This window comes from Gadus morhua, chromosome 14 (assembly GCF_902167405.1).
Source record: "Gadus morhua chromosome 14, gadMor3.0, whole genome shotgun sequence".
Lineage (NCBI taxonomy): Eukaryota > Metazoa > Chordata > Actinopteri > Gadiformes > Gadidae > Gadus > Gadus morhua.
In genome coordinates, this window is record NC_044061.1 from 18,620,654 (window position 1) to 18,690,653 (window position 70,000).

The 70,000-nt window shown below is 42.9% G+C and overlaps 2 protein-coding genes across 3 annotated transcripts in view; both read right to left on the minus strand.

Annotated features, from left to right (window-relative positions):
* map2k5 (mitogen-activated protein kinase kinase 5) overlaps positions 1-6,955 on the minus strand; it is a 50,025-nt gene extending 43,070 nt beyond the window's left edge. The window contains exons 1-3 of one of the 2 annotated variants that reach the window (XM_030376839.1): positions 6,524-6,953; positions 6,260-6,308; positions 5,346-5,413 (exon numbers count right to left, since the gene is read on the minus strand). In XM_030376839.1, the coding sequence (XP_030232699.1) occupies positions 5,346-5,413; positions 6,260-6,308; positions 6,524-6,655 (249 nt within the window). In that variant the 5' untranslated portion in view covers positions 6,656-6,953. Of the gene's footprint in view, positions 1-5,345; positions 5,414-6,259; positions 6,309-6,523 lie in introns of both variants that reach the window. The other variant, XM_030376841.1, reaches the window with a different exon arrangement.
* A 20,838-nt stretch (positions 6,956-27,793) lies between these two features.
* smad3a (SMAD family member 3a) lies at positions 27,794-49,258 on the minus strand. The gene is made up of 8 exons (XM_030377175.1): positions 48,820-49,258; positions 34,170-34,363; positions 33,661-33,795; positions 32,667-32,792; positions 30,826-31,038; positions 30,293-30,430; positions 29,915-30,059; positions 27,794-28,023 (listed from the first exon to the last, which is right to left on the minus strand). Exons 1-8 carry the CDS (start codon positions 49,020-49,022, stop codon positions 27,900-27,902), a joined length of 1,278 nt encoding a protein of 425 aa, XP_030233035.1. The 5' UTR covers positions 49,023-49,258; the 3' UTR covers positions 27,794-27,899.
* Between the last annotated feature and the right edge of the window lie 20,742 nt (positions 49,259-70,000).

The window sequence follows — 70,000 nt, forward strand, 5'->3', positions numbered from 1 at the left end:
TGGATGGGACCGGTGTTCCTTGTCCCAATGTCCTTGCAGAGCCCATGCATTGCTCTGTTCAAGACTGCTAGAATACTCAATAGAGTGGCAAAGTCACGCCCATTCCGGTAGTGCCCATGGGACCTATGAGATCGAAAAATATGAAGGGGTTTCAATGGAGAGAAAGTAATAATTTTCTTTATATGCCCTGGATTACACATATGTTGTTTGTGGATTCAAATGATAATTTTTCATGCAAAGAAAACTAAAAAATTCACGAAGAAGTTTGATATTGTTAGGTTTTGTGTGAGGCCGCTTTGTGAACTACAGCTCTTCGCTGCTCTCGTCGACGCGAACGACATACGTCACCACCCGCACTTGGAACTCCGGTACAGACATGGCGATCTCTCTGCTCCACTTCACCGCTTTTTTCTAAGGGGAGGATAAAAGCATCGAAAGAGGTGAAAACCATTATAAGTTCGGGCATGAGGAGAGTTTCAGTTATGTCGATGGGGAGATTGTCGGTCTTGTCCACGCCAGTCGCAGGGAGCGTTACATCACATACGAGACGTGTAGTCTTTCTCATTGTGTTTTCTCTACAGCCGTTAACTGAAGATTTGCACAATAAACGGTCAAACTCTTGACATGAAAAATTATCATTTAAATCCACAAACAACATATGTGTAATCCGGGGCATATAAAGAGTCTGACCAGAAGATAATTACTTTCTCTCCTTTGAAACCCATTCATATTTTTTGATCTCATAGGTCCCATGGGCTCTACCGGAAGGGGCGTTACCTCGCCACTCTTTAGGCAAGTATTGGCCAAAGTAGAGAGTGGGAGGAGTTACATTGAAACTTACTAAATGACCAACATAAACCACCTTTTTGCAGCAAATACAAAATTACACAATCATCACTCACAAGTATTATATTACAATAGACAAGCTATAAAGTTCACAAATGTATCATCAATGCATGCATACAAGGCAGTCATTGAAATAGGGCATTTCAATCCGTATTGCATCTGAAACGGATTATCGTACACATTAGCTATTCATAGGATAATTGTAACAATGTAATTCTTTAAATACAATGTCAGCACCTCTTTGATCCCACTGAAACCAGCAGCTTGAAAACTTATTTTACAATTAAAAAATATTCTACAGAAATTGATTTAATCTAACCTCTAACCTAACCTCTATTAATTAGCATCCTTAATTAGTCGATTATTTCTTCGTAACATTTGAAATGGTTTTCTCAAATGCAGCATGTGTGAATTTTGTGAAAATGTCAGCAAACATGGAAAGGTGAATGAAGTAGCCCTTCGTCCGCGGCAATGCCTCAACAGTCTGCGCTTCTATGAGGGCAAACACTGCAAGAGTAGTGTAATGTAATTATAAGCAGAGCGTGTCTGTAATCCAAGTCCTGTCAAAAACTGCCAAGTCAGTATCATTCATGGGACCAAATGTGCCTTTACCATTAAAAAGAAAATTATATACTTTCCCTTCCAAATAATATGTGAGCTGGAGCACACCAGTCGAAATGAACGACTGCAAAGTAAGCATGTATCCGGAATAGCCCACTGGGGCCGATGTGAATTTTCCTAGTGATTCTCATTTCAATGTCAATAAACATCAAGAAAAGCCAAGTGCCATTTACGCACCTCTCTGAAAACTTTACCAGTGTGAGAAAAAATAAAAAAACCTTAGAGGACCTTCAAAACAACGTTCCCTGGATACGAACAATGCACTAGTTGGCTCAAAGTCTCTCTTGCTTCTTTGCACTAGATTGTTTTTCTCTCTTTCCACACACACACACACACACACACACACACACACACACACACACACACACACACACACACACACACACACACACACACACACACACACACACACACACACACACACACACACACACACACACACACACACACCAAAACAAGGGCAGCAAATTTAGCCTGATGGGGGGTAAAAGACAGAAGACGATCTCAAAACGCAGCCCGGGGGGAGTCTCATCTCTAATGAGGCAAAACTTTAAGTACTGAATAATAAATAATAAAAATTGACAGTTCATTTAGCCATCATGGTTCTTCGCTGTAAAAGCCATTACCGTAACTATACGAATATTTTCTGCCAGTACATAAAAAAACTAAGTCTTGAAGTCTCTATATATGCCTCACCAGTGTAAAGGCTGCAGTAACAAATGCCCAATTTAATGTACATAAAATCATATCCGAAGGCCATCACGTGTTGCTGAAAGTTGCAAAGAGTCACAACTCCTTTGATTATAACTTTATTATATATCTAAGTTATATGCGCTTCACATTTAAAAGCTGCATCATAAAAATTCTTTCTGTGAAAACCCTTGGGAATTCTATGATGTTTATGTATAAGGACTTCTGTGAGATTGGCAGGATAGTGTCAAAGGATTACATGCCGGACTCAAGACTGGGATCAAAATGGTTACATTTGCAAGTTTTATTCAAATAAAAATTCAAAAGGACTGCATTATCAAGCAGATGCTGTGTGAAGGAAGTTGTGTCTTTCGGATCCATTCTTGATCAGAGTCCGAAAGGAAAACATGTCGGGAGGATTCGATGGTCTTGTTCTGTGTATTATTGATGGCAATTGTGGGCCAAGGTTTTGAACAGTGTTTGAAGTCAAAATGCGGCTTTTTGAATGCTCTTTTTGGAAAGACAACCGGCCTAAGTTCCAATGAAGACAAACTGCTTTGATCATAACATTAGAAAAATGTTTTTCAATGAAATTGCATCGTAGCAGAAGCACTGTTTAGGAGCATGCAAATTAATAAATGCACTATTCTGGATGCCGTATCACCAGAAAATAAAGAAAAATATCGCAACTGGAGTATATTACCCAAATAGGAGCCTGTTATTATTAGTAGGTTACTTGTTCAACCTGTTTGTGGCAGTGGGGGATTACCATTCATTGTGGCAGACTGATATGGTCATACAACTTTTAATATAAGGTGCATTGGGATGTAGGCCGCACAACCGTAATTTGTCTGAAAATGTGTATGCAGGCCGTTGTCTATTTTCGTGTAATTATGGCACTCTTTGTGCATTGAGTGTGAACATTAAGTATAGGGGAATATGCCACTGCATCTCATTGCAGCAACAATCCCTGCTAGAGAAGGTGCAGAAGGGAATCTGATAAGTAATGGCCAAGCACTAAGAGTTCACCACTGGACTCTGCTTGCTGCTAGATACACGGACAATATAGTACCAAAACAGCATATGGGTTGCAAAGGCGCCTGTGATAATCCGCTCTATCTCTTATGAAACAATAGCAATGAAGGGACTTCATTGATTATTTTGATGCCTAACAACTTAGGCATCTATGAACTATGCATTAGACAGAGGGACAATGAAGGTGCAATTTATATCAGAAAGGATGAAGGATCAATTCTAACATTGACATTTGCTCTTGTTTTAGAAAAGTTGGGTCCAATATTTTCATTATTTTTCGATTCACAGGTTAACAAGTAACATAATAACAAAGTGAGTGCCAAAGTGGATTAGCCTAACAGTCAGACAATAAACATTACAGTGGAAAAGTAAGCAGTGAGGACCTTTTTTTTTTTTACATAAGCTTTTGAGACACATTATTTGCATCCCAAAATTCAAAGATATAGATATGTCTGTGTGGGTTCAACAATGGCCAAGTTGCAAATAGACAATGCTTAATACAAGATATTAAAAAAAATATTATAACTTTTGTACCTCAACAAAAGACCATCTTGACTCCTGATACATAAACCGAGCTGACTGAAGAATGTAATAATATATTATGATATTAAGAATTAATAACGATAGTATTAATGATTACCTGATGAATAAAGTTATTTTTATGTTGTCTAGTAGGGACTGATTGTGGAGCCCAACTAACAAGCACTGTCTGCAACAGGGTTCGAGTTAGGATTCCATCTCTGTGGGGGTCCCTAAAAATAAATAAAAACTATAGATGTATAAATATAAGTAAATATGTAAGTTATAATGTATAACGCCGGTGATCAAGGCTGTGTGTGCATACAATGACCACTTTCAAGGAAAGTGGACTTTTTGCCTCTGATTCACGTCTTTCCTATCCAGTGACGGACTGGGAACCAAAAAAGGCCCTGGCATTTGCACCCACCAGCGGCTCACGGGGCGCGCGCGGGCCTGCGCGTGCAACTCACAGATACAACTTTTCAAGCACGGAAAAAACACGCACCTTTGATAACCCCAGTGATGGTGAACTTCACTTTAAGTACGTACAACAAGTGCACCCAAACATAAGACACATTAATGCACAACCCCAATGCAGAAAAAATCAATAGATCATCAGAGCCAGCCGCTGCATAATAAAATCATGTCTTTCCATCATGCAGTTAACTAAGTACAAAGGAGCTTGCTCTTCTCCGCAACCCTGTCATCCGAATCCAAGTTCATAAGGACCTCTGTGATGGCGACAGAGTAGGCCTATAGCTTCCAACATCCCCAAACACGCAGACGCGGTCTAGCCTACTCGATTCGGTCTTGAAATTGTAAACAAATAATCAAATAAAGTTGTTTTATTTTGAACCGGCATGTCGATTTTTTAACATCTGACTAAGAAAATTGGCTCCAAAACAATGTAGACCGATAGTAAAAGTTGAGGGTAACCATGACTGTGATACAGAGACCCATATCTCTGGTATAAATACTGATATTTTCTCTCTGATCCGCCGGCCGGCCTAAACGGCCCAAGAGGGCCCACGGCCCCCTGGCACCCGCCAGAATGCGAGACGGCCCAGTCTGCCACGTAACAATCGGCATTCGGCAAGTAGTCCGGTTACCCATCAACGCCAGCGTATTCGGTTGCTAAGCGACGTCAACGGCTAACTATTTCTCCTCTGATCAAAACTACCAATGGTTACAAATAAATTGTAAAAAGACACACCTTGTGAAGTTATTTTTTTGTTTCGCAAGTAGCCATGTAATAAGCGGGATAATGCTTCAGGTCGAAGAAGCAAGACACCTCTGCTTCGCGTCGGTGTCCGGTTAGCCCTGTCGGGGCTTATTTACCCGATAATAACCGGCGTTCTACACATTACTCCTAACTTAACGTCAATATTACTCTGTATGTGGAAGGGAAAATAGCTTTATTAGTAATTAAAATATTATGCTGCTGTATTTTCAGAGACCCCACAGATATTTGAGTTTGATGCTTTCATGGGAGCCAGACCTCTCTCTATGGGAGCTCAGCTCCCACTGGCTCCCACCTAAGTCGAACCCTGGTCTGCAACCCATAGCATAATACTTGCTTTTTAAACGCATTGCTGGCAATGATATACATTGAGGTACTGATTGGTTATACTCACATAAGATAACATGGCTTTAAGTTCTTCGTCACTTCTTACAGTAATTCTATCCCCAACCTCATCTTCATCTGAAAAACAGAGTGTACACATCTTTAATGACACATAAAAAAGAAACATGTTTGGGATCACGGAACAAATATAAAAGGGCAAAGAAAAATAGCATGCATATAAATGATATTTGAATGCACAACATTTGACTGAGAACTTGTTCTATTACAGTCAGCCTACTACAACACCAACAGGATATGAAAAGCATTAAATGTAGCACAGGCGCAGAGGATTTAATCAATGCTGTATTTGTTCAATCTGCTTTCAAGGTGATCATTGAGAATGGTAGGATTTCACATTAGGTAAGGTAGGATTTTCTAATACCCATCTCATAACTCTATAGTTGAGCTAGTTTGCTAGGCTTTGTGCCTACAATAGCCAATCACTGATATAAGGGGTGATAACAACAACTTCTGACTAAAAGCACAATCTAATAAAAAATACTAATCTAAAAGGCTGCAGTACATTTAAAAAGTAGCTATACTCAATGATTAAAAAAAACAGAAAAGCAATGTTACAGCCACCAACCATTTGCTAGATTAACCGTGTATTTATAAATTATAATGTCATCATAATGTTATGATTAAGAAGGGCTAAGAAACAGAATTTGTGGGTGGGGCCTTGTGGTAAATAAGTACCTATGTTTCGGGTTTATATCCCAAAGTAACAAACCGCTGTCAGCAGGTGAAATCTACAGACACGGGATGCTAAAAGTAGAGGGTTTCCATTCACAGCGGTATCTGAACTATCGTCCATCTATCTTTAATAATAATGTATCTGGACTTAATTTAAGTCGGAATTTTAGTCGTAAACATTATACTTTTTTTATTGATTCGAATTAAAAAAAACGAGGATCTGTAACTTACATTCAAATGCAGTGACTGTGGCTTCTGGCATCACATCTCTGATGGCGACCTGGAAATGGTTCAGTGTTGAAACTGTCAAATGAGCACTTTAACAAGAGACTGTACCTACAATAGTCCAATCTTCCCAATTCTATGCTTCGATGCTAGGTATTAAAGGTAAAAAAAAATCTTGCGCTGTTGTAGGTAGAACCAGCCTACTAGGGGAAAAAGTATGGCATAATACCTTCAGAATAAAAGTGTTTGTAATTTATTTTAAAGTCTCACCAGCAAGTCATTGAAGTTTAGAAGGGATGGACAGTCGACGGAGGAGTCCATGTCTCCACTGGGTGTTTTTATGCGGATTACTATTCCTTCGGTTTCCATTGTGTAAATGTTATTCAAAACAAGTAAAAGCATAACAGAGAAATAGGACACATCATAGTCCACCTCGAAAGCTGTCAGCTAAGAGGCTACTTTCCAGGAGCAGCTTGCTAGCGGTAGTCGCTGCATCCTGTTTTATTGCAGCACATGATGTAAGCGTGTAGAGTGAGTACTTCAGAAGTAAACATTAACAACTTTCTTTAAGAATTTGTCCTACGTTTCGATGAATTTATGACACATTGAGTTAAGGCAGATATTTAGACTGCGTGCAGCTGAAATTAAGACAACACGTTCGACCAGCATTTCCGAATCAACATCCGTTCAGTGCTTTTCAAAGTAAAGGTAATTTTCAGTATAAAAGCGTTTTTGCAGGTTTGAACCCCGTAGTAAGGACAAGTGAATAGATAGTTGCGTTTTTAACTATTTGTTGACTAAAGAGTATAAATATTAAGAATGTATTGTATTTTTGGTTCAAAATATGAATCATATTGAAAATGTTTTGCGGCTAAATGAAACGAGGGTGGGCGTGTCCATTTGGTTGTTTCGCCGTGTATATTAATGTAATTAATTGAGGTAGCCTCAATCGCTAGTCGTAATGCTAACACTTAAAATTATTAAATAAAATATTGAATCTAAAGTTTCACAGACCTTCACTGACAAATAGCGTCAGTCACGGATTAAAACGGGTAGGCCTATGTGTGACGCAGCCATTTCCGAAAATCTGTTGTTTTAGTGACGGGGCTTGCCACACATTTTTGCATCGAGGTTTTCTTCTTCCTCTTTTACCCCTGTCTCTCTTGTAACAACTTAATTATATTAGATGCAGCTGAAACCACAATCGTCATATTTCAAATGTTTTCTGATGTCACTTTGATTCTATGTGGATTTGTGTGGCAAGAACCTTTACAGATCTTTAATAAACTAAAAGTCTAAAGAAGAAAAGAAGATCCATCTGACACCAAGGCAACAAGATAATTATTTTACAACTTCCTATTATACTAAATTACCTGTATGTACTCTTTCTCAATAGAAATAATTTATTTGCCTGGGAATTTTTTTTTGTTATACATGAATGGACCATGTAATATTGATGTTATGAAAGGTTATTGAATCCATCCAAGGTGATTTTTCAAAGGTCTTGAGATACTTACTTTAAAATGTATCGTACATTGCCGGAGCTCAATCAATACTTGTAAGAGGTGTTTCAGCAACAGAGACGGCATGGTAAAAAGACTTCCTTACAGCCTTGATGATCCATTTATAAAAGCAGAATGGGAGCTTGCTTATAGTGTTCCACAAGACCAAGAATTATGAAGACGTCAAGGACTGTTCTCTCCCTTTCCATTTTTTGTTGAGTTGCTGTGCCATAGATTAACATTGGTGTTCAAAGATTTCCACAAGACATGAGACATTACTCATAAGTATGTAATTAAATGTACAACGGAGAAAATGTAGCCTAAAACTTGTTGGTCATTACGGCCTTGTCCCCTCTCTCTCTCTCTCTCTCTCTCTCTCTCTCTCTCTCTCTCTCTCTCTCTCTCTCTCTCTCTCTCTCTCTCTCTCTCTCTCTCTCTCTCTCTCTCTCTCTCTCTCTCTCTCTCTCTCTCTCTCTCTCTCGCACCAAAAAGAGCTCTGATTGCAGTTCTTAGAAACAGGACATTGATCCTTTGGTGGAGTGAAGCCTTATTTTCTGTTAATTTACAGTCCTGTGTTCACCGAGACGATACCTAAGTCTGTTGACCGGGGTTATGTTTAATGATAAGCAGCTGTTAAAGCTCCTTCTATCTCCCTGTTGTTGCCCAGACCTGGCAAGACAAGCAGCACTGGAAAACAATAGCATGCTATTGCTTTTGTGTTGGCTGTGCTGTGCTGGCTATTGCTTAAGGTTGGGTTTCACTGGCTCCCATCCCTGGGCCAGCTAAAACAAAAGTCTATACCCATGACTGCCCTGAGGCTGAACTTCTTTATCATTGGCTATAGTTTTTTTTAAAGTTTTTTTAACTAATCGGTTGCGTTCATTCTACCCCTGCCTCAAATGCATTAAAGGTTACTGGGTAAATACAACTTTCAATGTCCCTTCTCTATAAATGTCCTATTCTAACTAAGTCAACATTGGGAGAAAGCTTAAATAGGGACAAGTTAAATTGTATTGTGAGGTTAAGCTAGCCCCAAGGAGTGCCTGTATTTAATTCACATTGTCCCAACAAAGGACAGGATTATGGTCATTGAGCAAAAATAATAATCACTGAAATAATGAGAGGTTTATTAAGGAGACAAAGTAGGAAGCAGATCTTTGTCTCTTTAATCCATGTAACCTAATACTTTTCAAAACGGATATGGTTGGATACACCTGCATCATTTAGACAGTCCTCCAAGCCCATTGCATAGATCCATGTTAAACCTTTTTGTCATTGAGTAAAGCTATACCGGCGACTGGAGGGGAAAGGACCTATTGATTTCCATGTAATGCTTGAAATTATTACCTTGTGTAATTGTTACAGGAGAGTAAAGGTGAAAACAAAGCAAGGCTATCAGGCACTCTGATTAGTGCAATGGCCAGCATTGCCCCCCTGATGAAAAATAGGAGATCTATATGGCATTTTGTCAAACATTCTCTCAGAGGACTTGACGTTAGGGCCTTCTGCTTAAGGGGAGCAACTCGGACGAAGCCAAGTCAGCAATCCACATTATCAGAAATCAAACACCTGACGTGGCGAAAAGGGGGAGAGTGGGCAGAGAAGTCCAGCATCTACTGTCTGGTAATTAAAGGCCATTTCATCAGGCCTCCTCTTTCCACCATGGTTCCGTTCTCGCTATTGACAAGCTGCTTAGTGCCGACTGAGCTCAGTTTGACTCTAAATATATGAGGCACACTTATTTAACTTTCAAGGAAAACAGGGTAAACAAGTAAATAAGGCCTCAACCAGATCCATCAGGACAAGATACAATAAATAATAAGAATGATCCCTTCCTTGCCAGGTGCTGTTGCAGGGTTTCTTATGACACATAGTGAACTGTTTTTATTTGATATATATTATTAATGAGAAATATTGCAACGATAACACAATCATTGTTGATCTTGAATTATTACAACAACTATTGATCTTCTTGTTTTATCAATGTTGCTGCTATTACTGTTGCTGTTACTGACAATAGGAACAATTACAAAATAAAATCTGTTTTAAATTTACATTATTTATTGTCATACACAGATCATTTTCATATACATACTGTAATAGCTACACGGTCCTGATAGTTATCAGGGCCGTACTGACTAAGCAATACTGATATTACAAGGTAAGACATTTATGGCTCCTTATACACAGCAAGAAAACCTCTCTTTCTTTGACAATGTTCATTATTATGCAAAATGTCAGTAGCTGTTTACTGTCCACCAATCATTCACTTTTAATGAAATTTCCTCAAGTGAGACTAAAGGAACCCGCTAGTCTTCGCTATAGACCTGTGCATATACTGTAAATGTGTGTTTTTGGATCCCAGCAGGAATTTAGAGGTAGGTTACAACTCAGGTGGATAAGAAGCCTGAAGCTGAAATAGAGACGTGTCTTCCCGGCCTTGAAGCCTGAAGCCTATTGTTTATTGATGCTGCCAAAAACCGTACTCAGATCAATACGATCGTTGTCACACGGGGCCTTCAACACACAGGCTCCAAATTGAGGTCAGGATAAGTAGAATAACTGCTGGTCGGCATGACGTGAATTGCCTCAGACGCTAAACTATTGTTCGTGGTACCTTTCCTTTATCAAGTTCATCTTGGAGTTAACCTGCGATGAGAAATATGGTTGAGCATAGTGAATTGGCGGTGTACGAATGATGGGAAAAATCTGTTGGATTTGGTGAAAAGATAAATAGGATGAGTGACATTGCTAGCTTAACCTCAAATCTCCCTTATTTTGCTGTCATACTTCCCCCCCGAAGGGGGAGTTGTCCCATGGTATTGTGCCCTTCCTGTTTGTTATACTTAAGAAGGAAATGCTTCTTGTGCTGTAGTCGGTGACTTGGATGGCTGACGCGGCCAATGAAGACAGGAGAGAGTTAACCGTTTTATGCACCGAGCAGAAAGAGCTCTAGAAGCTTCCATGTGAGAATAATTGGTAAAAATGAAGAACATCAACTACATTAATTTTTTTCAAAACATCCTTCTTGCTATTATTAATGTTCATAGCTGTCTTACATCATTGTTTCATAAGTGGAATTAAAAGTGAAAATTATCATCTGATGATCTCCAAAAAGAAAAAAGCTAAACAATCTCAATGACATTATTGCAATTCTGTAATATAAACAAGATAAAAGTACAATGAAAGCAATGTAAAACTAGTTATTAGCAGCAGCAACAACATCAACATCGTAACATTATATACACGTGCTTGCATATGTGCACGAGTCTGACCTCTCTCTAACCACACAGTGCTTTGGTGCACAGTGTCAGGTGGCCTGTTTGTCAGCTAAAATATTCATCAAATAGATCAGCGGAAAGTCTGGCTTTCTATTCAGCTGACAACTGCAGGTCAATAATTGATACTGAATAGGGCCATAGTAAATGAATGTGTGCAACAGTCCTTCTTGATTCGTAGGCAACGTCAATAGGTCCTGTGGTACAGAAGTACATTGAGATGGATGAGGTACACATTTCTAAGATTAATAAATTAAGTTTATGTGATAATCCATATCTATTTTTGTCATATCTCATTATAATGTGGCTATAGTTTGGACTTATTAGCAAGGTGAATAAGATATGTCATTAAATAAGAAATAATAACAGTATTTAATTATAACACACTTTTGATGAATAACTAACTACAGCCGTCATTGTTAAAATACAAAATGTTCCAATTTAAAATGTAGACAGGCAATCACTTTGTTCAGAACCTTACCTTTCAAACATTCTTGGTAGGTAAAGTAAAAAAAATGGAATACGTACATTCCGCTTTTTATTATTTTACTTTGTATAGTTCATAAAAAACATTGCAAATTGTTTGAAAAGAGAATAACTAATATCTCATTAGAATAGAATTGTGTCTCTTCTAGTGGTAGTGATTTTTCAGTACAGTAAACTGATGTGTTAGCAAAGCTTATACGGTCACTTCTCTGTACTGTCTAATCTCTTATACTCAAAATTAGCATAACATCAAAAATAACCATATTCTTAGTGAATACGGAAGAATCAAATTAAACCGCTTGCCTTATCTACTGGTGAAATAAACAAATATCATAATAATAGTCTGCGGACATAAAGAAAATAATAATAATATCAAAACATACTGGGTAATATATAAAATCGAAAAATGAATTTAAAAGTAGGTTCAACTGAATGGGATGGATCTACATTCTGTCTTCGTTGGAGGAGGACACACACAAACACACACCGCATGGACACACACACGCACGCACGCACGCACGCACGCACGCACGCACGCACGCACGCACGCACACACACACACACACACACACACACACACACACACACACACACACACACACACACACACACACACACACACACACACACACACACACACACACACACACACACACACACACACACACTATGCTTCTGTCAAATGCTTCTGTCACTTTGCAGCTTGGGATGACATAGAACAAGTCTTAATCATTATAATGCAATATAAAATATACATTGTACAAATTGTTCTGGCAATTATACTTCCGCTATGCTTGCGCACATGTTCCTTTGCACAGATGGAATTTCAGCTTTGCAAAAGGGTTTTGAGTTGCCAGCTTTCTCACCACCGCTCAACATATTTTTGGGGACTATCAAAGCCACATCCATCACCACATCACACAGGTCTTTATTGCAAATAAATCTGAAATATTCATTTGGTATTTAGTATTCTCTTCCCTCTGTGTCTGTGTGCATGTGTGCACACAAATGTGTGTCTGTATCCGTGTGCATTTGTGTGTGTGTGTATGTGCGAGTGAGTGTGTGTGTGAGTGTGTGTGCGTGTGTGTTTGCGTGTGCGTGCGTGCGTGCATGCGCGCGTGTGTGTGCGTGCGTGCGTGCGTGTGCGTGTGCGTGTGTGTGTGTGTGTGTGTGTGTGTGTGTGTGTGTGTGTGTGTGTGTGTCCACTTCCTTATTGTGGGGACATAACAAAGCCCTCTGAAATACAAGCTCCAGGGTTCTTACCTGGATATTTCGGCCCCCCACATTTTCATTAAAAATGACAATCCAGCAGCTGGGGCTCGGTTACACTACAATGTGCCGGCGATATACAAGGGCAAACATATGCGACCTAGGCCCAGCCCCTCCAAATACGCCCAAAGATAGATCTTTTTATCCTCAGTCTTTTACAACAGGTTTGACTGCAAATAGATCTGGGCCATGTGCAAAGAATGCTGTCCTTCTGTGTCCGATGCTGAGGATGCGGTTGCCTTTCTCTGGCGTTTTTCTATGAACCAGATGTTGCTGGCCTGCAGTTTGTGCCCCTCATATATACATATATATTCTCTGCTATGTTTAACAATGTCTTATTTGGAAAAATTGGTGGAGAAAGTTTGGCTTGTATGCCTCTCTAGCGGGGTATAGTTATTGTTATTCTATTTCTTGTCTGCTCATTTCCCATGCATCATTTAACATATCCATGACGATGAACAGGTGAAATGAAAACAATGAAATCCGTTCATTCTATTAACTTTATATCTAATCTTGTACATTATGAAGTAGCTTTATGTATAACATCTATGTCCTCAATGGACATGGCACTAGGAAATGGCCTTGCACTTGAGGTGAAATATGGCACCTATCCATTCCCATGGTTATGATTTTTATTCTGTCTGGGTCCAAGCAGCTCCGGTGAGAGGCAAGAGTAAAGTAGCAATGTAATTACAGGTCATAAGTTCACCACCTTAGAACCACAGCAGGTGCACCGAGAGCTGTACTTGTCAAGCACTCGGATAGGTATACACCACTGCACATAGAGGTGAGTGTGTGTGTGTGTGTGTGTGTGTGTGTGTGTGTGTGTGTGTGTGTGTGTGTGTGTGTGTGTGTGTGTGTGTGTGTGTGTGTGTGTGTGTGCATACAACACAAAACAAAGGAACATAGTACACTTATGCACATGCACACTTATAATGTTGTACTCAGTAAAACATGGTATATCCATGTCTTACTGCCCCCTAGTGGTAGATTAGAGAGCAGGAACCTGCCAGCAAATTTCAAAATATCTGGTGCATTAATCACCTTGGAAGGCTTCAATTCAGAATTGAATTAGATTATATTAGCACAATTTCCTCTGTATTCTTCATTTGCCCACACACATCTAATTGGGGGTAAACCCTAAACATGCAAATAAACCCAATGTACCGGCACAATGTGTTTAAGGCAAAATTTATTACAAGATTAAACACATAGAAACGTGGTCATCATACTCTACCAAAATAATTTAAGGGTAACAGGGTTTTGAAAAACTGAAAAATATAAAATTGTACAATATTTGAGTCAGTGAGACAGTTACAATTATTAATATACCACATGGGCTCGGTCAAATGGAAATGGTGGCCTAATTAACCCTAATCTTTTATCTAAATCTAAAATTTCCTTCTGTTTTGTATGCAATGACTTTATATCTCTCAATATATAAGTTTTCTCCTCTGAGGTGAGGGGTCATGCCTTTAAAAGGGGGATTACTCCATCCAACCCAATAAGAGAGAACAGTCTATATGTCTTTGCATAACATCACCATCCTTCAGCCAGCCCCGCCCTTCTTCTCTTCCGCCTCCCAACTATTGGTCCCAGGGGACCACTTGAAACCTGGCTGTATTGTGTGTGCTGTGTATGTTGGGGGAGAGCGCGGTGCACGTGGGCTTGTGACTATGCTTTGGGTGTCCTGTACATGTGTGTTGCTGTGAATGAGACACTGTATCAGTTAAAATATTGTGATTTATTATTTATGTACTATTTCATTATTCTGCCATTGCACTTTTGTGTGTGGGTGTGTGTGTGTGTATTTATTATAGCATCACTGTCCAGTGTTCAATACATACATAAAATTAAGATGTTGTTCTATCGGATGAAAAGGCAAGTTATGTGTGTCCGTCTATGTCAACGGTTGTGTGTGTGTGTGTGTGTGTGTGTGTGTGTGTGTGTGTGTGTGTGTGTGTGTTCGTGTGTATGTGTGTTTGTATGTATCTGGTGTATGTTTGTGTGTGTGTGTGTGTGTGCGTATTTCATTCTCTGTGTGTGTCTGTGTGTGCATGTCAGTGTGAGGGTGGTGCAGAGTGAGGCGGGGAGTGATTGACACTACACGAGTGTCTCTAACCCAGAGGGACTGGGGAGGGAACAGCCATTCAATGTGGCTGCTCATTATCAGTGTGTCACGCTGCATTGTGTCATCCTCTACCTCTGAGACAAAACACACACCTGTCATGCACACACACACCCACACAGCAACCTCCCCACACACACACACACACACACGCGCACACACACACGCCCTTTACCTAGTCATTGACAAATGCCTATCTAAGACAATCAATTGAACAATCAATTGCAGGCCAACTGGCAATCCTCCTGCAATCAATACGGCGCTAGTTGCCTGGCTCTGGGAGTGCCACAATGGCTGTGGCACTTAATTAAGTTGTTAATTGCTGTGTTAAGCTTTCTCATGTACCTTCCCTAGACAGTAATTGAGAGTGGCCGGACAATTCGCCGATCGGCAGTACTATGCTAAATTTAATCACAAATCCAAGTAATGACAACAGCCTTAATACAACATGCAAAGAAAATCACTGCAGTGTCTGTTGAGTGGGTGGGAAATAGCAAGCACTTGTTCTAGCATCAGTGCGAGAGCCGGGCATAATTCAATCTCTCCTACTGAGAGAGATTAATGGCTGTAATTTACAGTAATAGCCAGACCTGCAGAAAACTTCAATGGGATTTGTTCATTAAACATTTTTCTGCTGCCCATGGATGATGTCATGCAGACCAAGTCAATTGTACACTAATCAGCATTTTTACTTATGTTGAATATGTGTTTCCCCTCTTCCATTACTTCTAGTTGAATCAATATTTATGAACATTGCATATATTACATATATCAATGGAGTACAAAGTTTTTACTGAGCTAATGTGAGCATCGTCATTTTTATTACATACATACATTTTATTGCACGTTATCTCAGAACCCAAACAGACTTTAAGTTTCAAATGCCACACTTTCTTCTCACAACGATGAACAAGAAAGAGGCAAAGTTAAGTTGCCAAATAATCATCTCAACCGTGGGTGGCAGAACTTGAAAACACAGTGTGTGCCCAATATTGAAGTGGTGGAGGTTTTTGAAGTTCTAGTGTTAGTTATCTGTGCACTTTTGTCACTGGTGGTAAAGTGCTCCACTCTCAGTGATGCGGCATGGCTCCCCTGATTTTCGGAGCCATATGCACTGTGACTGAAAAACAACTGGGATTGACTCCCATAATGTGGGTGACTCCCTGTCCCATCCAACTAAGCTGAATAGGTTTGAGGTTGCGCTACAGTCAGTGTTTAACGATAACATGTGTGTTAGCCGAAACGAATTGTACCTTGAAAATCCCTTAAAGTAGGACGATTCTAAATGGGCATAGCAATAGGTTAAAGAATGTCTTGGGTCCAAGACAGGGATAGTTATGGATCATTTATTATAATGTGGGGAAAAGATGCTGTAGTAAATATACCTAAATGGCATAAATGGACTCAAGGAAGAGGTGAATGCTTTCCCTTAAGGCACCCTTACATAAAAAAGTGCTGATCTAAAGAGATAAAAAGAAAGAGTTCAGTAAATTGGAAAACCTTCTTATCCTAAATGGAACGTGAAAGGATGAAAGACTAGAAGTAGGGTCTCAAATAGTACTTATACAGTGTGGAACCTCTCAATGTAGGGGGCCCTAATATTATTTTCTGTTCTTTGTTTCTATTCATAATTAAAAGGTTCTAAGAATATGGATTTATTTACAATATTCAGACAAAAAGCATGACAAGATTTAAAAAGATAACACCCTCATGAATATAGTGACATCAAGATGAGAGACAGTTTGACCACAGAAGCTGAAAGACAACTGTATATTGAGTTTTTGATAAAGAGCAAAGCTTTCCGAATCCGACAAACTAACATAACTATCTTGATTGTTTTTTTATTGAAGGAACTGGGTTCCTTCAATATGAGATTCATGTAAACATCCGGCTGGTTTTTACACAGTTGTGTGCTTGATATAAAAGCGCTGCATGTGGAGGACATAGATTTGCTCTTCAGTCATGTATAAACAATACTTCAACCATTTGATAAAATACAAAAAACACGTCATGCCAGGAGAAGGTTAACCTTTTCCTGCTTTTATATTATTCCCTATATTATAGTAACTCCGGTGGCCACGAAACAGGGACAACCCTGGAGATTTAAGCGCATGCATTAGCGCCATCCTGTTGTTCTGCTCAGGTGTGAGCAACGCAATCAACAGTTAAACATAATTATACCAGTTGATTCCATGTGTGTTTCAACAATGAAAAGAAAGTCAAATTAACCGAATTATCAATGTTCCTGGAGGAGTTTTTGTGATCAAATCAAACACACAGCTTCCTCCTCCGGCGCCGCCGCGCTCCTTGGCGCGCAGGGCGCGAGGGCGGCGCGCTTATCAAACTGCAGACCGCTTTGCCACCGGAAACCAAATCAGACCGCAGCTGGCTAATGCTGTTATGATGTCATTAAGACGGGCCTTGATGTCTCCACTCCAACCATCTTCTCTGATCCCATTACTGCCAGCGCTCCGCTGGATCTCAGAGTGGTGTAGGGCCTATTGCAGAAGTCCCAGGTTGTTGTTTTTTTTCTCTCCCTCATCCTTTCAAGAAACTATACAAAACACAGTAGGGGGGTTGAACATTTGTATCAACAATCATCGCAGGGAAAATTATAAGTATACAAGCAGGAGTGCTACAATTTGGCGAATGCAAATTGCTACCGAGGAAATCAGCGTTTCGACACTACCACGTGATGGAGCTCACGTAAAGGGGGAAGCAGTGTCTTCCTCCATCCGCTTCCCGCGGCCTCACTGGCGCGACGCGGCTCTTTGGAGAGCTGATAAGAATGGGGTTGGTGTAGTGGAGCAGGGAAAGTGGAGAAGGATCCACAGCGGGACAGTGAGGAACAACTTGCGCTGCTCTAGGCTCTGTGAGCAGGCTTGCCATTGATTAAAACAGCAAGGTGTGCAATAAAGTGCAAGCCAAAGTGCTGCTTTCCATATGGACTCGCACCCTTAGGCTCTGACCACCAATTGGGCCCCTCTGCCTTTTTCAGTGTCGCTGTTCTCCTTTCAGCCCCGTTCTCCTCCCCCCCCTCCCTCTCTCCGGGTCCCCAGATGGTGGAAACCATTTCAAGCCTCTCTCTTTTTGCTCTCTGGTCAGATGGTGAAAACCATTTCCAACATCGCACTCTCTCTCCCCCCTGCTAGTCTACAGCCACAAAGGGCCTTGGCCATGGTACAACCATTTACTCCAGTAATTAACGGCACCCATAGCACAACAATTACTATCATTGGGTAGTAAGCCTCTTCGCTTAGAGGACACACATGCATATAAACACGTGTACCCCAAGCAAAAACACACACACACACACACACACACACACACACACACACACACACACACACACACACACACACACACACACACACACACACACACACACACACACACACACACACACACACACACACACACTGCAGCTTGAATTAGAATAGAAGCTAATGTCCAGGAGCGGTAAAATAAAATGGAAATAACCATCAACAAATTGGTGAAAACAACAAGCTGGCATTACAGCAATGATTACTGATAATTAGAAGACACAAAGCTCTCCTCCTATCTAGTGGCAAAACACTGTAATTACCGCCATGACAGAAAATCAAAGGCTACTTTGTAAGCGGCAGGAAAAATTAACATTTTGGACCCCCAAAGCTGTATGTCCTGTTTAGAAACATATTAAATCAATGCATTGCTAACCGGCGGGCACCTACATCCGCGTCTGAAGGCGCTCTTTATAGCGAGAGAGAAAAAGGTGGGTTTCAATGTCCCTGTAATGTGGCATGTCTAATAGTATCATATTATGCTAAATGTCGGCTACACCCCTTTTGTCAAAGAGTGATGCAATTAAAGGCACTCTTATTTTAGAAAAAAAATTCAAGGGTTTTAGAGCGAAGATCAAAGCATGTTTTACATAGAGCATTGTTGCAGGACAGCCATCGTTTATTATAGTTTCGACCTGGGGCTATTTCAAACTAAATGTTTTGGCTACTGGGAAGGACGTAGGCCTACACTAATTAAGGTAGACATAATGCACGTTGATGTTAATTGATATTGTGTAAGTCTTATGCAGTTGAATAGTCTCATCTACTGTAATTTGGTGATGGCAGCGTAATATTTACAATAGTTAACCTATTAATAATAACTCATTAACATATTAATACAACCGTCTGCAATCTTATGAAGTCGACAACATTGTTTTGTGGTAGTGTAGCCTATTCGAAAAAAATGTTTTATCGACCAAAATGGTCTTGAAAAAATTATACGCTCTAATGTTGTTGTGTATTCCTATTCTTATTTTCAGCTTGACAAAGTTTGTTTTAATGTCCCCTCCCAAGAAGTGAAATGTGAAGTGAAGTTTGTATATGCAGCTTTTCCATAGATGCATTCAAAAGAAGAGATAGGCCTATACTTTTAACTGTATCAAGACGTAAAATATCCATTTAAGAGCCTAATAATGCGGACACTCATTTTACTGTAGGCCTATTTCTTTTTTCACTTGATAAAATGATTTGTTTAAAAAATTGGCTTTGACCCACTTCTACAAAATGTAGCAAAATCTGCGAGAGTCGAACAACCCGCCAATTTCTCTCATCTTTGACAATGGCTTTCTTGGGAATACAACTAATTACTTCACATCTGTATTTATTTGATCCGCGTGGAATCCTTCCTTCTGTCACCACCAGCACCGAGCTATGCCAGCTTGGACTAACAGTGATTTATCTCAGTGACACTTCTGGCGCAATTTCACATTGAAGCGGTTCAAAAATCAATAGGGGAAACATGGGGGGAAACGCAGGGAGTAGTAACGCTTTCCCGCCCTCAGCAGAACTGTCGTGCATAAAGCATAACATAAAGTACGACGAGGCTCGCAGGTTTGCTAAATCAGCATGAGTATCGGGAAATATACAAGCTGTTTGGAATTGTAGATACAATGAATATTTTCTGGAGCCAGGGATCCAATCCAGATTACTGACATGCCAATACTTCTGTCGTAGGCCTATCTGGTAATTTAAAGACAAAACATCAGCTTCTACTGACCTCTGTTGTAAATGAAGGGAACTGTAGAGAGATTGGCGTGTATGTGCGTGTGCGTGTGCGTGTTTGTGCTCGCGAGAGAGAGTATGTGTGCACGTGCCTGCGTGTGTCTGTCTACTCTAAACCATAGGATTTGGAACCAAAACTCCATTCCCATGCTGCACTTCAATGACAGAATTGAAGAATAATTTATTGTTAACTTTACTATGTCTTGTCAAACTGATTTGATTTGACACGTTTATAATGTTTCGTATCACTTTTTTCTTAATGCAAAGATGCACCAGAGGAAGGATATCACGTTGATCATTTGTTGTGCAGATACAAATTAATCGACGGCATGTGTGAAAACCACATTATTAAATATTTACCCTTAAAGATATATTTTAATGCTCTTCCTGGAGCACTTCCTACTGTCACATTAACTTAATGACATAATCTCCACAGTGACACCCAAAGGCAACGTACATGGGGTGGGGTGGGGAGAAGTAAATCAAGGTCTTCATAAATGATATTTCTTAAGTAATCCCTGAGCTAAATTGCCTAAAGGTGATAGCTGTTATTTGTAAAGCATGCATATAATTATATAGTTAAATTAAAACAAATTTACATGATATTCTCGGTTATTTAAACGCAACTTGAGAAAAAAACAAGACCACAACTTCTTAATTATTCTTGTTCACACTGCATTTCCCATGCTCTCTGTCGCCTTAAGTGCAAATACACACTCCCATCTGTTTGTAATTAGAACAAAATAATTTCAGTTGTTGTAGCTAATCATTTCCACTGCACATTTGATTAAAACTAGTGCAGCAGTTGAGCAAGTTTGATTTTCCCTGTGATGCCTATCAGGTTTTTATAAAAAATGATAATAAAAAACAGCAACGCTCGGGCAACTGTTCAAGCCAAGCTGGTGAAGGGAAATTAAAAATATAAAAGCCCATATAGACCAATTGGCCTAAAACCAATTCCCTAATAGGCTATTCCCCATGAAGGGTTGTAATTAAAGCATTTCCCAGCTATCATTTCTATCTATCCATCTTTTATTTTTATGCCTGATCACAACATTTAATTACATTTGGCATGCAGAGATAACCAAACATGGGATTGAATCCTGCCCTGCATTATGTTCAGTCACGAGAGTCCCTGATGGGCCCGTCAAGCCTATTGAGATCCATCCACAATACTGTGCTCAACCCCAAAGCCTAAACTCTATGTAAATTGTTTGGGTCAATTCTTTGACTGATGCACTCTGATCTACCATATAAATACAGTATGTTATCGGTATCCTATTAGTGTCAACACAAAGTAAATGGGAGGAAAACCACACTACACTCGCCGCGGGTTTAGGTTCAACATGGACTTGATCTGTGATCCGTCTAAAATCATGTGTGTTTATTAAGCATAGTATCCACTGAGTGACTCACAACATGCATGTTGAATGACGGCAGGCCAATTAGAGGAGCTGAGACATGTCATGTGACGTGATGCGACTGCCTCTCTATGTAGCAGTGTTCTAGAAGGTACACAGCACGAGGCTCGGGGCAGTGCATTGACTAACAAGGAGAGTATGATGATCTTGCAATAATACAGTGTAACAATAACACCCTGTTTCCAGCGGCATTTTTCTAACAAAAATAATAGCTCTTTAATCGTACCTAAAGCACAAGTTTAATTGTTGTTTGATTAAGTGCGAATCGTAGGCATACAATGTAAAACCCTCCAATAGACAAACAGGGACCCTCCCAGCGTCCTTATTGTTACAGAGCTACCAAGTGCCAAGACTCCAGAGATAACAAATGGCTCCTTATCTATCAGCCAATAAACATAACCGGTTGTAAAAGATTATTACTTCATATAACAGACTCAGTATTTTCCTTCATCTCAAAACAAACATAACCAATTTACCATTTCTTCTCATTTGTTTGATTGTGTGAGCCATTTAGACCAGGAAGAACATGTGACTTGTCAAACTGATTTGCTGTCACACAAAAGACGACAACCAAGTGACGGGGCCTCACTCAATAAACACAAAACGAGCAATTAACCCGAGCACCACCCCGTGGTCGTGGGTTGAATACGGAGACGCTAGCTGGCCGCCGCATCTGCCTATAGCATCGAGCAGCACACATCCTCGTTTGGCAGCAATCTTTTGGAGGCAAAACATGAAACATCTGGTAGAAGCAGACAGGGGCCTGGTGCTGCATGATAGGAGAACAAGTGCCTGAGAGCTTCATTATATCCCAGCTGTTGAGCGAGCTGTTGCCCTCAGCACAGAAAAAAACACCCCAAAACAACAACGAAAACAAGTGAGGCAAGTTGATTTGCCGGGCAACAACGTTTGACAAATGGAGGCAGGGTGTTTGGATCATGGTTGTTCCGCAGGGAAGTCAAAAAGGGAAAAGGGGATTTTAGAAGTGGTAGTCCTTTAAATCAAGTGGAATTGAGTAACATTAATAATAATGTGTATGTATATATGTTGTTCTCTGGTTTTGACATTGAACAGGTAAGCAAAAAACAAAAAAACTTACCGCTACACACACATACGAGTCCACTGAATCAGTCACAAAGATGATATATAATAATAACACACCGAATGGTTTCAGAAGTGCATGCTGGGATCTTTCTAGAACTCTCCTCACATGTACCCTTTCCCTTTGCCCAGACTCCTGCCACATAAACCGGCAGCAGCCGGAACCAAGCTACTGAGTTGGACAGCTTGTTCAAGTCGAATTGCTATTAGTTCTGGGTGGGTGCCTGGGCTTTCTCTACACCCCGACAACACCTTTTCACCGGGCAGGAACACCACCCTCCATTAATCAGAGTGGTGACAGCGCATGGACGTCAGTAAATATGTTTCCTTGGCTGCCTCCTTCCCATAACTGTATTACTTTTTCAATCTCACTCACTTTTCGAATGCGTTTCTTTTTCCTTCAAACCTGGTTTGTGAGCTTTCATTGTTTTTTTTTGACTGTAATCGTTGATAGAATCATATATTTATTTCATATTCAATACAGATTGCCCATATTTGAACAATGCCCAATTTGTATAAGTATGAGTGCAGACACAAAAAAGATCTGCCAAGCATCCCTCACCAACAGCACCATTGTCACTCTCCAGGATTATGAAGCCATCTCTCATCCATGTTCTGCATACAGTTGAAATGCAAAATGGTGGCACTTGAACACTAGTATTTGGCCAGGTGTCGGCTAATGCTGCTCCAAAGCGGTAGATGCTTCCTTTATGGGAGACAGTAGGAAGGACGGTGCAGCGGAGCGTGGCTAGCAGGCCTGTCAGCCGGTGGACAGGCGCTGGCCGGCTTTGTGGCCATGTGGACGGGTTGACACACAGGCACGTGGCCAGCAAGAGCCAGTCTGGGGGAAAGTAGATACTCATCTTGGCTGGCACAGGGCTAGCCCTATAGCGTCCCCACCCCCTGCTTCTCCCTTCCCCGCGGACGGCTGCAGTGTAGCCACCCGTGTCAGTGCGGCAGAGTTGTCAGTCGCCATGCACTGGATGCTGCGACGGCTGCAATCTGTGCCTTCTTTTTTTGCTCCCCACTTTCTTCTGGAAGGCTGGCAGACGGCAGGTGTACCAAACTAGTGACAGGGGTTCCTTACGGAAATAAACTCCCAGTGAAGATACAAAATAAAGAAGAGGAATGCAGAGGGAAGGGGAGGGGGGGGGGGGAGGATGGGGAGGAGAGGCTTGAGGAGGGAGGCGTGGGAGAATGCCACATAAACTAATAGCGACCTTTGCAAAGATGGATTTGTTTTCAGACTAAATCTTTGCTGTCAACACCTGCGCAAGAATGACCTTCATGCGGAGACGGGAGATGACGGATACACTCATCTCTTCCTCGTTGGTATCACTCATCTACACTCAGCTCCCCATGCCTTAGGTCCCCTGGGTAACGCACACCAAAGGTCTGCGCTCACATTCCAGTATGGCCACATCATGTCAAAATTATTGAATCCCAATTAAATGACAATGAATTGATCATTCATGAGCTTGTTGCTGATGTTCGGAGTTTATCTGGCAATAACACTGATAGTCAGCTGAGTTACTATACCCATGCCGACATGCGGGTGAATTTGGATACTGCTTGTCATGTCTGATATTTATGTATGATAATACATCCACTAAGCTCAGAGAAAAACAATCAGGAGCGTATTGGCCTATTTAAGGATAATGCTAAATAATTTCACCAGCATCTATCTAGTTTTCTCCTTTTTCTCCACAAATCTAAGGAATTTAAGACGGTTTTTTTTCTTGTGACATTCACCAAGTATTTGTGCACAAAAGGGTTACTTGCAGAGAAGGTAATTGAAGCATAAACTTTGTGAACTCACCTTGTGAACAGCCGGCGGCACAACACTAGAGAATTGAACACAGTGTTCTTGCACACTTGAGATAACATAACTAATATTCATTTTTCAAGGATAAACAATACTTAATGAGACTAATAGCTCATAGGGCTTAATCATGCTGCCTAATGATTTTGAATTATACATATTATTACTATTATAACAATACATATCGTCTTCTATATTTATATTTGTAATGAATTTGGCGCCTATAATATATTTAAAATATATGCATTATATATTCATTTTAGTTTTCTATCTTGAATTCTTACCTTTTATTCCGTACTATTATCTCACATGAAAGAAAATGTGCCAGCAGAGGGCAGTATTTAGCCAGGACAGAGGCTTCTTAATTCTTTGCAGTGGCTTCGTCTACTCTGCTGCAATTTGAGTTTAGACTAATACCCAAAGTCTTATCGCAGACAAGCTCCAATCTAGGTGAAAGGGGGGCTTAAGCTTATATGTCTCGACAAATCATGTCGCTAGATCTGCACCCGGCGTAATTGGCGCACACAAACCCGACGGACAGTAATAGGCATCGACACTCAACAGACGCTATACGTCGTTATCGTACAAGATATAAAGGATTCAGTCAAGTAGGCCTACTAATAAAAACAATTCGAGAAATTATACATATTATTACTACTATAAGTATAACCATATATAAATATCGTCTTCTATATTTATATTGGTAATGAATATGTCACCTATAATATATTTAAATTGACCTAGGGCATATGCTTTCATTTATTTGAATTATAAAACATTGGGATGTAACTTACACCAACGCACAAACTGTTATCATTGCAACACAACTGTTCTGTGTACATCAAGGATAGCATCCTATTGTGTTATTATGTCCTGACATTTTCAATAGGCCTGATAAGTCTAGGAAACTCAATTCAGTGACGCCCTGAGAATGCTTAAAATAGTCTTGGCTGCTTAGTCACAGTCTACCTGACACACTGCCTACCTTATCTTGTAGGCCATCGAAACAAAGCTTCCATTCATCTCCACACGCCGCCTCATCGCCTCCCTCAGTCTGCAGAATGCATAAGGTTTGCATGAACCCGATGCCTGGCAATAAGTGAAGAACTAGCCTGCCAGGGATTTAGATCATAATTAGGAGAAGGCCTACTGTCAGGAACAGAATATGGTGCCAATTGTTGCGCCATCAACCAAGAAATCCCCCAACTACGGCTACAGGGTGGACGTAAAGACAGTTTGAATTAGTTTAGTCTCATTAGTATTCAGATATTTAAGACATAAAAGTTGCATAAATAGTAGTTGTGAAAAATCCTCTTTGGCATTATTTGTTTAGTGACCTCTTATTACAACCTTTTCACTTAACTTTTCGTATACAGAGAACACAGCTTCATAAGTAATTAATTTATTTATAAACAATAGCAAACCGGGATAAAATGCGTCATATTAACCTTTCATAAAGAGATCCAAGGAAATATATGTGATATAGCCTAGCTTTCATACAAAATAACATTTCAGAGCACAGAAGCACAAATACATACATTATACAGTAAAAAATAAACTGGACTAGTGTATACAATTAATAATTGGCTTGCAATATACTTGCAGGGTGTAGGTATTTGGCAATAGGACTCAAAGAGGCTATCCTCATCATTATAATGATGTTTGTTCACCTCTAGTGAGAACTAGGCTGAATCAGAAGCGTAGATACTACTTTATCTGAAACAATATACATAAGAAGAGAACAATTTGAAAGTATGATCAAATCAATGAAGACATGAAACGTTAGCACCACTGGGCTAGCATTGAGAGCAGAACTCGGGTTAATGCGAGTTCTTAATATTGCCCATAACTGTTATGATTTCCATTTAAATAGGGACTTCAGAGGCCATCTGCACAACGGCATGATAACCATTGTGACAACCAAGCCAACAGTTAATTGCCCCCAAAGTAAAAAGAATATCGAGTGAAGCAAAGTCTCTTTTGTGCTGCTAAAAAAAACCTTACCGTTACAACAGCTCAGCATCTGAACTCAGTCAAAGACACATGGCTATATACACACATGCACAGAAGCTTGGACATGATCAGCATTATATTCTGTGAGGTGATGTACATAATATGCCCACTACTATATTTAAACCTTTCCCTTGATCCAATGCATCTGCCTTGTTCTCCTCTTCACCCACACCTACTGTATACCTGGTTGCAGTACATACATGTTGCATTGTAGTGCAAGAGTAACCCAAACAAATGCAAGTCATACCATAAATAGGACACTACCTGCATAAAGTGATACAAAAACACTTTGTAGCAAAATAGACTTCAAGTTTAAAAGAGTCACAAAAATAAGCATGCGCCTTTCTCTATTCAAGGATTTCTATACATAATTCAGCTTTTCTTGCCAGTCCTGAGTGCTCAAAGAGCCAATATCAACAATGACAGTATAACAAAAACCACAAACACAGCAATACTCCTGGTTGCTGAGGCAGAGCCATACATTTGCTAAGCCTTCTGCCTAGAGGGCTATTGAACGGTGTTTAGAAAATGTATGTATGAAAATATTCAGTTTTTTCATTATTACGTATACGGGCCTTCCTGTAATTAGATAAGGACATTGAAGTGATATGATAACAACAGCTTACTTAGTAGGCGTCTCTAGGGGGATCTTCATCATCCTGGCCGATCCTGATGGTTGAACGAATCATGTTAGAAATAAAGGGTTGAGGAGCCTTGAGCAGGAGTTAGTAATGTAGCCCAGGTATGTATTTTAAATGGGATCGTTCACTCACAGCTCGCTCACAACGGGTGGCAACATCCGCCTTGATGCATGTTTGATCTTTTGACATTCATGCAAATGTTCTGTTTCTATCAATTCCCAGTTATGGAAATATCAAAAATAGTTATTAAGAGATGTCAATACTGTACATCGCTATCCATGACGGTAAAAAAAACACGTATATACATGTTTGAAAAATATATAAATATGTACTTAATTTGAAATTTTAACAAAACATACATTTGTATGACAACATTTCGGAGGGAAATACAACAGAGCAATTTCTTCTCTCAAACTATACATCGACGATATAAAAAAAAATGTATTGCCAGGTAAAAACGGATATGGGCAAAATATGAAACCGTTTTAATGCACTTGTCCCCTTGGCATAAACGACATGTTTCATTGAAAAAGAAAAAGTGCTACCAACAGCTGGAAATAAGAACGAGGGGTTACAGATCGAGATGTGGGCTGAGTTAGGGGCCCTGTTTACTCTCCATCCTCCTGGAGACATTTCGGTCTTGTGGTGTGTGTGTGTGTGTGTGTGTGTGTGTGTGTGTGTGTGTGTGTGTGTGTGTGTGTGTGTGTGTGTGTGTGTGTGTGTGTGTGTGTGTGTGTGTGTGTGTGTGTGTGTGTGTGCGTGCGTGCGTGTGTGCGCGTGAGCGTGCGCATGTGTGTGTGCGTATGTGTGTGTGCATGCGTGTGTGTGTGTGTGTGTATGTGTGTGTGTATGTGTGTGTGCATGCGTGTGTGTGTGCGTGGTCAGTTTTAGTCTGTGCATGGAGGGGGGAGGTGTGCGCCGTGCGGAGGACAGGTGCAGCCTAGGACACACTGGAGCAGCGGATGCTGGGGGAGCCCATCTGCGTGAGCACCTTGTCCAGCCACTGCAGCGGCCCGTTGAGGTGCAGCTCGATCCAGCAGGGGGTGCTGGTCACCGTCTGGCGCCTGGAGGGGGGTCGGAGAAGCAGCAGAGAAAGTGTTAGCATATGAGCGGGGGGGGAGGTGCTGGGGACGGCAGTGGAACAAGAGACGACGAGTAACCTGAAGCTGGTTCCTGACTGTCTCCACAGGCAAGCACTGGGCCTGGGCATGACTGGAGAATGGTCTCTGGATATCATCTCTCTATCTCTCAATCTCTCTCTCTCTCTTTCGCTCTAACTCTCCAATATCTAGCCGTCCCACAACCTTCCAGTCTCCATCATTCAACCATGAACAAGACCATGAACAAGGAGAAACATACAAACAATCAATCGCAATCTGGCACATGCACGCGCTCACACACACACACACAGAAATATGCAAGCATACACATAAGCATACAATACGCACACATGCACAAAAAAGGTTTTCCTAGGGTGAAAACTTCTGGTCTGAGAGCAAACTTTCATCGGACACACACACACACACACACACACACACACACACACACACACACACACACACACACACACACACACACACACACACACACACACACACACACACACACACACACACACACACACACGCACGTCTCCCTATCGTGAAGTCAGACGGTGTGGAAAAGGGGAGGGGTTGGAACAAGGAAAGTCTGACACAGTTGTTCGGGCACACACGTGTATTTGTTTAAGACATCCCTGGGCTTGTCTCTAGCGGTGGGGCTGGTTGTGTCCTGTATTGCAGCAGAGCATATGCAGATGCTCTGGCCACGGGACAGTGTGGGAAATGACTCATCGGCCCTCTTTGCTTTTCCCCCTGTCTGTGTTTATATGTACACACAAAACAAACAGATCTCAAGGCTGATAGCGTTAGGGAGGGTAGAGCAGTGAATGGGCCTTTACTCATCCAAGTTAACGCTGGGAAGAGAACTGGGGGTTGTCATGTGTTTAAGCTCTGTAGCAACTGGCTTTCCATAGCCATTCCGTGAACCAACATGTTTGGCTTTCATGTGTGCATTATATATATTATTATATTATATATATATATATATATATATATATATATTGTTTTTGTGTGCATTTCCTTATGAACAAAGTGAAGCGTGTTAAAAGGATAGTCTGTTGCCTATACCAAGTTTGACTTTCATTGCTTTCCTGTCACTCCCCAGTTGTTATCAGTCAGGACCCAGGTTCCATAGGCTGTCAAATAAATATACGGACGTGGCGTACGGGACGTCATCGATTGATTTTGAGGATGTCTGTTTGCCTCGTCGTTATTGTTAGAGATTTTCGGAAGCAGCAGTAAGAATCCATATTTGGCACACTGAGGGCGGGACTTAGTCCAAGGCCAAACTTGATGCACATAATCTGGAGGCGAACTTTAAACAGAGACCCTTACCAAACAAATAAAAACATGGCTGACCTTTTTGCACGAGAATGATATCCCATTTCTTCCTGATGACTTAGAATGATGGCGGGTCACTCTGATTACAATCACACACAATCACCCTACCTGTGGCTGCTATCACTACCATTTGAACACCCTACACTTCACACTTTATTACACCTAGTTACTTTTTATTATTATTGATGCTGCTACTTACTTATTTATTTTTATACTCATTTTACTTTGTTTCTTTTCATATAGTTTCTTATCTTTATTTATTTTATCTTGTACTGTTGCTGCTATGTGAATGTTGAGGAACCAAGCCTAAGAATTTTACTCTTGTGTACTGTACAATAAGATGATTCTGAAAAAGTGATTCTGATTCTGATTCACAAACCACCTAAAGGCCATTAGATGAACTGCATGCTTTGCCCTGCCTGTGCTTCACACACGGGCCTCCAAGGCTGCTGCTTGACCTGTCCATGTTAGCCATCCTGTTTGAGTGGCTTCACACAGCCTGCCGAGGACCTACCGGTACTCAGCGCCCCAGCCCTTGACGAAGCTCATCCGTATGGTGCACATCCTGGTGAGCTGGTACACGGCCTCGAAGCCCTGGTTCACCGACTGGGCCAGCAGGGCGGCGAACTCCTGGTTGTTGAAGATCTTCAGGTTACAGCCTGGGGGGGGGGGGGGGGGGGGGGGGGGGCATTCTGTTATGCATTCTGTTATTCATGCATAACAGAATAATGAACAACAATGTAATCATACTTTCTTTGTCTTCCTCTTTTACTGTCCTCATGACACCCAATCTCACATCCTCTATCTGAGACCGTTCACACGTTCACACGTACACATGTACACACGTACACACGTACACACACACACACACACACACACTCTTTCTCTTCACCTGGGGGGATCTTGCAGACGGTGGCCGGGTGCCAGCCGTAGCGCTGGTTACAGTTGGGACTCTGGACGAAGATGGCGCTGTCGCTGAGGCACTCGGCAAACACCTCCCCACCGATGTAGTACAGCCGCACGCCGCGGCCTGCAGGCCAACACACACACACACACACACACACTATTGCTTAACTAGATGGTATTGGGTAGGGCTCTGAGTTAACTAGATGGCTGTGGGAAGGGGTCTAAGTTAACTAGATGGCTGTGGGAAGGGGTATAAGTTAACTAGATGGCTATGGGTAGGTGTCTTTGTGAACTATGGCTATGGGTAGGTGTCTTTGTGAACTTTGGCTATGGGTAGGGGTCTGATTTAAGAAGACAGCAAACTAGTTGTGGTTATTATTACATGGATAGAATTATGCAATAATATTGTTTTAGTATTTAATATTCTAATACTAATACTGCACATTTGCTAAAGTGACTAAGCTAAGTGACTGGATACAAGGACTGTTATAATAATAAGTAACCCTGTGAGGCGCGTACCGATGTGGCGTCGCGTGAGCTCCACCGCGGCGTTGCGGTTCACGTTGGAAAGCAGGCCCAGGCAGAAGCGCTCCGAGTTGGACGGGTCCGTGAAGCCGTCCACGGTGAGCGAGGGCTGCGAGGCGTGGAAGGTCTCGCCCACGCGCTGGTTGAGCTCATAGTAGGAGATGGAGCACCAGAAGGCCGGCTCGCAGTACGTCACAGGCTGGAGGTCTGAGAGAGGGAAGGGGAGAGGGAGTCACACACCTGGTCCACCCAAAGACACAAGGCCCATCTTCAGAAGGGGACCCTCACAGGCGCCGTGGTAAGGCCTTCACGGCAAGCTTAATCAATGGATTTGTGTCAAGTGACGTGATTGGTCGTCTGCTTCTGAATCACTTTGGTGGAAAGCATGGTTTACACTGCCCACAACAATATTTACGTTTCACTGTATAATTTACAAAGTTGCTTATTTTGAAAACATTTACCACGACCGCTCTCAATCTGGAGGCTCCGCTATCTGAATGCTTCGATGAGTTTTGGTTTTTACTATTTTTGCTTGTTTGCTGCTATTGTATATTATATTTGGCTGGAATGAAGTCTGGAATTAAAATTTAAACAATGTCAATATCTTTGTTAATGAAGAGAATGGATACCTAATGGACTGTGTTAGGCAAAAAATACATACAAAGAGGAGGCGGAGAGTTGAAGATTAAGGATTAGATTGATGTAAAAGTAGAAGATTATAGTAGAAGAAGAAGGGGGACAACAGTTCCAGGAATACATTGTCAGGAACAGAAATGGCAGGGACCAGAGGGAATTGGCGGCTAAAAAAAGAGAGCTGGAAGAATATAAGGGAAAGGACTAAGGCGCAGGACACTGAAACGCTTCATTTACGCCACTAACAACCCTCTTATACACCATTTCCAGTAAGCTCATACCATACAAAATGTGGAAAGTAAACCCGCACTGGGCCGACACCAGCGCCAAACCAAAAATTACATGTTCATTCATAACCGCTTTCGTTAAAATCAATGCAATCCCCCGTTCTGGTAATTTGCTTCTCTTCAACCCCCACCCTTCGTCCGCTGCAAATCAACAAGGCCACCATTTGGCCTTTGCTTTGAAGTCCAGCACAGTCTGGTCGGTGGAGCCGTGTGGAACACAGCTGTGTTCTTTGTTATTACCCCCACCCCCTGGTGACTTCCCTGTCCTGACAGAATAAGTGGAGGATATTATTTTTAGTATTATTATTTTAAGGAGTATAATGGAAGTATAATAGTGGTGCTGGCGTTAGAAGTAGGCTGACATAGTATCGTGGCTCGCCAGAAGCGGGGGGGGGACTGGGGCTCATGCAGGGCCGGAAAGGCAGATGTCCCTTTCATCACCTGCCATCAGCTTACACACACACACACACACACACACATATTTTGCCATATTTTGTGGGTCTGAAAAATACTGTCCCGAAGGACATTTTTACTGGCCATACCTTAAACGTCATCGTCACATGAAACTAGAGACTTTTGTACTCAGCAGTCTCGTTGGATCCAGCAGTAGAAACGATTATTACGAGTATCTTGATCTTTGCTTCCGCAACTTTCGAGCCATAAACCTGGGCTTAGTGGAAGCAAATAAAACCACCCCACAGGGGTCATCAACTACGTTTTTTTGCCTTCAAATAAAAACAATGGAGGTCTCCGACAGACCACTCAAACCTCAACTCAAATGTTAAACGGCTGAAAAGATGATGCAACATGTTGAAATATTAAATCAATAGATAAGCAGGCTCGCAGTGTGTGCAGCGTCGTAAGTCACCTGACTCCAAAAGCGTCTTGGTGCTGTACAGTGAGGTGGTCCCTTACCCAGGCTGTTCTGTGTGGGGGAGACAGGGTTGGGGGACAGGCTAGGGGAGCAGGTGTCCATGCTGTGGTTCATCTGGTGGTCGCTGGCCTCCCCGTCCTCACTCAGGTAGCCTGGCGGGGGGGTTTCTGGTACACAAACACACACACGACAGATTCAGCTGACACTCACAGATTGATCAAACCTCGGCTCGGTGCCCACGGCACAAGTATTATCCGGGAACTGGCAATGAGCATTTGTTACTGTCATGAACTTTAAATTGTAGAGGTCGGTCGGTCGACTCGCCACATAAAAGAGGATACGGAGAGATGGTTTGAGATTGTATTGCTTAACTTTGAATGAGAAATAAGAAATCTAGCCGTGTCCTTGTGCAGGAAGGTGGGCAGCTGAGCAAATATACTCATTTCAAACTCGCTGATATCATAACCGAGCTTTGCTTTCTGTCATTTGGTTTATTCATTGAGTCTAAAGCCTAGTTCAGATCAAAGATGGTACTGCTTTCAAAAGTAATCACAAGAAAACATTCTCAAACCGGGCCGTTCCCAACGCTAGAAGGAGCAGAGACGTGACGCCGTCTGGCTATTGCTAGTGCAGAGAGGGGGTGATCACGCCCACGTTATGCCAGGTGTTGGAGAACGGAAAACAACATCAACTCCAGGGACTATATTTCACCCAGAGAGAGACTCATGAATAATAATGCTGCACTTTCTGGGAACTGGTTAAAAAACTAAAGTTGAACTTGCAGCAGTGAAAATGTTTGTTTTGGTCCATTATCCACCATGTTTAAATAAAGGGATAGATACGTCAATGCGGCCAACATGTTATCAAACCACACTCCTGTGCAAGGCCTCAGGCGCTCTGGAACAGCGGTCTAAACCGGAGGCCAGTATACAGTAAACTGGCAACATCCACCGCTGGGGTCACCCCCTGCTGGCGTGTACGTGAGGGGCGGATCCAGTGTCGGTCTGGCCAGAGAGGGCTCTCCGCTGCGGGTACCTGGTATGTAGTTGCTCTGGGGCTCGATGCCAGCGGGGAAGTTGGTGTTCTCTGGGATGGAGTGGCTGTAGTCATCCAGCGGAGGGAACTCGCTCGGGATCTCTGTGTGTCGGGGTACCAGCACCGGAGGAAGCACTGCACAGTTCAAGGTATCCCAAACAAGCACAACAGGAGAGGTCAGCATGGCTTTACACTAGTTTGACATTTGAAACATACTCACAGATGGGAAAATATAAGATTGCAAATCCAAACATTATGGGTTAAACATTAATTCATTTGATCCCCATTTTTGATTGGCTACGGTATGTGAAAACAAACTCCAATGCAATTCGAGATCAGAGGTTGTTGCTGGTGGCAAAAGAAAGTAATTTTGATGACTGGCGATTCCCAAGAGGCCGTCAGAGATTGAATTCACTCAGAAATAACTGAAACGCCAAGCAACAACATGAGGATGCAGAACGATTGGAGGTGGTGAAGTGTGTGTGTGGGGGGGGGGGGGGGGGGCGTACCGGGGGTCTCCACCCTCTGGTAGTGGTAGGGGTTGACGCACACCTCGTCCTTCTTGGTGTGGAAGGCGTACTCGCACAGCTCCACGGCCCGCAGCTCGTGGTGCGACTGCAGGTCGGGCCAGCGCCAGAGCCGGCAGTAGATGACGTGGGGCAGGCCCTTCCTGTGGGACACCTGCAGGCGGCCATCCAGTGACCTGCGGAGAGCGGAACAACCACAGGGACCATGAGGACCAAGCACCACGGGGGCCATCCATACATAGATAGAATCACTGTTTGTTGAATAACTCATGAGGTACAGCAGAGGGATTTCTACACCTTAAAAATGCAAAAAAAGGGAAGACCTTCGGATCCGGATAGGGGATTCAAAGGTGCGTCAACGCTTTCCTTGAAATGCATATTTTTAACCCTGAGGTATGGCACAGTAGCAGGTTTGGTTCTTCAAAAGGTTTTTTAAATACTGTTTAATAGGGATGGCCACGGTTATTAGAATATTCGATTATATACATTTTTGCCTAAAGTTAATTAAATATATCCATTAGCTTAATTAATTACATATTGTTCATTAAACGTGTATACTAATGCCATTTAATACTTGGAATACGTGGCTATACCGGGAACCTCCGTTCCAGCGGAAAGTCTTTTCCAAGGCGGGCTTGATCGGCTCCGCATCCTCCTATCCCCCCCGAGTACGTAGATATGCTATTTTTTTTTTTACAACAATGAGTGATGCAGTAGGTGGGCTTATGTGTTTTGTTAACTGGAAATGTTTTAGACACTGTATTTCCGACTTACACATAATATATTTTTGTTGATGTTCTGTCATGCGCAGCATGCGTAATGCGAGGCAGGCCCATGCGCTGCAAGTGGAGTTCTGTTGATATCCAAGCCCACCAGTACTTTTACGTTTTGCTGTTGTGCTTCAATTACTTGAATCTATTCAGTTTGTGCCTTAAATTTACTTTAATCTAATTTCAGTTTGTGCCTTAAGTATACAATACTGTTCTTTCATAATCTTGTCAAAAATGATGGTTTCGTTTCAACTTGTTTCGATTCAGCATACTGATTTTTGAGTGTTTTTTTCCTTCTAATAAGCTCAATAAATTGGAGAAAGAAATTGGATTTGATTTCCTTATTTATTTGACTAATAGATTGAAAATGAATACCTTTGTTTAGTGAAGGCCAGATCACGGGAGAACTTCAACTTGTTATGCCTTCAAATGCCCATCCCTACTGTTTAAAGCCCAAGGCTTTGACACAACCAGTTTTTCCACGGGTTAGTTTTTCCTGTGGGTCGCCAAGCTTATAATAAGTGTGGACCTGGCATTTTCTTCAATGGGGAGTTGAAAAATAAATCAGGGTTTCACAAACTTTTGGTTAGATGCCGCAGGAAACAACTATTTTGGGCTGATGAATCATATATATTAATCTTAGCCAATTTGTCGGGGGAATAAATATAAGAGATTGAGTCGGTCCAAGTGGCAACAAATTGACTGCCAAAACCAATCACTCTCCCATGAGAAAAAAATAATCCTTCATTCTTTTTATCTAACAACACACAGACAAAAATGGATCAAAGATCAAACGATAAGGCGAAAGCCCTTTGAAAGGACAAATGTCAGAGGCTGGACAGATGTAAATACTCAAACACTCACACTTCTGCAGCAAAAATCTGGGGCAGCTATTGTCTTTCCATCAGAGAAATTGTGTCCTTTACTATTTTCATGGCAGGGGATCTTTGATGTCGTGGAGCTAATGAAGGCAAGAGTGGGCTCTTTGAGTGGGTAAGCGAAACAAAAATGGCCAGTTCACAACCAAAAAAAAGTGCAACATTGGGCTCCAATACACTGCTTTGGATGATGACTTCAATATTGGGTGTCTGTTCATATTTGGTTATGGTAAAATAGACTATTGCCTCCAGCTTACGGTTTATTTCAAGATGAGCCGCTTCGAAGCAAGACGTGCTGAGATTGGGAGGGATAAAGCACATTTGTTTGAACGCTCAAGCAGGTCCACAAGGTCATGGAAAAAAATAGGAAACTCCTGCCATCATAAAACAAAGCGCCCGGACATCGCAGTGACTATATTGTTTTCGACAGCCTATTGTGAACACGCCAATATTGATGTGGGAAATCAGTGAAGAAGCAGCAGAGAGAGAAAAACACATGATTCATGAGAAAAGATGAAACATAACAGTATCCCAAACAAATGATACACACCTAAACCTTTTTCGCATGCACAGAAGAAGTATGGCCCTGTGGCAGGTTGCCTGATATTTTCTTAAACCTCTAAACAGACACTAGAACCGCACAAAGGAATGGCTTATAAACATGGAAGATAAAGGTTGACTTTTCTTCTCTTGAAACACAATATACATATGCTAGGGTAACAACATACTGGCCCGGTTGAAACTAGTATGAAAATAGTAGTTGCAGTAGGATTTAAGCCACAGAGGGCCTATGTGTTCTGATTGATTTGATTTGAAGGGTTGGGGCTGACCATAACAAATCAATGAACACAGTAAGGCCTAGTTTTTACCCTCCAGGCTCTGACAGTGAGAGCTGGGACATTCTCTATTTTCCGGAGAGAGGGAAAGGGAGAGAAAGCAAAACAACACTGATGTGTCACAGAGACCTGCCAGACCTACTGCTCGGTAGGTGTTACGTGGCGCTAGATTTGGCATGGTCACACCAAGAACATACCTCAATGTCACCTCATCCTACTGCTTTCCTTTCCTCCCTCCCTTCCTCTCCTTTCATTTCCTTGCTAATGCAAAGTATCACAATCTCCAAGAGTGGAACGTCAATGAAATGCAATATTTGGAGAGCAATGTTGGGATTGCGATTGTTCAGTAGTGACTCAACCGAATGAGGCAATCGATTTCAACTGTGCATAAGCGCACCACCTGGCTTTATATTTTTGGGGTGCTTTAGTCATTTAAAATGGTTAACTTTGCCACATTCATATTGGAACTTTTAGATTTTAAAGCCTAACAGAAATTCCTTGTAAACTTGAAGCAGAACCAAGTACTTCACACAGAACACATATTCCGGTACCCAGGGACATGTCCAGACACTGCCAGTGCTATCAATTCAAACGTCTGCCTTTATAGCAGAGATTTATTGCCCTGGGTAGTGTTGATGGAGGGAACCTTTACTGAAATACTAGTCTGTTCCCATACCGCATGCAACCACACACACACACACACACACACACACACACACACACACACACACACACACACACACACACACACACACACACACACACACACACACACACACACACACACACACACACACACACACACACACACACACACAGCCATTCCTATCATGCCACCAGGCCTGAGCATGCAGTAGCTCACCCAGAGCTTGGACCCAGCGGTCCCGTTGAAGCCTTCCTATTGGTCAGAGCAGCCACCAATGGGACTCTCTCTCACTGGTTATGCAGCAGGCAGGAGTCTCACTGTCTTTGAACATGCTTTATGGACATTGGGAGCTCAGGACTTCCAAGGGTTCCAGTTATGTGGCGAGGGGATGCAGAGGGTAAAGAACTCTGACCTGAATGCAACCGGCTGGCCTGGCGCCTGCGTGCGCGCGCGCGTGCGTGCGTGCGTGCGTGCGTGCGTGCATGTGCGTGCGTGCGTGCGTGCGTGCGCGCATGTATGTATGTGTGTGTGTGTGATTGTGTTACACGTTGGTGTTACCGAGAAGGCCAAGAAATGTTGGTCTTCCAAGGTTGCCCCAGTCGGCCCACTCCCTCAAGCCATACAAGCCACCAGAGCTTCTGCTCCCCTTCGCGCCACACCCAGAGTCCCTATCAGTGTTTGTAGCACTCTGAAACGGACACTGTTTGTCCCAATCTATATTTCTACCCCGGAGTATGGTGTCGGCTTAGCTCAGGATGTAAATGGATTGATTCGTAACTGAAAGGTTGCTAGTTCAACTTCCGGCTCCTCCTAGCTGGGTGTCGGGTTGTCCCTGAGCAAGACACCTAACCTTAACTGCTTCCGATGAGCTGGCATAGTCAACGCCGCCGTCGGTGTGTGAATGTGTGTAAGTCGCTTTGGATAAAAGCGTCTGCTAAATGTGAATGTAAATGTAATAGTCTAAAGCTGGTAACCATGTAGCGATACAATAACGCCATGCAAAGCGAGCCTCCCTCTGATTCTGGAGCCCAGTCCAAAGCTTTCATGTTATTCTGTCATGTGAGTTGATGCTCAAATTCAATGGGGAATTTCCCCAAAATTCTTTGGTGAAATGTGTGGACTTCATCGTTTCATGCCCCTAAATATTAGCTTCACCTGCGCCTCATTTCCGCCTCCCTCTCTGTCTCTGTCACACAGCTTCCAAATTTCCCACTGTGACGTGTAGTTGTGCAAGTATAAGTGTGACAGCCTCAGAGTCCAGTTACAAAACGGTTGTTCAATTAATGGTTGAGCTGTCTTGGAAATGAAATACATACATAAGAAAAGGAAGGGGGGCAGAAGAGGATAGTACAATTTTGTATTAATGTGTAGATTCATTCTGAAGCAAAGCCAGACCGAGCTGTCTAATCTGTGTTTGTTTGCGTGTGGAATAATAACCATTTCAAGTGTGCCTTACATAATTTCAGACACACACAGATACACTGTGGGCGTTCAAGCTGGCTGTGGTCCAAGCAGAACAGCACACACACACACACACACACACACACACACACACACACACACACACACACACACACACACACACACACACACACACACACACACACACACACACACACACACACACACACACACACACAAATGAACTTGAACTTAAAAAGTTACATTGAAAACATGTGACAACGCATATTATTATCCACAGACCCATTGCGTTCCTCTGATGAAAGCATCTATTTAAAGGAGCCGCGTGGAGTAACCGTGGTCCACGAGTGCAGACACACAAACCTCTGGCTTTACAACGCGGAGAAGGTCCTGAACAACACGGCCGTATAAAAGGGGAAGAGAGGGGCAATACAGGGTGGTGAAAGAGATAAAGAAAGAGCAGGGTGGTGCCAGACAAAAGACATGACAGACTGGCTCAGTAGCTCAGGCCGACTGAGTGTTTGCGACGGGCCCCCCACCCCCCAGGAGGAGGGCTTTTGTGTGCGCTCACAGACGTCTGCATGGCCGGCCCGCTGCGCTCCCCACGGACAGGCAGCCAAGCCGCCCACGGCCTTATAGTGTCTACCGTTTACATGATAGACGGTCGAAACCTATCGAACCAGGTGACAAACATCGATGATAAAGTGTTGAGGAACCCACTGAGCAAAGAAGAGCAAAGGAAGGGATCGATGGATCGATGGATCGATATGAAGAGAATCGAGTGTTGTTTCAGGGATGGGGTCTGCGAAGGTAGTTCAGACGACATTCAGACAGAAATACGGGGCAGTGCTCAACTGGGTTCAAATCAGCCACCAGTATCATCCATAGAGTGCTGGAAGTGGATGGGGTTTGAAGAGGAAATGTAGCCAAACCTAACAATGATGTTGACTTCTGTTGTACTGAAGCAAATTTTTTTCGTTTTTCATCTAAACAGGCCTGGGATGGAAAAGACCAAATATCAATATTGTGTTTTATCTCAACACATGACACAGGAAACATAAGTAACTATCCACTGCATTTTTGGTGGTCTGCCTTTAACACAGATTTCAAAACAGGGTTACACTATAAGTCTCTCTATTGAGTCTAATAGCTTGGATATGCATTCCAGCCCCCTCCCTCTCTCTCTCTCCCTCTCTCCCTCTCTCCCTCTCTCTCTCTCCCCCTCTCTCTCTCTCTCTCTCCCTCTCTCTCTCTCCCTCTCTCTCCCTCTCTCCCTCTCTCTCTCTCTCTGGAAAAGCAATCAGATTTTTACTCTTGTATAGGGGGGTAGTTAAGGGAAGAACTGTGTGAAAGAAAGTTAGACTTTGGCCCACAGGTGATATCATCTCCCTGGAGTGTGTGCCTCAACCCGGGAAGGGGGAAGGGTACGTGTGTCGCGGAGGAGGCGGGGGTGATATGAAAGAAAAAACCTTGAGAGGTTATCCAGATCAACGTCTCAAAGTTGGGGACCCGATGAAAGACTTGTTCTTCTTGCTGTTACTGCGCAAATGAGAAGCAGAGAAGCAGATAACAGAGCCGCTAGATGAAAATAATATCAACGAATGAAAGAGTAAACACTCCATGTTGTTGAGCTGTCCAGAACCGGAAGGGCACGTTTGTTTTTCTTCTTCTTACGTGGCTCAGTCAAATCGGCAGATTCCTAATCTGGTTTCAATGTGATCACATTGTTGAAATTATGAAATATCTGTGCTTCGTAATTTAGGGACCTTCCGTAAAAGACAGGTTTGCAATATTCTGGGAAGTTGTAACATCAACAGGATTCTCTTTTGTTCTACAAATAAAATATGACTTGGTACTACGAGTTATTCTGGTCTTAATTTCATGCAGATCACATGACATGCTAGGTAGTAGTAGATCAGAGAGTAAAATTTGAAAAAGGTTGTGAGAACCTGCTATGCACCAGCACAACACAATGTGGAATAAAATACATATCGTTTTTATTTTACATTTATTTTTGCTGCCTATGAATCTATCCCATAGCTACCTGGAAAGAAATACATTATGCTGGAATGACACAAACACAAACCTGTCTCCTCCTGTTGGATGGCATTGACCTGCCATCTATCATTTCCGGAATCAAACAAAGCTGTCACATTACACAGACAAGTTATCTGAAATGAGACAAACAAATCTCTTATCCAAGGTTTAAATCCCCATCCTTCCTGTCCGGTTGTTTAACACACACACACACACACACACACACACACACACACACACACACACACACACACACACACACACACACACACACACACACACACACACACACACACACACACACACACACACACACACACACACACACACACTCCAGCTGTGGCCAAGCAAGCACTGGGGCAGCAGCAGCTAGCAGTACCCGCCAGCAGAACAGAAAACAAAGGCATGCTTGTTGTCTACTGGATGAGACTCTATGAGTATGTGTGTGCGTGTATGCATGTGTGTGTGTCTATGTGTATCTGTGTGTGTATGCTCCCCCATAGATAGTAAGAAACCAAGGGCCAAGTGGAGGGAGAAACGTGTCCTTTTCTGGCAGCCTCACCACCACCACCTCCACCACCACCACCACCACCACCACCACCTCCCTCTCCTTCGTCCCCAGAGCAAACAGCAGCCCACACCCAGGCCAAGGCTTCAGCAGGCAGGGAAAACATTCCTCTGGGCTGACTAACCACCCACCCCCACACACACACACACACACACACACACACACAAATACAACACACACACACACACACACGTATACACACACCCCACACTCGCACAACGTACACACTCAACCCTAAAATTGATATTTTAGTTATGCAAATTAATCTATTCTATATTAGATCCTGATTAATTCTAATTTTTCAAACAATCCAACAGAATATATAGCTATTATTGTCAACAAAAAATAAATATCTTGTTCTTTATTATGCAATATATATTACATAGAGCTTGTAATAGACAGCTGTAAGCCATAGTTGATCGGCCTAAAGTGTTTTAGGCTATTGGGGAAGTACAACGCAGAACCCAAGATACTATTATATAAACATTCATGTAACATTTTGGGTAGAATTTCACTTTGCCGCGGCTATAATTCTGAAGATACTAAGTCACACGGACACCTAGCAGCAGTAGTTACAATGGAGTTGAATAGGAGAGTATGTCTTCAAATCCCTCTAGCAACCATAAGTATTAGATATTAGTTTCCATTCCCAAATGTCAACAACTCAGGTGCTCAGTCTTAGAATATCTGCATATAAGATGTGTTCAATGTTGCCAATGCAAGATATCAGTAATTGAGTAAAAGGATGCACAAATTTTTGCCAAACAATCAGCCTCGTAAATCAAGAACGGACTTTGGCTTTGCGTGCTTGGGGCGTGGGCATGATGTCCGTGCGGCTGCTGAGGCGTGGCCTCGTACAAAGAGGGAAGGTAGTCACTTTAACCCAGACGACTTGTTCTGCTATGACCGAGGGAGCCCCAGACATGGCCCATGCATCTAGGTATCGATGGTCAGGGATTGATTTATTGGATATCCCTTTTTTCTTCGAGTATTGAAATTAACTACTACCGGAGATCAGTTAGTCACAGGGCTATTTCATCATTGATATTTAAAAATAATTGCAAAAACATGTTTATTGCTACCGTCGGTCAAGTAAATGATTTGCTAACTAAACTGTAATGCTTTAGTCCTTAATGAAGTGTATGTCTCTGTACACTTACTATCCTCAGCGACTGCTGCATAACAAAATGCAAATCTGTGAAAGGCTTCTTTTTTTTTATTGGGACTTTTTTTTGTTTATCCCTAAAAAGCAAAAGGTACCCGAATTCCAGAACAAAAAAATATGCTTTATAATGCACTTTACAATGCACAACTGGCATTGGAATAAATAATAAATCGATGGGAGACATTCATTACAATGTAAATGTGTTTAAGCCTGTTCTATTCCTTGAAGTGAAGTCCTTTGAGGTGCTTTTCCCTACTGCTGGCCTGGGTGTGGGATGTACTTCACAACCTGATAGGTATGTTGCTGTTGCACTTCAGCTCTTGAATGGAGATCCCGTCAGACCCCTCTTCATTATAAAACCGCATATTTGGCTGACACTGACATCTATGACAGTACTTCATTGAAGTGCTGCATCAATGGATATATACATTTGAGATGTTTGATCTTATTTGTTGTTAAAGATTTCTGAACAAGCTTCACAAAATATGTGGTCATAATTAACATGAAATCAAAGAGGGTGTGCAACCGGACAACAGCCAACCTCAATTCTTGTTTACCTTCTGGAATTCAAAGGAGTCGTGTATCACACTTTCAGACAGCATGTGGTGGTCTATCTACTTTCTGTCAGGCACATCAAACAATGAATGAAAGCCGATACAGACCAGACAGGAGAATTCCCTGCCATTACAACCACAGACCAACAAACGTAGACAGACAGACAGACGACACACACAACCCCTCAGTGACCTTCCCTGTATCGCGTTTCTGTCTACCATGACTCACCGAGGACACCATTCACTGAGTGAGTGTGTGTGTGGCCGTGAGTGGGTGTGTGTATGTTCAAGTGACTGGTTCAATGAGGAGTGTATAAATGAGTGACTGACAAAGTGAGAGAAGGAGTCTAATTATTCTAGAGATGGAATTCATTCGGGGACGGACATCTTCTTTTCATCAATCTGTAGACTAAACAAACTTTATTTATGTCTTACAGGAGAAGAGTTGTAATTCCATAATATTACCCAATTTCATAATGACCAAGTGTCCATCGAGCAAGGCAATGCACTCTGATCTGTTGGCAGTTTTACACTGAGGCTAATCCTGTGCTCTGTCTTCTTTCATACAGTAACTCAATGTCTGTGTACAGGAAGGCCAATTTCAGATTTTACTAAACACTATGCATTGATTTTGGTTTGTCTACACCACTCTGCTATCCGAGGCAGGATATGTTGTCTGCATTTGTGTGTGTCCGTGTGTGCCCGTGTTAGTGTCCGTGTCTGATTGTCTGTGTGCGTTTACTTTACGCTGTCCTGCCTAAACACACTCCTTCCGTCTAGACCCACAGGTTCCTGATGATGTTACCTTACCGTCATCCGACAAGGCTGGAAAACCAACCAGTGCTATCTCCGTTATCTGCTAGACTGTAGTATACCATGTTCGAAGCCCACAGCCCCCACCATAGCCTGTTAGCTCCATAGAAAAACAGTCTACTAGGCTTGGGCGGTATCTTTTATTCCATACCATCATATCTTCACTGAATTTCACCGAGGTGTACGGTATATTATGATTTTTGTGTAAAAAAACAAAGATAATATATAACAATAATCTATTGTTTTTTTGTTGTTTAAAGATATAGTTTCCACTAATGTACACATGGAAAGTTGTAACTGTTGTAGAGCTAGCGGGATACACTTCTAAGCACTGATTTTAATTCATTGCAGACATTTTGTAACGTGAGATGTATCCGGGTTAGCTGCATTTTAGTTAACCTATTGTTTAGGGCAGGGTACTTTGTAAATTGCCTCAAGTGTAAAAATATTGACCAAACGATGGCTCTAAAGAGGCTAGAGAGTAGTGCTGCTGCCCGTGTTGGCAGATATACACTGCAAGACACACAGGACTCCTACCACTAATAGCGACTATTTATTCATATATGCCGCTTCAAAATGTGGCCAAAATCCATATCAAAATATAAAAAATATACATAAGATGTCGGTTAAAAGTTGAATAGAAAGAAGAAAATTTGTATTTTTGGCGGTATTGAATCATACCTTTGGTATTTCTAAACACCCCGATATCGTACCGTGATCCCACCCAAGCCTGCGGTCTACTCACCAATGTAATGGGCCTGTTTATTCAATGTCAGAAACCAATGTAGTTGGGGAGTAGCCGTGCTGGAGGCTGGGGCCTCCACCATGGCTACCGATCTGGGGTGGATTGGTTCTGACTCATGGGGAAATTTGAATTCTGAATACTTACTAAAAGAAAGAGCTACTGACCATTTCTGAAAAGGAAGTGAAGAATGCTGAGCTCGGATGAAAGGTATCAGTTAAGGCTTCCTAGAAATGTTAGTGAACCCTTTTTTTTATTAGATTGTTTGGTTTTAGTGAGTGGTGTCTAAGCAGGATCATCAGATGAAGCTTGTTTGACATGGATTGTTTTAACGGCGACTTTAATGCATTTCATACAGATCCTTTTGGTTGATACATGAAAGTGCTGTACTCACTCCTTCTTTGTCTACCCTGGTGAATATTCATCTCTCATCGCAGAGCTATTTGTAATGCTCTCATAACTCACCAGATGAAAATAGCCAACATTACATAAAGAGGTCCATTGCATAATCGCGTTGCAACACATCAATAAATGAACCCATCAATACCATGTAAAATTCTTGTCTCATTTTTTTTCTACGTCTTCAATGACACCGACAATGCCCTCCTGCAATGGGAAATCCATATCGATTCACACATCTCCAGCAGTCTCCCTCTACTTCCCTCCATCTTCCCATTAATGCAGACGACTCTACAATTATTATGTCCCTCCCATCTTTCCATTCCTGCCCGAGTTTCCCTCTGCACCCTTCCTGAGGGGACAGGCAGTCAGGTGAATCAGACTGCAGCCTGAACGCCTGAGGGAGGCCTGGGAACAAGACCAGACCTTCTCCCTGGAGGGGAGCCAGGGAGGAGGCCTACCAGGCAGTTTGAAGAGAGAGAAAGAGAGAAAAAGGGTGAGAGAGAGAGAGAGAGAGAGAGAGGGAGAGGAGAGACAGTTAGGTGTGTAGAGACAGGTGTGTAGAATGTACTATTCCTGGTGGGCGGGCACACACACACACACACACACACACACACACACACACACACACACACACACACACACACACACAAACACACAGCCTGATTATCGCATCTGTATTCCCAGGTTTTCGGACCAAAGTGCTTGGTCAGAATAAAGCCCAAAAGGCCTTTTTTAATGTAGATATGAGATATGATATTAGACAGGGCTTCTGTTAGAAAGCAACTTACAAACAACTAGGCTCCTTGACAACAGAAGGGAAGTTGTGTGTTAGTCATCATTAGTCGTCAAGCTTGACCATTGCAGGCAATACCACATCACATCTATCTCTCAAACACAAAGCTGAGGCCCACTTGTATGACTGTTAGATAAGCACTGGGCACACCAGTGTTTGCCTAACCGGCAAAGGCTCAGCAATAGGTTCAGAGAGAAAAAGCAACAGCATGAGAGACAGCAGGGCCACAACACAAGCCACAATTGCTTGTTGTTGAGTGAATGAGACTTGAAATTTCAGCCTTCATTTTACATTCACTTACTGTTTCAAAAAGTAAACCTTCTATTGACCTCATTACTATAAAATCGCCTGCTTTGCATTGGGTAACACACTACACATTTTATGATTTCTGATAAAATAACAGCAAACACGCACAAAGACACACACACACACACACAAACACATGCACACACACTCATCCGCACATACCTAACCCTAACACACACATACCTAACCCTAACACACACACACACACACACACACACACACACACACACACACACACACACACACACACACACACACACACACACACACACACACACACACACACACACACACACACACACACACACACACAGCGTGTTAGCTATTCTCGCCCACCGTGCTAACTGATTACATTGCTTCTGACTATTGCAGCTGTTAAATCTATTTGATGGGCGTTTCCACGGCTCATACCAAGAATCCTTGTTTTTCTGAAGTGGCCTTACTGAAACTAGGCTAAACATTCTTTATAGTAGCGTTAGGGTTAGGGTTTCATCCATGGACTACGAGCAGAGCTTAGTTTGTTATGTTGCGTAAACATCATCGTATTAGAGGACATTGACTACATGAATAAAAACAACAACCAGCTTCCATGAAAAAACCCTCATGGATCTGCATTCGAATCCCATGCCGATCTTCAACACGATTTCTGATTCATCATATGGCCAGGAATGTTCCATCCATTGGAAGCACTGATCACTCTTCACAAGGCCTCTTCAGCCAGCCTGCATTTAATCCCCTTTAAAAAGAGTCTCAGCTGGGTCTGCCAGGCTACCAGCACACACTATCATTGACCTGTTCAATGAGGAACCTGCTGCACTGCTGCAGTACCAGAGATCTCTCTCTCTCTCTCTCTCTCTCTCTCTCTCTCTCTCTCTCTCTCTCTCTCTCTCTCTCTCTCTCTCTCTCTCTCTCTCTCTCTCTCTCTCTCTCTCTCTCTCTCTCTCTCTCTCTCTCTCTCTCTCTCTCTCTCTCTCTCTCTCTCTCTCTCTCTCTCTCTCTCTCTCTCTCTCTCTCTCTCTCTCTCTCTCTCTCTCTCTCTCTCTAGCAGGTGATTGGCCGCACTAGAGTTCATAGAGGCCATCAGGGGGCCCATTAGCAGGCCTCAACAGGCTAGTTGGCTGTCAGCTGCTATCCCACCGCCTGCCTTATACGCTAGTTGATAGTAGCATTGGCTACACGAGCCTCAAAAATAGGTCTGGGCTCAATTACTCGAAATAGATCAATTCATGCTCCTGTACATGTTGTGTACAATATATATGCATATTTTGGTGCTTCTGATTTCCCAATCCTTGTTTGGGATTAAACAAGGCCCCGTTAAAATAAAGTCCTTACCATGCTGCCATTAATACAGATGGTGTACTTGTTGAGCAATGGCTGACCTCCCGCGACACTAATATTGTCATTAGACTCATATCAGGGGGTAATCTCTTCAGCCCTAACCTCCACAATGTAGCAGCGGGAAATGTGAAACTGGAGTGAGGTGAACGTTTAATATTCTGGGTAGCTTTAAGCTCTGGATACCAGTTCAGACCTGCACACAGTGTGATATGCTCAACACTTGTGGCTCAAGAATGTGGGAGTGGTCCGGCACTCCATGGGGTTGAATTACACCCAGTCAAACGTGGTGCCAATTCATGGTAGTGAGATTCTGAGGTGCTTGTTACTGACAAAAAAAAGATGATCCTACATATGATGAAGTTCTAACCTTAATAACATGGTCGGTACACCACATGGAAGGTGGAGAACTGTCAATAGGTTAAAATATTGTCATGTGTAGTGCTATGACCTACTTTATTTAGGTGTCCTGTGAAAGACTTTATAAATGCCACATCTGCACCCCATGAGAAGACATGCAGCTTGACTCGTGGAGAATAAAATTGCACACTAAAGGATGTTCCATGCGGATACACACATCTGTGTTTACAGAACCACTTGGCAGCCGTCAATTTGTTTTGTCAACAGTTCAGCACTGGAGAGCAGGAACAGCCAGCAAACAGTTTGATGATTTGAACTGGGCCAATGCAGTCATTTCATATTTCATAAGTCTATGATGTGAACAGAGTCTTGATTGGCTGGCATCAATCCAAGCAAAAACAAGTGAAAGACCAGGCAAGTTCCGCAGACAAGAATTATGAGACTCACGCAGATTAAATCACTCATTATGTAACTTCGGCTACCATTCTTATTATTGCAAATTATGTGTAATGAAGAGTGCAAAGTAATGTGCAGTAATCTGTGAAATTAAAAAACACGAGGGGCACCTGTCGGGCTGTGCGTGACTTCGATATAAAGAAAGGAAGTAAGATACCAGTTGTCAAAATGTGACAGACATCAGGACATCTAGAACGATACAGGATTACACTACTAGTGTACTTAGCTCGGCCGTGTAGCCTGCTAGCCCTTTACTACAAGTAATTATGCTACTAGTTTAACTATAACACATAAATTAAGCTTCAATAACCGTCGATCATACTGAGTGAGTGATTGCATGCTGGATGAAAACAACTTCAGGCTATTGTTTGACCGCAGTGGAGATGCTGTCACTGTCAGCCTTAAGAACAAGTCGAGTAAACGTTGGGTTTCATTTTTTCGTAGAAATGTAGTATTTTACAAAGAGATGGTTCAACGTTACAGCCGACGATGGCCATGCCAACTTAACAGAAACAGTCACGTTCAACACGTCAGTCATTCAGTCCATACCTCGGTATTGTGATGCATTTAGTGTTGATGTTCTGAGTGGTGATGGCTTTCTCCAGCTCGTCTAGCTGCCCCGTTTTCTTCAATTTCTTCACCAAACTTTTCACCGCCTTTTCACACCATTTCTCTTCCTGGCCGTTTTGTTCCCCCTTCTTCCAACCTAAAAGTCTTTTGACTATGGGGGGAGTGAAAGGCAAGATTGACATCTTGAGTTCAGATTGAGTCCTTTCAGTATTGATAGATCCGCAGATTACGTTTTTCCCCGTTTAACGTAGTGAACGCGGATAGTAAGTAAAAAAAAAAAAAAGTACAACAAGAAACAAACGATTGTCTGCTAATCTCGTTGGTGAAACAAATGCATCCCGAATGAAATACCCCAACTTCAGCCCGAGATCGGTCTGCGGAGTGGCGTGCAGCTCAGCTCAGCAGAGCCACACGACATGAGTGATTTGGCCCAGCAGATTTTGTGATTACTCCGCGAAGAAACCTAGGCTTTTTTTGCCTCTAAACGTTGCGAAATCTTCCGATCCACATTAAAACGAGATATATACTGTATACTTTGGATGGATATACTATTAAAACAGTTGTCTGTTTCGTTGTTTTTTTTGTCTTATGTCATAATTTATCTTTCGAAGTTGCGTTAAATTCAGAGTCATCCGCCGCCTGAAGTCTGCTAAAAGTCTGCTCCAAATGCAAGTGCAGGACTGTCGTCAGCCTTCTCCATTCAGACTTTAGACTGAAAAAAGGATCCCGGTGCCGGACCAAGAGAAGACAGCTGGCCCAATGCGCTGTTAGCATTGCACAATCCTTTCCGTGGCTCGGTTTGCCAGTTTAAATGCTTGTAGGAGTAAACTGGTTAACATTAAATCAAGTGCGCATAGAACAGTGTTATGTTATAATTCATATCCATAATTTGTCTAGTAAATAAATATCAGGTAGAAATTTGCAAGAAAACTTTGATTAATTTGACAGACAATGTACACTATTATTTGTGGTATCAAATGTATTCCACTCATCTGGCCATGTTCACGATACAAAAGTGCACACATTGGCTTCGTTCTTTGTTATTATTGTACTTCACATATAGTAAAACAACAACATTCTGACTTGTAGGCCTATTAGGACCTTTATCAGTCGAAATGTAAAGAGGCTCCACTCTCACAACAGAGAAATAATATAGTTGGGGGGGCCCAACTATATATTGCCACTGGAGATGGATAAGAAACAATGTCATGTATACAAGTCTTACTTGCCACAGCTTGTTGAACTACAAATGACTTAGGCCTATCCTATAGGAGTCACACAAAATGTCTGATCTATATGCAGCAGGATAGAGCTCTCTCTCCCCTCACCCACAAACACAGACGCACTTCCCTTGTCTACACACAGCCCAACCGTGGCTTTGAGAGAGATGATATGACAAAGGAAGTCACAGCATCAGATGGCGTGGGATGCAAGAAAACTCTCAGAGAAAAGAGAGAGAGAGAGAGAGAGAGAGAGAGAGAGAGAGAGAGAGAGAGAGAGAGAGAGAGAGAGAGAGAGAGAGAGAGAGAGAGAGAGAGAGAGAGAGAGAGAGAGAGAGAGAGAGAGATTGACAGTTCAACTCCTTGTGTGTGTATTTGTGTCCGACTACATTTTTTCTCCAATCTTCAAAGAAAACTCTACATTCAGGGACGTCTCAGAGGAGCTGAGTGTTCTATTTGCGAGCACTTAAAATCGTAAAAGATTCGTACGCACCGCACAAAAGCTCTTTGTTCACAAATGGTGCACAATTGGAATTGACTTCACTGAAGCAATTGCCACTGGATGAGTTTGATCAAAGCTGAATTGATTTTGTTTGTGTCTATGTGGTGAGACACATTGCGTCTGCTGTCATTCCATGTAGGTCTGTTAAAATAATAATCTAAGACAGTATTTTACTGTGCATGTCCGGTCTAATTTCCACTCCTGTCCACCTCTAGTCCTCATTTTTGTTTCTAGGCTAAACTTATTTTTTAGTTCAACACCAACATAGGCAGTTCTTAGCAAGGCCAACATTGATCTCAATACCATTTTGGTATTTGGCTATTGACTGGTTTCTAGCATATGCCCTCTGTGTGCAGAGCGTAGCTAAAAGCAGAACCGGCTACAGGTTCTAGGTGTCAGGCCCCATGTTCTTTCATCTCCCTGTGACACACCAAAGTATAATATATATATATAATTAAATTATTATTTATGTTATTTATTTTTTATATATATATAAATCGATACAATGCAGTATTTTTTATTATATGGGGCATTCAATGTACCAAGGCCATTTCTACACAGCAATCTAACAACACTGCAAAGTTTAGCAGATTAGACTATTGCATCCTGCCATATCTCATTTGGTTTTCAGATTTCCATTAATTTGTGTATTTGAAAGTGTAATACATTCTGCTTTGTAGCCGAATCAGACTTTAGATCCAAGACTGGCAGTTGCGTTCAAATCTGGGTGAATGGTGCATAGAATTTATTTTCACTTGCATTTTTCGGCAGGGATCTGTAGATCTGTCAAATGTCTTCTGAAACAAACATCTTGCACTCGAAAATGAGTTTATCTTCGTAAGAATATCTCTGTAACAAATAAGTTCACACTGCATAACTCTGTGTCCATCACTTTCTGGTTTCCAGCGAAGGCGATGTGCAGTCCCTCCCCATATCTTTGGCTGACATTGTCGAAACTTCTGGATCCGAGAATACATTATGCCTGACGATGTCAGATAACTTAAAGCTGTGCATTTTTTATACTGCTTTTTTCATTTTCAATATCACAGTGGGTTTTTGGCATTACAAAATATCATATTTGTATTGCCAGACAAGCATGTAATAACGTCTTAAAAACAATGGTGAACGTATCAATCTCTGTCAATCAACCACACACATAAACTTACAACCTTGCTGTCTCTCTCCCTCAAATACAACCTCTCTCTCTCTCTCTCTCTCTCTCTCTCTCTCTCTCTCTCTCTCTCTCTCTCTCTCTCTCTCTCTCTCTCTCTCTCTCTCTCTCTCTCTCTCTCTCTCTCTCTCTCTCTCTCTCTCTCTCTCTCTCTCTCTCTCTCTCTCTCTCTCTCTCTCTCTCTCTCTCTCTCTCTCTCTCTCTCTCTCTCTCTCTCTCTCTCTCTCTCTCTCTCTCTCTCTCTCTCATCGGAGGAGGAGGACATGCTGCCCCGTGTTGCCCAGCACCTGTTATCCCCTTCTGAGGAACATGACTGGCTGTGGGCTGGGGCAGCTGTTTGGTCCGTTCCATAGGAAGGACGTACATGGGATTGGGGGATGAGGATGAGGATGTGAGGGGAGGGGAGGGGGGTGGAGGCAGATGGGCTGCGGCTACATAGCGCTGGGGTTGCTGATGGTTAAGGTTTAGGGATGCTGGGGGAGGGGAGGCTGCTGAAGGGGAGGAAATCTTTGGAGAGGGGTGTCCGTGAGAAGAATGAGCCCAGCATTAAAGGCCCCGTTGGGCGTGTATGAATAGGGTGGTGACCCCAGACGATCCGATGGATGGCAATGACATTGTGCTCCGCCGGGCCTCAGGGACTTGGTCAGGAGTTTTGGTGCGTTTGTGTGTGTGTGTGTGTGTGGATGTGTGTGCCTGCATTTGCATGCATGTGTGCAATGTCAGCTGGTGTCTCAGAGGGGAGTGTAAATGGCTTTAAAAGCAGTGTTGATCCTTTGTTAGGGTGCATAAGAGAAGAACAATCAGGCCGATGCTGATATTCAGGTCAATATAAGATATCTTTACTTATAGTTCTGTGTAACACAAGATATTATGCATTTATGTATTATGTGTATATTTAAAGGAAGACTAAACAGTGTGCATTTCTTTGTCTTTGTCTGGATTGAAGGTAATGTAGCTAATAGTGCTATCCATTTGTATGGTACGCCGGTATGTCCTAGTCGTAATGTGTAAATCTCCCAGCTTTCTTCCGGCATTTCACGGAGGAACGCCCCCTTTTGGTCTGTCCCACTCGCTATTCTGAAAGTTAAGCGAGTTCAGCGAGGCCGACCGTTAGCCTGGCTATTGCCAGACCAAGCTCAATCGTAGATTGCACGTTGATCTGGGGAAGCTGCTGTCATTTTATTCAGCACTAGAGGTGCGATCAATGGGCCTAGTTCAAATGACTCTGTACGCAATTGGCTGCTTGCCGTCGCTTCCCTGTCGTCAATGTGTTAAACAAGCCAATAGCTCGCAAGGGGGAAAAGCCAGCTTGGTGATTTGATCCCACAAGAACGTATCGGAAGCAGAAAGAAATGTATTGCTCTTCTCCAGACCCTTCTGCAGGGCGACTCAAATCACCGGCAGAATGGGCAGGGTGTGTTCCTGAATCCTCGAATGCCAGAATTCTGAGTCGAAAGTCGAAGATCTCCCTACGTAAATGATGCTTTTGCCATACAATAGACAATACAAAACATGGGTTTTATATTTCATCATGTTACGTATTTTAGGAACACAAGCTGTATTTCCCTCACTTAACCAATAGGGGGTAGGACCAAATATATAAGCCGTAAATACTACACATAGCCACAAGGGAAAGCAGGACATTACTGAAGGCTACAATAGATACTTTAGCCACAGAGGGCAGCATCACAGACCAGGCGAGGAAAACCGAGGATTACGTCACACCGGTTTCTCTCCGAGTCTTCCGGTCCTCGCTGAGTCCATAAAGAAGACCACCTGGCCACGAAAACTTTAGAACTCTCCCGGCAGCGATTACCATACGTGGGTTTGTGGTTAGGATCAGCTAGGAGAACACTCTCGCACGTGCTAAGGCACATCTCCAATCTCTCTTTACTTCAGAGCATCAGTTTACCATACCGAAAATACTTTATACAAATAAAGTCTCGTTAAAGCTATTCCTTTGGATTCGACCCCTCTTTCCAAGAAGTACATTGCAATCACCACTCTGCACATTGTGCAACATTTAAGTTTTTATTTGTATTGTGGCGAGCAGCACGGGAAGGATGAGAAGGGAGCCTAGGTTCAACCAATTATGCAGTTCCGTGCCTCATACACCGCACGACTATACGGACTGCCTTTATTTACGATCCACATGGAAAACAGCTCACCCAATAAACAAACACGTCACTCTCTGTGACGGTGGCGGCAACGATACACACAACATCTCAACACTCAACAACACACAACTAATTAACTACCCCAACCCATTAACCCCACTCAATTAAGCAACCACACTGTCCTCGAAAGGGTCCAAATCCCCAGGATAAATGAACCCCCCAGAATCCCTTGCACAACTGAATGAGCGCCTACACCTGTGGTCACCACAGTATGTTGTAATCATAGCGTCATTGAAAAAAAGAGAGCCTGATCTCAAGGGCTTTCCCTGAATAGATGAAGGTTGAATAAATAAATGAATAAATATCAATGAAACAGTACTTGTGGTCCCGCAACGCTTGTACATTCACAGAATGCTTCCTTTCTGTTGATTTAGTCTGTGGCCTAGGGGTTGTTGTAGTTCTATGTGTGGCCAGTCAATCGCTCCCAAGCATTGTGGCATACAGTGTGCTTGGTAGAAGTTGACAACAAGATCCTTCACTTGGGGCTCTGTACTCAGGGTTTTGATGTAGTCTGAACCCAGGCAGATGGTTATGGCCTTAGAGAATTGTTGGATGATGCCAGAAACATCTTGTTGTGAAAGTCCAAATGCAATCGCGGTTTTCCAGATTCTTCCATCATCACTGAGGTAAAACAACATGCATGCTACCTTTGTAAGTACATCCACAGGGGCCCTCATAGTTGTAGTTTTGGCTTCCTCATGCGATTGTAGTATTTGTTGAGGTTAAACAGGGCTGATCTGGACATTTGAAAGTTATCTCGCTTTTCCACAGGAGCCATAACCTTATTGATAAGATTATCTCAGCAGGCACTGGTTCTCCCCCGTCTAACCAAAAACTGGGGCTCAATGTAGGGCTGATTACGTGGCTGGACATGAGCATTGTCGCAACTCTCTCCAATAATAGTTTGCCCCCTGTGCATGTAGATTAGATTACATTCAATTAGATTAGATTACATTAGAATCACTTTATTGACATTAAAAAGCAACACCTTACACTGCAACGAAATGTAGGTGGGTCTGACCAAGCTGCAAACATCAGTTTGAGCAACATGCATCTATAAATATATGTACAGTATAATATCTGTTCTAATTACAGTAAAGTGCAAGTAGTGCAAAAAGAAAGTGTGAGTGAGCTGTAGGCAGTATGAGATAAGCAGTCTGACAGCTGAGGGGCAGAAGCTGTTCTTAGTCCTGTTTGTTTTGCCTTGGAGGCTGCGGTAACGTGCCCCAGAGCGAGTGCCACGTTGTAGGATGAACAGTCCATGTTTGGGGTGAGATGTGTCCTTTAGGATGTTGCGTGCCAGGGGATTCACCAACTGACACTCGGGTCAGGAGGCGCACCACCTGCGCACCTCCGCCCGAATCCCCGGCCAATAAAACCGAGCCATTATCCGGTTAAGTGTTTTATCATATCCCAAATGGCACGCCATGGGGTACCAGCAATTGGGTGACAACCTCCTCACTCTGGGTGTCACGACCCACCCGATAAAGCCTATTCCTGACCACCACAAAGTATGGGTCAGTCAGCACCGTGTCTGGCTGTACCTAAGTACCATCAATAGCCATCACTTTGTCGTAGGCTGAGCGTAGGGCAGCGTCTCGAGAGGTAAATTCTCCACCGGTGGGAACCTCGGTGCTGGGACCCCGGGTGGAGGACTCCCCGCCTCCCCCGGTCCCTGAACAGCGTCGGATGCACAGCACATGACTCACATGTCCCCATCTGTCGTGTACGCACCCCCGTAGACCCCCTAACAGCCTGTGGAAACCCAGCCCAATACAACCCTAGAATCAGGGGACGCGTGAGGCTCGAACTAACCGCCGCCTTGACTCTACGGTATTTCCCCCTCTAATGAATTCCGATAGGGACCAAGGGATACTCGTGGACATCCCCGTGTCTACACCTCAGTGAAACGCTAGATGCCTCCACCAATGCCTGGGATCGCACCAGGCACTGATGGATCGTGGTCTGAATGCAGCCCGAATCCAAAAGCGCCTGGTACGTAGTACCCCGCTGTATCCTCACCAGGATACTGTACGCCTCGCAGGGACCGTGGGGAGCAGACGGGGCACCGGTGACGCGGACGACCGGGCCCACCTCCATCATAGGGCACTCACCACGGAAGTGGCCAGGCCGTCCGCACCGCCAACACCCCTTCCCTGCCGTCTGAGCGCCCGTCTGCAGGGGGGAGGGAGGGGATTCACGTGCCCGCTCTGACATGGTGGCCCCCCATTTCGCCCTTGGCACCGGGGTAGGCCTGTCCTGCCACAGGGCAGCTGCGACGGTCCGGTGTTGGTGGTCTCTGGCCCATCGGATGGGGGGGCAGGTGGCTATCCGCGAGGTCGCAGCGGCCGAGAGGCTCTCGGGGGGGATGGTACCAGCCCCAGGCGGCGGTTCTGGCCGGAAGCCCCTCAATGAACCTCTCCAGCATTATCTGCTCGACGACCCCCCACCAGGGTCCGGTGGCTGGTACCGGACCCTGTTCCGGTCCGGTACCAGCCACCTCCTCGCTTGGTCCCGCAGCCGCTGGCCATAGGCGAAGGGTCGGTCCCACTCTGCGAAGGTCAACGCCCGGAAACGGGGCCCGAAGTTCCTCTGGATGAAGGCCATGCCGGTCCCGGATGGCCCTGGCGACGGTGTCGTAGTCCCGTTGGGCCCCAGCCGGCAGACTGTGGGCTGCAAGCTTGGCCTCCCCCGTCAGGAGTGGCAGAAGATGGTGAGCCCACTCCTGACGAGGCCACCTAGAGACCTCAGCCACTCCCTGGAAGGTTTCCAGGAAGGCCTCAGTGTCGTCTGCCTCCCCCATCTTTGGGATGTGGATGTGGGGCACGGATCCTGCCCGTCTTGGTTTGTCTCTGTGACCTCCAGAGGCAAGGAACTCATGGAGAATGGATGGACACCGAGGTTGCTTGGAAGCACACGCAAGTCTTTAATTTGCATGAATTAAGACAGTCCAGAAATTATAAACCCACCACAGCGGTCACAGGGAGCGTTTCAAGAGACTTTCTTGCAATGTAGTTCATGTGCTCCAGTCCTTCGTCTCTGCTCCCGATCCCTCCTCACTACAAGATAAAGCAGGCACATAAATACACACTCCCTGATTGGTCTGATTGCGAGCAGGTGTCCGCATCAGATCCAATCCACCCAGCAGATCCGGTGTGCTCCCAACATGCCCATACTCCCCCTGCAGGCCAGACGCCGTACGTACCCCACAGTCAGTAACTCCTGTAATTCGTTGTACATGTTGAGATACCCACTGGTAGTCAAGGCTGTTACCGTTTTTTTTTTCTTCAGCCAGATGATAGATCGAGCCCCATCTGCACCTCCGCTTTCACTACCAAAATTACTAGCTCCCTTCAACAGCATATCTCTCTTTCTCTATCAAAATCTTTCTCGCTTCTGTTGCTCACTTCATCAACCTGTGTGAACGAACGGCATGCAATGGCCAAAAGGGCCATCATCAAGGCCCTCGCGCATTTCAAGAGAGGTTATGTGAGCCTGTCCGCCAGTTCACACACGTTTACTACACCTGCGCATAGAGGCATAGAGAGGCACACATGTTAGCTTCTCCTTAAAAGTAAAAGCACACTAATTATATTGTGATATCTCCCTCTGCATTGGCGACACATTCCTCTGCAAATTGGAGCTTACAACTAGTTTTTCATGTGTTGCGTTTCGTGTACAGAACCCCCCGTCGTCTAGGAGTATATCGCCTACGGCCAAAGGGCGACTATAAAGTGCCTATAATGGAGGCTCATTTCCCTCTCTGTTTCTCGCACCCTCTCTTGCTCTTATTCTCTTTAATTCTCTCTAAGGCTTAGGCTATACCCTATTTTCCTTATATTCATCGATACAGAAGAAGCCAGAAGTCTGTCCAACCTGGCCTGGTGTTGGGTTGGTTGAGGTGCTTACAGTACACACGATGAGCCCTTCTCACTAATGGAATGAATTCAGTTTGAAAGCATAAGCAAAATGGTGTGAAAATATATATAGGATATAAATACAACCCTTTCTATTTCCCCTTTGCTTTTGGTTCATATTCTGTAATTCCTCTTTATATATATTGTTCTTCATATGAAGTTGGCATTATTAGGGTATGTTTCATGTAAGCATATTGGGGTTCTATTGAAAAAAAACAACCCTTAATAATACCATGAACTTATGATAATTTCTCAAAACTTTGTGGTGAGCTGAGCTGGTTGAAAATGGCACTCAAATTGTAAATGTAAAAGCAAGTTCTAAAAGCGAGATGCAATCCGGTGTCACTACTCATGACTCAGTCATGAGCCCACTTGGCAGTACAGGCTGCTGCGGATCAAGATATGTCTCTGTGTTGTGTGCAATTCAGGGTATCCCAGAAAACCCACTGATTCACTCCTCGTAATGTCAACAGCAGTCATAGTCACAGTCACACATTGCATGTTCCACCATCTGGTTTTGTTGATTTGTTTTTATTTTAACTAAGAAAAGCTACAAAGAGCCTACAGTACAGGATATCTAAGACATGCATTTGCAATAGGCCCAGCTTTTCCCCAATCTATAATTTTATTGAAAAGGAATGTTTCAGGTATAGATTTGGCTTGTAACCTAACTTGAGTGGAACTCTACAAAAACTTCAGTTGTTCATTCTTCTTCTAAGAACGATATTGCACAAAGGGATAAGCTATCACATTGTATGTGAAGTGACAAAACCAAAAAAAATTAGGCCTACTGAACTCTTGGCCTACTCATGACAAATCTCCCTCAGAGACTTTCTCAAACCACATGAGCTCATGGTATATCCTGTTGACTGATAATAGCGGTAATCCTCACAACAGGAAATTGAATTCAACGGCAATTTACCAACCATCCAACTGTCTTGTGGCCCGTGACTCAGAAGAAAGACTCAGCGGCTGGGGGACGCTGTTACCAAGGGACCACTGCTATTTTCCTCTCCGAAGAAGCCATTGCAAATGTAAGCCAATGAAGAGAAGTCAGCCACTGGGATGTTCTTGTCAGATGACTCAGAGGTCCAAAAGAGAAGGGGCCAGAGTCACGATAAGACAGCGTAGTGCAATGGTAGTTTCACCTTCTATTTTTATTGTACACATTGATGAGTTACGACATGAAGTGAAAGCTGTGGTATTTTATCTCTGAAAAATTCATTTTGTGAAAAAATGTTTAATATGGAAAACTCCTTTGCAGGGTGGGACCCCGCCCCTCTGGGGTGCAAGGCACTACCCTATACACCACTGGAATAAACCACGTTTCTTAATGATTTATTTCATTCATTGTACTATAAATAGTCCTGTTTCAACCTTTTTATGGGGGCTCTGTCGAGGCTGAATTTTACGAAAGAGGGAAGTACTTACAATCTGTAACTATATATCCCATAGCTACAGACTCAAAGGATGCACACCAGGATATAACACTTGTGGGAAATAATACTTTTCTTATAGGGGAATGCATTCAAAATGCGCAGCACAGCCATTCTTGCAATGTTTCATGTGACGACTGAATACTAGAGTAAGACAGCAACAGTGTTATTTATTGTGCGATGGAAACCTTTGAAACACTTTTCAACATGTATATGTATTTCTCATTTGTTTATTGTCTCTGCATGATAAACAACCAGCAAGTTTAGCGTTTAGTTTAGTTTGTAAACAGCGCCACCATGTGGGTGAAATACTTGAACATGCATTAATAACATGCTACAATTAAATTAGTCAGCTTCAGGAATAAAGTGCCAGGCCCATATTTGACGACATCGCCAAAGAAAAGTAAGAATTATCCGATAAGAGTACAATGGTAGCTAATTAGGTAGACATAAAACAGTTGGATAATAACAATCAGTAGTAGGCCTACCACAACTTCCCCTACGCGACAGCACTTACGGTGCACCTTATTTGCAGAAGGTTGCACGTTTCCTGCATTCTCTCCATGAAGGTTGGAAACAAGATAATTTCAATCTTAGACTGATTTTGATAACATTTGACTGAATGATCCATGGAGTATTGAACTATTTCGGCATTCAGCAGAAAATCGAAAGTGACTAGGCCTACGTGAGGTCATAAAGGATGTCGATCTTGCCTATACAGGAAAGATGTGGCCAGGCCATAAACGATCAAAATATACCTTTCGGCTGGTCGAACCACCTAGCCAGTTCAGTATCCTCCACCAGTATAAAGTGTAATAGTATCCACCCAACTGCAACCCTGGACAGGAAATAAGTGTGTGCAGAAAATAGTAGTAGGCCTATTACTGTTATTGTCGTTATTTTGCCGTAGCTTTCAAAACAAATCCAATGAAAAAAACGAATCAAATCATTCTGGGCTGATTCTTGGAGATCTTGCTTCCACAATAATCAGTTATTGATGACCACATCATGTCAGTATTACTTCTCAACGTACATCTCTCAACAACCATACACAACGCAGCTACGTTGTCATCAATCGCACATAATGCTCTGCATCGCGCCAGATCTGATTAGATCTGCTCAACCTCCCATCGAAGCCGTAATTGCTCGCTGCTTCCATCCTACCAGTCCCCCCATTTGCATTCACATGACAATAAAAACCACTCAATCTGGGATAACATATGCATGGAGGAACTAGGATTTGGTCACAGCCCATTGCTTTTTTCTGTGCCTGATATAATTCCTCATTTTCTTTTTACCCCATTCACACACCCCTTTGACAATATGCAAATAGCATCCCTGGGCTACCATTGTGTTGCTACACTTGTACAATGCGAGTAAGAGGAGCACTCACAGATAGTGTTGTTGTGATCTAAATCTCATAGGGCTCATGTGTTGAAGATGGTACTAGCGTCGGGGCCCATGAACAAAAGGGTATCATTGTGTTGCATGTTGTTATTGGAGTCCTGGGTTTTTACCAATATGGAAATCAGACAATTACATGCACAAGTTATCTCGCGATGTTCGCTCACACAAACGTGTATTTTCAGGAATAAAGGAACATATAAAGAAACACATGAAAACAAATTACCCTAATATAATCTAAAAATAACAGTATGGGCCCAGGATAGAATGATTCACTTCTGTAGAAAAACAACACGTTCTTCCTCCAGGATACAATCGTGGTTTGTTCTGTGCTGATCTGCTCCAGTATTTCTCAAGCAGTCACTTGGTAATCAATAGATTCCAACAAGATTCTGATCCAGGAGTTAGGGTTCACAGACACAGTGACACACACTCTCACACACACTCTCTCTAACACACACACACACACACACACACACACACACACACACACACACACACACACACACACACACACACACACACACACACACACACACACACACACACACACACTACACTCAACATGCTAATGACAGCATGCAGTGTGTAACTCCAGGGGTTGGGGATGATGCGATGGGTGAACCAGGGGTTTCCTGGGCAGAAAATCATTCCCTCAGGCTGTTCTGTTCGGCTAAGCTGTATTGCCTCATTTATCTGAATGTTTCTACCTCCGGCCAATATACTTTCCCTGTGCCTCTGTGGCTATGTGTGTGTGTGTGTGTGTGTGTGTCTGTGTGTGTGTGTGTGTGTGTGTGTGTGTGTGTGTGTGTGTGTGTGTGTGTGTGTGTGTGTGTGTGTGTGTGTGTGTGTGTGTGTGTGTGTGTGTGTGTGTGTGTGAAATTTTCAAATGTATGTGTATTGTGGAAGGGGATGTTCTCCGTTAACAGATTATAAATAAAACCAAGGAATCATAAGACTAGCTTTCACCTTCACCTGACAGTACAAGCCAGTAACACATGATAGGACCCTGATAGCCTGCTCAACACTATCACAAAGAATGCATGGAACTTGGACACATTACATGTCGTAGTGGCTTTGAATCAGAAGGTGGCAGCAAACAGCCATGAAGCAACATTGAAGGAACTCATTCTAGCCACCAACTGTACAGACACACATGCACACACACATACACGCACAACGCACACACACAACATACACACACACGCACGCACGCACGCACGCACGCACGCACGCACGCACGCACGCACGCACGCACACACACACACACACACACACACACACCCACACACACACACACTCACAAACACACAAACACAGACATACTCAAACACAGAGAATTGTTGCCATTATATGCATTAATATGCAGTATCTGGATGATTTTGAACATTTATTTATATATTGTAAGTCGGTGATGGGACTGACTTTATTTCAAGTGCAGTATGTGGGTGATGCCAATGACACGATATCAACGTGCTCATATACAATATCTGGGTGATAATGTTCAGTTTGCAGTGACCAGAAAAGTTTAATAAAAATGTGGTATTCACCATTCATTAGCAGACTTGAAGTGCTTCTTGCAACTTGCTCAGGGATCCCTACAGGTTGACCAAATATGAATTTAACGTTATTAACGATGCTGTTGATAGTGTTTGTGTTTAGTAGTACATCAAATGTGGTATTGAGAAGGGGCTGAAGAAGGACTGCATAGGCTTTGTGTTTCTTGTTGTTTTTGTGTTTCTGTTGTGTGTCTGAAGGCCTGTTTGTGCGTGCATGTGCGTATGTGAATATGTGTATGTATTGTGCGTGTGTGTGCGTGCGTTCGTGTATGTGTGCCCTCTCTTCCCCTCAGTATAGTCAGTGTGTCCGGGTTGAAGGCAAAGCCCATGACAGAGTGTGTGGCTGTCTGTGTGTATGTACTGCAATGGTATGGAGCCAGAGTGTCTAGCTGCCTGTCTGTCTGGTTGTCTGTGTGAGCACAGGCTGACCAGCAGCCATGCTTTAGAGCAGGGCAGGGAGGGGCTGGAGGCAGACAGAGACCGAGGGAGGGATGAGATCCTTTATCTCTGTCACTCTCTGTTTCTGTCTCAGACATCTCCTATCCTGTCTCGGCGTTGTTGTCTTTAACATTTTGCAAAGTCACAAAGCATGCCAGTGATGTTTGAGGGAGGACCAATCTATCAACACTACGACCCATCTTTTACCAGGGATTGGCTGGTTTAAAGGGCGTGTTCTGTCCAAGGAAGTTAATATTTTGAGTGGAGACCATGACCGTAATGCCTAAAAAGTGAACATTGTTTCTCTAGTTAAAATGCAGAGGTGTGGTAGTCTGTGATATATGAACCTTAATAATAAATAAAATAATAAAATAAATAATAAAAGACTATGAGAGATACAAAATTATCAATCAGAAAGGGCTATTAGTGCTTTCTAAATGCTATAGGAAAACAGAATAAATCTCAACAATAAACAGAAAATGTCCCTCGTCTATCTGTATCTTTGTCTCGAGTAAAGGCTCTCTTAATCCATGATTGTAGTCGTGATACTGAGCATAGTTGGATTCAAATGCTTTCAAAAAGACCTTTCCCATTCATAAATTGGTTTAGCCTTGATCTCATTCAGTCTTTGATTCCTTGCCATTTGTTAGACATGACTTTGTGTTGTATTCAACGCATGCTGTAAGAGCACACTAACTCCATTTTCTATGTCCATTGTTTAAATAAAACCGAACATCTCTAGGCAGACGGAAAAAAATGGCAACATAAAAACAAATGTTGGTACTGAAATTATCTCTGGCTTGGTATAACTCCATGTTCCAAGATTGTAGCTAAAGCAAAAGATGAATCAGGTAGAAGACATTCCCCTACTCATTGCTCTATGTTGGGTTCTAATCGCAGTACAAATGTGCACCAAGCCGTGGTGTATGTAAAACTCTCATTCATGCTTGTAGCTGGTATTGTTTTATCAAGACTGGTTGCAGCCCTCCTCTGTCCCCTTCACCTCTGGGACTGAGCGCCACCTGTCTGCGGAGAAAGAGATGGCGTCCTCCAGAGCCATTGAACTCCGGGCATTCATGGATCCATGTGCCCATGAAGAATCATCTCCTCCTCATCTAAAATCTCCAAATGTGTTTTGAATAAATGTTGTGGTTCATTTTAATTACTAGTCTCTCCTGATTGAAATGTATTCACAACATATTAACAATGTAGACTTTTGCACATTTGTATTGAAATCATGTGTAGTCTGTAGCTGATTTTGGGATGATGCTCTGGAACAATGCTGGATAACTAGCGTTGAAGGATAAGTAATCACCCCAAATCACTTTTTCAGATGAAATGTTCCATTTGGGTCTCACTTGGTTGGTGAACATTTCGTTGTTATTCTTTTGTAAAATGAACTAAAAGTTGTTACAGAGAATAATAATCGTCATTCTCTGTAAATGAGAACTATTTTCCAGATTAGTAGCTTTCTATTGGCTGGACTCAAGACAGTGGGTGAGACGTGGTTTTTAAAAACATTTGAAAACACAGCTCACACCTACTACTATGGAACCGAATGTGTTAGGTATTGCTGACACACGTGTCAGGTATTGCTGAGCGGTCATGACAACTTTAACAACTGTCATGACTGTTCAGATTGCATAATTTCAAACTCGTAGGGGAAGTTCTGCTAAAATGGGGTATAGTTACCCTTTAATAATAATAGAGTTGATTGGAAACTCAGATCAATAAAGGCCTTTTAAATTGTGAGAATAATTTATGTAACGTATACATAAATGAGAAGACCTGCAGTCAGGAGAGCTGGACTTTCAGAGTTCCCACAATGCAATTTACTATCCCACAGTATGGCTTAAATCGACTATGATCATTTTCATAGTTGATTATTCAAGCCATCTATTTTTCGGACGAATCATTTAGTCTAGAAATGTCATAATAGCAATGATGGCATGTTTCAAGAGTCGAAATTACTTGACATTTTCTGGATTTTGATTTAATAATGATTATTCAACCAAATTTCTGAAGCATTAAGCAGCATATGTTTTGTATTAGTACTTGACAAATTACTCAAACGATTAATTGATTATCAAATAAGATTTGATACATTTTCTTTCGATCGACTAATCGATTAATCGACTAATCGTTGCAGCACTATCCACTAGATAAAAACGCTAGAGTTAGAGAGAGAGAGAGAGACAGAGACATGAGTTCCTCATGGCAAGATCAGTCCATATATCATCTTTGGGCCAGGCTGCACTGCAGGGCATGCGTCAACAGCTACCCCAATCATCTTGTTTGAGAGCATCCATAATTGGGCAGTAATGTTACCTGCAGGGCTCTGTTGAAGGGCTACAAACACAACACAGTGACTCTCCGACATCGCCTTTACGCCGACACCCTTGTGATTGACAGGACCAGAGGAAGGCTGAGATCATTCTCATTAATACATCTTACCGGGGTGAGACAGGGACACAGGCAGAGAGAGACAGAAAGACAGATAGAAAGAAAGATAATTTGTCTAAAAGGACAATTGTAGCTTGCAGCCCTTCTTCAGTATCTGATTACTCTGACAGTACAAACTGGGACTTTTTTTGTTATCATTTCCAGTCGCCATGATGAGCCCAGATTATGTTCTTCAGTTTCAGGCATGCAGCGATCAGGGGGGTGGGCTTGCAAAACATAGCTCCTATCCTGAAGGGACAGGACCCCTCAATCCTGGCCCTTTACTAGTTCCTTAAACGCCTTGGCTCCCAGACAATAGAGGCGAGGCTCCCATGCTCCCATGTCCTGCTGAAAGGAGGCAAAGAGATTTTGTGTGCAACTCTAGCCGCGAGGGCCAAATAAAAAGGCTGATACGTATGTGTGTGTTTATAGTAAGTGTGTGTGTGCATGTGTGTGTGTGTGTGTGTGTGTGTGTGTGTGTGTGTGTGTGTGTATGTGTGCGTGTGTATGTGTTTGTGCTTTTGCGTGTGTGGTTGTATGGTGAGTGTTTGTTTCTGTGTATGTACGGTGTGTGTGTGTTTGTGTATGTTTTATAGGGTGTGTTTGTGTGTGTATGTTGTGTGTTTGTGTGTCTGTTGGTTTGTGTTTGTATGAAGAAGTGTTTGAAAGAGTGATGAACAAAGACGTGATGAACAAAAAAAAAAGATCAAACTGAAAGCAAAGGGCTAATTGTTAAAAGTGATTTGAGTCTTCAGAAGTTGCATCTATACAGCTCTGACAGGCCTGGTACTCAGTGACCAACATTACGTGTGTATAAAGTCTAAAAGTCGGTTGTTCTTCGCTCTTCGCTGTCTGTCCGTTATGCCCCCGCTGTTGGCCGTGCAGATGTTGGATTGCATTGAGAAAAGGTGCAGTCGGCAGCATAAAGGGTTAACTTGGGATCCCCTTGCTTTGGGCTCTGCAGTTGTGGATCGCAACGGTTTTATACAATGCACTATTGTCATAAGATGACACGTAAACCCTTGCAGAGGAGTGATGTAAACACATACCTAAAGAACATTACCCTTAATTTGTGTCGTCTTTCTCTAGAAATGTTCCCTATAGGAAGTAACTTATTTCCTTTTAAGAAGTCCTTCAATATATTGTATACATTATTTTATTCCAGAAACTGAGATATGTGTGTGTGTGTATGTGTGTTTGTGTGTTTTTATGTATGTGTGTATGTGTGTATGTGTGTGTGTGTGTGTGTGTTTATGTGCTTGTGTATGTGTATGTGTGTGGAGGAGGGAGGACGCATGTATCGTAGATCAAGATATGTCAAACCGAAACTGCACGGTTCTGCATACCTTATGCATCACACACACAGACGCACACAAAGTCACACGCACAAACTTACCTTACACACGCATGCACCCGCCCTCACACACACACACACACACACACACACACACACACACACACACACACACACACACACACACACACACACACACACACACACACAAACACGTATGCATGCATGCAGACACATACACACACATACACACACACGCACACACGCACCGCATGCACGCACGCACACACATAGACACACACACACACACACACACACACACACACACACACACACACACACACACACACACACACACACACACACACACACACACACACACTTGAGAATATAAATGAGACGTAAAATACCCCTTAAATACCTCCTTGCACACACAGTCCAAAAAACACACCCAAACACACCGGATCAGGCAGGGGGGCAGAGGGAGGGCTAGGGGGGTATACAGTCTTTTCCATTTTGGACTCAGAATGGGGAGAAGGCGAAGAGTCCGTCTCTCGCTGCTAGAGGGAAACATGAGAAGGGTCGGTACAGCGTTGGAATCTACCGCACTGGCATGAGCCGAGGCCAAAACCTCACTCTGGAAGTTTGGAAAGCACAGCGGAGTGACAGCATTTCCTGCATCAATTTAGAACCCCACAATATGGAAGACATTAAGGGCACTTAAAGAAGAACAGTCCATTTTACATTTCCTGCGTTTCGTTTTGTTATGTGTGTGCGTGTATACAAGTGTGTTTTTTTTCTCTCTTTTCATGACATCTTTGGTAAATTCGAGTTGTGTAAAAGAATCCTTTCATCTGCAAACAATGAAGAAAACCAAAAAAAACTGCCAGTTGGTTTGAATGTTCTGTATTTCTGCAGGATTGGTTTGCTGTCATTTGTAAAATGCAAAACCCCGTTGACCACATCCCACCATCTATGTATCTATGTATCAATCTATGTATCAATCTATGTATCTATGTATCTATCTATCTGTCTTTCTGCCTGCCTGTCTGTCTGTCTGTCTGTCTGTCTGTCTGTCTGTCTGTCTGTCTGTCTGTCTGTCTGTCTGTCTGTCTGTCTGTCTGTCTGTCTGTCTGTCTGTCTGTCTGCCTGTCGGTGAACCTACTGTTCCATTGGACGTGACATGGATGTAAATCTGGGGGAATACCAGGAAGGGATTGCCTATAGGAGGACGATGTAGTACCATTATAATCAATAATCACACTGTTATACAAGGCATACCATTCACTGCACTTGGCCCTTGGCTGGCTGACATGGTTACTTACTAGCCATGTGAAAAGGAAACCATCATAGTGATCAGCAAACGCTTCTTAGTAACATGGAAGTCAAGCCAAGCGAGGCGGTTCATGATGGCACACACACACACACACACACACACACACACACACACACACACACACACACACACACACACACACACACACACACACACACACACACACACACACACACATACCCCCCCCACACACACACATACACACATACACACAGACACACACATGAACACACACACAAACACAGATACACTCACACATACATACATTCATACGTACGTACGTACATACTATCACGCATACATACACCTACTCTTTCGCACACATGGGAAAGACAATACGAAGAAGCGGTCTGAGTAAGCCTTCAGGTGCTTGGAGCCGTAGCTTTTTGGCGGATCCAAGGGGTTAAAAGGGAGTCGAGTCTTTTGGCCTTCATTCAAAGAGGCAAAGGGCTTCAGGCAGTACTGGTCGCGGCTCACAGCAGCTGAAAGAGAGGGCTGTCTCCCGGGCCTCTCCCCTCCTGCGTCTCTGTCTCCATATAATTACACTAGGGCTGACAGACATGGTGCTTAAAGTAACAAAACAAAGGCGGGCTGAGAAATAAACAGAACCGCAGCCATGTAGCGGAAAAGGACGCGCCATGCCGGGCAGCATATAGTGCACACGTTAGGAGTGAATGAGGGCATTAGTGCGGGAGTGAGAGCGTAAGTTAGGGAGTTAGTTAGTTTGGAAGATAGCGAGGGGGATTGTGCTTTAGGGAAGAAGGGGCCAAAACAAAAGGATCTCTTTTGAGAAACCTTGAAGGTGGGACAGGGAATTCTATTTTTATACAAGTTCAATATATGTGGAACTTGCTTAAAAGGTAAACTTATGTCTCCTACTCGAGTCTTCTTGCAAGCTATCTATTTTTAAACATTTTTGTAATATTGTTATGACGGTAACTGTCTGGTATTCACTAAGAACATCTAGAAGAGCCTACCCCGGCCCAGCTCAGCTGTAGATCAGCTGCTTTACATAGCCATTAGGTGACCTTGAACCATTCATTAGTTTGGGGGTCAAGTGATCTGAACTTGGTTTGCCTTTATCAAGTGTGTATTCAGCCTTACGCGGTACAACAAAGATCGCTTGACATATAATGGGATTGTCAACCATCACCACAAACCACTTATCATGGGTTCTGGGAGATACAACAAGATGATGTCATTACTCAACCTGCAGTATGAAGTCAGACAAAATGGCTTCCATCAATTAGAGCCATAATGAGGCATAAGCTAACTCAGGGACCAGAGGGGGCATTGTCATCTTCAAAGGAGATTTAAAATACACAAAGTTATATTCAACATTTGTAACATGCCTTGTTCTTTGTCCGAATATTGTTTTCCATTGACATGTGTGTAACCATCCCTTTGGTGAACCATACCATTTCCCCCAGGACATAGCTGAATTTGACTCTTGGGTTTTTGACTGAATACATATTTATATTCAATAGTATAATCTTAGTCTGGAAGTGCATTGCCTACAAATGCCCTTAGGTCATAAAAAGTGGGCGTCTCCCCCTGAATATGGCTTATAATTGGCCCGCTGGCGGAGAGAGCACATGGCGTGTTGGATGCAGTGGAGGTGGTGACGTGGGGGCAAAGTGGAGCCTGTCGGGCAGCAGCAGAACTACCCAATGCCATCGCTCTTGGTTCAGACGAGGTTCAGCACACCGCAGACCCCCCCCACCCTTCCCACCCGAACCCAGCACTCAAGGGCCTACCTCCAATACATGCACCCGTTGGCCTCATGGGCAGTCTTAAAGTGGAAAGGAAGCAATCAAATAAAACATGTCTATAGCACTAGTTAAATATTTAAATATACCATAAATACAAATAAAGTCGGAAATATGTCCCGTTATTCAGAATGAAGCACAAACACGTTGCATTAATTACAATGTTTTCAGCCTGTGCGCCGCCATCTCTGTTTTCAGAATACGATGACGTCACGAGAATGGTTGGTATTAACATTCTATGTTGTTTACATAGCGGCTCATAGCCTCACAGGTAGCTTACTGCCTCAACAAAATGGATATGGACGAATTGGATAGACCCACCAATGAGGGCAGGCATCCAATTGCCTATGCTTTTGAGCCAGTAAGAGAAGTCGGAGTTTTAGTGCCCCCAACAGAGCCTGACTATGGAGGAGAAATAGATGAAGGAGAGAGAGATGTATCTGAGCGCACAGGAAACAATCGGTGGTGCTTGTGTGGGGTTTGTGTCCCTATGTC

Bases quoted from the DNA above. Each gene is read 5' to 3' on its own strand.
- smad3a (XM_030377175.1), bottom strand. From the start codon at position 49,022: ATGTCAATCTTGCCTTTCACTCCCCCCATAGTCAAAAGACTTTTAGGT. The intron at 32,793-33,660 runs GTACCCGCAGCG...TTTGTGTACCAG, and splicing joins CCAGAGCAACTACATACCAG to AAACCCCCCCGCCAGGCTAC. The intron at 28,024-29,914 runs GTAGGTCCTCGG...ACCCCCCTCCAG, and splicing joins GGCTGGGGCGCTGAGTACCG to GCGCCAGACGGTGACCAGCA.